The sequence below is a fragment of the Panulirus ornatus genome, chromosome 58, assembly GCF_036320965.1.
Source record: "Panulirus ornatus isolate Po-2019 chromosome 58, ASM3632096v1, whole genome shotgun sequence".
Classification (NCBI taxonomy): domain Eukaryota; kingdom Metazoa; phylum Arthropoda; class Malacostraca; order Decapoda; family Palinuridae; genus Panulirus; species Panulirus ornatus.
In genome coordinates this window covers 18,786,780-18,858,868 of record NC_092281.1, presented here as the reverse complement: position 1 = coordinate 18,858,868, position 72,089 = coordinate 18,786,780, and the positions used below count along the sequence as shown (strand labels likewise).

Here is a 72,089-nt window from a genome sequence, read left to right as displayed (position 1 = left end):
TGACGGGAATGAATAAGGGCAGACAGCATGAATTATGTACATGTGTATATATGTATATGTCTGTGTATGTATATATATGTATACATTGAGATTTATAGGTATGTATATGTGCATATGTGGACATGTATGTATATACATGTGTATGTGGGTGGGTTGGGCCATTCTTTCATCTTTATGCTTGCGCTACCTTGCTAATGTGGGAGACAGCGACAAAGTATAATAAATATAGATTATGTATGTAAGTAGGAGAGATGGCCAGAGAGCATTAGTGGATTACGTCTTAATTGATTGGCGTGTGAAAGAGAGACTTTTGGTTGTTAATGTGCTGAGAGGTGCAACTGGAGGGATGTCTGATCATTATCTTGTGAAGGCGAAGGTGAAAATTTGTAGAGGTTTTCAGAAAAGAAGAGAGAATGTTGGGGTGAAGAGAGTAGTGAGAGTAAGTGAGCTTGGGAAGGAAACTTGTGTGAGGAAGTAGCAGGAGAGACTGAGTACAGAATGGAAAAAGGTGAGAGCAAAGGATGTAAGGGGAGTGGGGGAGGAATGGGATGTATTTAGGGAAGCAGTGATGGCTTGCGCAAAAGATGCTTGTGGCATGAGAAGCGAGGAAGGTGGGCAGATTAGAAAAGGTAGTGAGTGGTGGGATGAAGAAGTAAGATTGTTAGTGAAAGAGAAGAGAGGCATTTGGACAATTTTCTCAGTGAAATAGCACAAATGACTGGGAGATGTATAAAAGAAAGAGGCAGGAGGTCAAGAGAAAGGTGCAAAAGGTGAAAAAGAGGGCAAATAAGAGTTGGGGTGAGAGAGTATCATTGAATTTTAGGGAGAATAAAAAGATGTTTTGGAAGGAGGTAAATAAAGTGCGTAAGATAAGAGAACAAATGGGAACATTGATGAAGGGGGCTAATGGGGAGGTAATAACAATTAGTGGTGAGAAGGAGATAGAGTAAGTATTTTGAAGGTTTGTTGAATGTGTTAGATGATAGAGTGGCAGATATAGGGTATTTTGGTCGAGGTGGTGTGCGAAGTGAGAGGGTTAGGGAGAATGATTTGGTAAACAGAGAAGAGGTAGTGAAAGCTTTGTGGAAAATGAAAGCCAGCAAGACAGCAGGTTTGGATGGTATTGCAGTGGAATCTATTAAAAAAGGGGGTGACTGTATTGTTGACTGGTTGATGAGGATGTTCAGTGTATGTATGGGTCATGGTGAAGCGCCTGAGAATTGGCAGAATGCATGCATAGTGCCATTGTACAAAGGCAAAGGAAATAAAGGTGAGTGTTCAAATTACAGAGGTATAAGTTTTGTTGAGTATTTCTGGGAAATTATATGGAAGGGTATTGATTGAGAGGGTGAAGGCATGTACAGAGCATCAGATTGGGGAAGAGCAGTGTGGTTTCAGAAGTGGTAGAGGATGTGTGGATCAGGTGTTTGCTTTGAAGAATGTATGTGAGAAATACTTAGAAAAACAAATGGATTTGTTTGTAGCATTTATGGATCTGGAGAAGGCATATGATAGAGTTGATAGGGATACTCTGTGGAAGGTATTAAGAGTATATGGTGTGGGAGGCAAGTTAATAGAAGCAGTGAAAAGTTTTTAACGAGGATGTAAGGCATGTGTACAAGTGGGGAGGGAGGAAAGTGACTGGTTCTCAGTGAATGTCGGTTTGCGGCAGGGGTGCGTGATGTCTCCATGGTTGTTTAATTTGTTTATGGATGGGGTTGTTAGGGAGGTAAATGCAAAAATTTTGGAGAGAGGGGAAAGTATGAAGTCTGTTGTGGATGAGAGGGCTTGGGAAGTGGGTCAGTTGTTGTTCGCTGGTGATACAGCGCTGGTGGCTGATTTGGGTGAGAAATTGCAGAAGCTGGTGACGGAGTTTGGTAAAGTGTCTGAAAGAAGAAAGCTGAGATTAAATGTGAATAAGAGCAAGGTTATTTGGTACAGTAAGGTTGAGGGACAAGTCAATTGGGGGGTAAGTTTGAATGGAGAAAAACTGAGAGGAAGTGAAGTGTTTTAGATATCTGGGAGTGGGTTTGGCAGCAGAAGTCAGTCACAGGGTGGGGGAGGGGGCAAAAGTTCTGAGAGCGTTGAATAATGTATGGAATTCAAGAACATTATCTCAGAAAGCAAAAATGGGTATGTTTGAAGGAATAGTGGTTCCAACAATCTTATATGGTTGTGAGGCGTCAGCTATAGATAGGGTTGTGTGGAGGAGGGTGGATGTGTTGGAAATGAGATGTTTGAGGACAATATGTAGTGTGAGGTGGTTTGATCAAGTAAGTAATGAAAGGGTAAGAGAGTTGCGTGGTAATAAAAAGAGTGTGGTTGGTCACATGGAGAAAATGAGTGAGGAAAGATTGACAGATAGGATATATGTGTCAGAGGTGGAGGGAACGAGAAGTGGGAGACCAAATTGGAGGTGGAAGGATGGAGTGGAAAAGATTTTGAGCAATCAGGGGCCTGAACATGTAGGAGGGTGAAAGGCGTGCAAGGAATAGAGTGAACTGGATCGATGTGGTATACCGGGGTCGACATGTTGTCAATGGATTGAACCAGGGCATGTGAAGCATCTGGGGTAGACCATGGATAGTATTGTGGGGCCTGGATGTGGAAAGGGAGCTGTGGTTTCGGTGCATTACACATGACAGCTAGAGATTGAGTGTGAACGAATGTGGCCTTTGTTGTCTTTTCCTAGTGCTACCTCACGTGCATGCGGGGGGAGAGGGTTGTCATTTCATGTGTGGCGGGGTGGTGACGGGAATGAATAAAGGCAGCAGGTATGAATTATGTACATGTGTATGTATGTATATGTCTGTGTATGTATGTATAAGTATACGTTGAAATGTATAGGTATGTATATGTGCATGTGTGGACATGTATGTATATACATGTGTACGTGGGTGGGTTGGGGCATTCTTTCGTTTGTTTCCTTGCACTATAAAAAAGTAATATTTGTACAGTATGGGTAGTCAGTTCCATACTTATTGCTCCTTGTACAACTTTTTAAGCTAGTATGCTGTCTTCATTTGTTTCCTTGTTTACCTCATATTGCTCTTTGCTTCCTTCCAGGAACTGCTCTTCATTGATGCTGTCAGTCTGTTTTAGTAACTTGAAGATTGTACTAGTCTTTTAATAGTCCTCTTTCCACAAGGGTAGGCAAATATATAACCTCTAACCCTTCCCTGAAACTCAGCTCTTTGTTTCAGGTACCATCTTTTTTGCCCTCTTTTGGACCCTCTCTAGTAGATTCTTATATTTCTTTGAATTTGGTAAAAAAAATAATCTAGATGCATAAGCTAAATTAGGCATAAGGTGTAATAGAAATAGTTCCCTTGTCATTTTCTTATCTAGGTACTTAAAAGTAGTTTGGACATAAATCAGTAGACAAATTGCCTCCATAGCAATTCTAACATGGTAGGTAGTCTGGTGACTGTTTGGGTGCTATTGTGTTGACCTCTAAGTCCCTTGCACTTTGTCATATTTTCATTACTTCTCATGTGCTTCACTCAAGCTTCATCAGTCACGTATCTGGCCAGCATTGGAACTGGTGCAGTCCTTTCTAGAAACATAATTAGATCCAGTTCTTCCGATAACCAATCAACATAGATTAAAAATAACAGAAATCCTAGGTCTGAGCCCTGTGGCACACCATTGGTTACCATAACCCACTTAGGGAAAGTACCCGGAAAGTACCCTGATGTTTGTTATCTTTTCCCTTCCACTCAAATCACTTCTGATCCATCAAAGGAGTTTTCCCCTTGCACTTTCCTGAAAATCCTACTATTTTGCTATCCACCACTCTTTTGTGTAGGGTAGTGTCAAATGCCACTTGGCAGTTCAGTATCACAGTCTGCTCCTCCATCTGTCAAATAGGTTTAAAAGGTTTGTTATACTTGACCTCCTTTCTCTTAACCCAATTTGCTTATTTAAGTAGTTTCTCCTTTGTAAGGTACTCATTTCATTTATCTTTTGTTCATCTTTTCCAGTGCTGTACAGACCACACTCATCTGAGATGCTGGTCTATATATAGTTTAGTGCAATTTTCAATCTCTTTTAGTTTCTTTTTAAGAACAGGCACAACATTTGCTCTTCCAATCCCATGGCATAAAGCCCTCTTCCAATGATTTTTTTTAACATTTCAAGCAGTCTGTCAATAATTATTGTCATTACTTGTTTATAAATAATAGCTATATCCATTTGTCCTTTACAGAGAAGTTCTACACTTGTGGACCCTGTCTCTTGAAATGTCTCTACTATTGCAAGATTGCTAGAATGACAAGCGCAGATTATATAAGGGTTTTATTACATTTAAGGCTCATGTTCCTGATGATTTTTCTCCCCTATCCCTGGGGGTAGGGAAGAAAGAATATTTCCCATGTATTCCTCGTGTGTCGTAGAAGGAAACTAAAGGGGGAGGGAGCAGGGGGCTGGAAACCCTCTCCTCCTTGTGTTTTCAGTTTCTAAAAGAGGAAACAGAAGCAGGGGTTAATCGGGTGAGTGCTCATCCTCTTCAAAGGCTCAGATTGGGGTGTCTGAATGTGAGTGGATGTAACCTAGACAAGAAGAAAGGAGAGATAGGTAGTATGTTCGAGGAGAGACACTTGGATGTTCTAGCTCCAAGTGAAACGAAGCTCAAGGGTAAAGGGGAAGAATGGTTTGGAAAAGGGAGTTAAGTCAGGGGTTGGTGAGGACAAGAGCAAAAAGGTGTAACACTACTCCTGGAGCAGTTGTGAGAGTGTGTGACAGAGTGTAAGAAAGTAAATTCTAGATTGATGTGGGTAAAACTGAAAGTGAATAGAGATGGGTGATTATTGGTGCTTATACACCTGGTTATGAGAGGCAAGTGTTTTGGGAGCAGCTGAGTAGCCAAGTGAGTGTGTCAGCAGCTTTGGTGCACAAGACTGGGCATTTGTGATGGGTGATATAAATGCAATGGTGAGTAATGTGGCTGTTGAGGGTATAATTGGTGTACATTGGGTATTCAGTGTTGTGAATGGAAATGGTGAAAAGCTTGTGGATTTGTGTGCCAAAAAAAGAACAGTGATTGGGAATACCTGGTTTAAAAAGAGAGAAATACATAAATACACATGACAGCTAGAGACCGAGTGTGAACAAATGTGGCCTTTTGTCTGTTTTCCTGGTGCTACCTCGTTGAAGCAGGGGGTAGTGATGCCATTTCCTTTGGAGCATGGTAGTACCAGGAAGTATGAATACGTACATGTGTATATATATGTATATGTCTGTGTGTGTGTATGTATATATATATATGCATATGTTGATATGTATATGTTTGTATATGTGCATGAAAGGGCATTTATGTATATGTGTATATTTGTGGATGGGCCATTCTTTGTTTCCTGCTGCTACCTTGCTGACATGGGAAACGGCGATCAAGTATAAATAATGATACATATGTGAATAGGAGAGATGGTCAAAGGGCATTTTTGGATTACGTGCATATTGATAGGCATGTAAAAAAAAGGGACTTTTGGATGTTAATGTGCTGAGAAGGGTAGTTGGAGGGATGTCTGATCATTCTCTTGTGGAGGCAAAGGTGAAGATTTGTAGAGGTTTTCAAAAAAGAAGAATGTTGGGGAGAAGAGAGTGGTGAGAGTAACTGAGCTTGGAAAGGACACTTATGTGAGGAAGTACCATGAGAGATTGAGTTTAGAATGGCAAAAGATGAGAGCAAATGATGTAAGGGGAGTGGGTGAGGAATGGGATGTGTTTAGAGAAGCATTGATAGTATGTGCAAAAGATCCTTGTAGCATGAGAAAGGTGGGAGGTGGGCAGATTACAAAGGGTAGTGAGTGGTGGGATGAGAAAGTAAAATTGTTAGTGAAAGAGAAAAGAGAGGCATTTGGACTGTACTTACAAAGAAGGAGTGAAAATGACTGGGAGATGTATAAAAGAAAGTGGCAGGAGATCAAGAGGAAGGTGCAAGGGTTGAAAAAGAGGGCAAATGAGAGTTGGGGCAAGAAAGTATCAATAAACTTCAGGGAGAATAAAAGCTGTTTTGGAAGAGGGTAAATAATGTGTGAAAGACAAGAGAACAAATGGGAACATTGGTGAAGGGGGAAAGGGGATATGATAAAAGGTAGTGATGAGGTGAAAAGGAGATGGAGTGAGAGTTTTGAAGGTTTGCTCAATGTGTTTGATGATAGAGTGGCAAATGTAGGGTGTTTTGGTCGAGGTGGTATGTGAAGTGAAAGGGTCAGGGAAAACGGTTTGGTTAGCAGAGAAGAGGTCGTGAAAGCCTTGCAGAAGATGAAATCCAGCACGGCAGTGGGTTTGGATGGTATTGCAGTTGAATTTATCGAGAAAGGGGATGTGTTGTTGATTGGTTGGTAAGGATATTCAAAATATGAATGGATCAAGGTGGAGTGCCTGAGGATTGGCAGAATGCATGTATAGTGGCATTGTATAAAGGCAAAGGGGATAAAGGTGAGTGTTCAAACTATGGAGGCATAAGTTTGTTGAGTATTCCTGGAAAATTGTATGGCAGGGTATTGATTGAGAGGGTGAAGGCATGTATAGGGCATCAGAATGGGGAGGAGCAGTGTGGTTTCAGAAGTGATAGAGGATGTGTGGATCAGGTGTTTGCTTTGAAGGATGTTTGTGAAAATATTTAGAAAAACAGATGGATTTGTATATGGTATCTATGGGTCTAGAGAAGGCATATGATAGGGTTGATAGAGATGCTTTGTGGAAGTTCTTAAGAGTACATGGTGTGGAAGGTAAGCCGCTAGAAACAGTGAAAAGTTTTTATCAAAGATGATAGGCATGTGTATGAGTAGGAAGAGAGGAGAGTGACTAGTTCTAAGTGAAGGTGGGTCTGCGACAGGGGTATGTGATGTCTCTATGATAGTTTCAATTTGTTTATGGATGGGATGGTTAGAGAGGTAAATGCAAGAGTTTTGGAGAGTGGAATGAGTGTGCAGTCTTTTGGGGACGAGAGGGCTTGGGAAGTGAGCCAGTTGTTGTTCGCTGATGTTACAGCACCGGTGGCTGATTCAAGTGAGAAACTGTGTAAGTTGAAGACTGAGTTTGGAAAAGTGTGTGAAAGGAGAAAGTTGAGAGTAAATGTGAATTAGAGCAAGGTTATTAGGTTTAGCAGGGTTGAGGAACAAGTTGATTGGGATGTAAGTTTGAATGGAGAAAAATTGGAGGAAGTGAAGTGTTTTAGGTATCTAGGAGTGGACTTAGCAATGAATGGAACCATGGAAGCAGAATTGAGTCACAGGGTGGGAGAGGAGAAGAAGCGTCTGGGAGTGATGAAGACTTTGTGGAAAGAGAGAACGTTATCTCTGAGAGCAAAAATGGGGTGTTTGAAAGAACAGTAGTCCCAACAATATTATATGGTTGTGAGGCATGAGCTATAGATAGGGTTTTATGGAAGAGGGTGAATGTGTTGGAATGAAATGTTTGAGGACAGTACGTGGTGTGAGGTGGTGTGATCAAGTAAGTAAAAAAGAGTGTGGTTGAGAGAGCAGAAGAGGGTGTGTTGAAATGGTTTGGATACACGGAGAGAATGAGTGAGGAAAGGTTGACAAAGTGGATATATGTGTCAAAAGTGGAGGGAACAAGAAGCAGGAGATCAAATTGGAAGTGGAGGGATGGAGTGAAGAAGATTTTTGAGTGATCAGGCCCTGAGCATGCAGGAGGGTGAGAGTTGTGTAAGGAATAGAGTGAATTAGAATGATGTGGTACACTATGGTCGACATGCTGTCAGTGGACTGAACCAGGGCATGTGAAATGTCTGGGGTAAACCATGGAAAGGTCTGTGAGGCCTGGATGTAGATAGGGAGCTGTGGTTTCAATGCATTACACATAACAGCTAGAGACTGAGTGTGAACGAATGTGGCCTTTTTTGTTTGTTTTCCTAGCACTACCTCACTGAAGCGGGGGGTAGTGATGCTGTTTCCTATGGGGTGGGGTGGCACCAGGAATGGATTGAAGGCAAGTATGAATATGTATATGTCTGTGTGTTTATGTATATGTTGTATTTGTATGTGTATGAACATTTATGTATATATATATGTACATGTATATGAGTGGATGGGACATCTTTATCTATTTTCTGGTGCCACCTCACTGAGTGGGAAACAGTGATCAAGTATAAAAATAAATAAAAATAGTATAGTGCAATTTTCAATATCTCTTCTTTCTTTTTAAGAACAGGCACAACATTTGGTATATAGCCCTCTTCCAATGATTTTTTTAACATTTCAAGTTGTCAGTCAATAATTATTGTCATACCTGTTTTTGTAAATAATAGCTATACCCATTTGTTCATTACAGAGAAGTTCTACACTTGTGGACCCCGTCTCTTGAAATGTCTCTACTATTGCAAGATTGCTCAAATGACAGGGGCAGATTATGTAAGGGTTTTATTCCATATAAGGCTCATGTTCCTGATGATATTTCTTCATGCACTGAAGAAGTGTGCAGATGCACTTAATACACCATGTGAAGAAGTTTCACGGCCAAGTGTGTGTGGAGGAGGCCTATCTTTAAGACAGAAGATTGGGAAATTGAAGAACCATGTCCCTGATAAATGTGGTCATGAAAACACTGGGAAAGATCATTTATAATCAGAAAGCAAGTGGATGGCTATTTGCAAAGGTGAGAGAAAATCCTGATTCAGGGAAAGGTCTTCAGTAATAAATCCATTAGACATGTAAAAGAGAGAGTGCCATTTTAGACAAGAGAAGGATAGGTAGATTGTGTGTTCTTGGACTGTCAAAAATATTTCAACATTGGACTTTACAGCAGACTGGTAAAGAAGCTAAATCTTAAGCCAGGAACATGGGAAGACTTTTTGATGAATGGAAACTTACCTTAATGGAAGGAAACAAGGGATGCATGTCAGAGGAACCTTCTCAAAGTACACCTAGTGTACTACTATTTTCAAGCTATGTAAATAATTTTGTAAAAGGACTCGACTCGTACCTGAATAAGTTTGTAGCTGTTACAAAAGTAGAGAGGTGAATAGCATATAATAAGGATTCCTCAAACTATAATTATAACTATTTATATTATACTTGATCACCATTTCCTGTGTCAGAGAGGTAGTAGCATCAAGAAACAGATGAAGAAAGACTCAGCCACTCATAATCACACACATATATAACAGCATATACATACGCAGCCATATACATATATACACACTTACATACTCATACTCGCTTGCCTTCATTCATTCCCAGCGCCACTCTGCCCCATAGGAAACAGCATCACCACCCCCTGCATCAGCAAGGTAGTGCCCGGAAGACAGACAAAAAAGGCCACATTCGTTCACACTCAGTCTCTAGCTGTCATGTGTGATGCACCAAAACCACAACTGTCAATCCACGTCCAGGCCCCACAGACCTTTTCATGGTTTACCCCAGGTGTTTCACATGCCCTCGTTCAGTCCATTGACAGCACTTAGACCCTGGTATACCACATCATTCCAGTTCACTCTATTACTTGCACTCCTCTCACCCTCCTGCATGTTCAAGCCCCGATTGCTCAAAATCTCTTTCACTCCATCCTTCCACCTCCAATTTGGTCTCCTGATTCTCCTTGTTCCCTCCACCTCTGATGCATATATCCTTTTTGTCAACCTTTCCTCACTCATTCTCTCCATATGTCCAAACCATTTCAACATACCCTCTTCTGCTCTCTCAACCACACTCTTTTTACTACCACACATCTCTCTTACCCTTTCATCATTTGCTTGATCAAACCACGTCTTACCACATATTATCCTCAAACATTTCATTTCCAACACAATCACCTTTCTCCACACAAACCTATCTATAGCCCATGCTTCGCATATGTATGTATTGTTGGAACTACTATTCCTCCAAACATACCCATTTTTACTCTCCGAGACAACATTCTGTGTTACCACACATTCTTCATCACTCCCAGACCTCTTTCCCCCTCCCCCACCCTATGACTCAATTCTGTTTCCATGGTTCCATTCACTGCCATGTCCACTCCCATATATCTGAAATACTTCACTTCCTCCAATGTTTCTCCGTTCAAACTCACATCCTAACTAACTTGTCCCTCAACCCTACTGAACCTAATAACCTTGCTCTTATTCACATTTATTCTCAACTTTCTCCTTTCGCACATTTTTCCAAACTCAGTCACCAACTTTTGCAGTTTCTCACTTGAATCTGCAAACAACAACTGACTCAATTCCCAGGCCCTATCATCCCCAACAGACTGCATGCTTGTTCCTCTCTCCAAAACTCTAACCACCCCTTCTGTAAACAAATTAAACCACCATTGGGACATCAAACACCCTTGCCACAGACTGACCTTCACTGGTAACCAATCACTCTCCTCTCTTCTTACTTGTACATATGCCTTACACTCTTGATAAAAACTTCGCACTTCTAGCAGCTTACCTTCCACACCATATACTCTTAAGACCTTCCACAAAATCTCTCCATCCACCCTGTCATATGCCTTCTCCAGATCCATAAATGCCACATAAAAATCCATCTGTTTCTCTAAATATTTCTCACACACATTCTCCAAAGCAAACATCTGATCTACACATCCTCTACCACATCTGAAACCACACTACTCCTCCCCAATCTGATGCTCTGTACTACCCTCTCCTTCTCAATCAATACCCTCCCATAAAATTTTTCAGGAATAATTGACAAACTTATGTCTCTGTAGTTTGAACACTCATCTTTATCCCCTTTGCCTTTATACAATGGCACTATACATGCATTCCACCAATCCTCAGTCACTTCTCTATGATCCATACATACAGTGAATATCCTTACCAACCAATCAACAACACCCCCTTTCTTAATAAATTTAACTGCAGTACCATCGAACTTTGCCAGATTTCATCTGCAAGGCTTTCACCACCTCTTCTCTCTCCACCAAACCACTCTCCCTGACTCTCTCAGTTCGCATAACACCTCAACCAAAACGCCCGACATCATGATCATACACATTCAACAATATGTCAAAATACTCTCTCTGTCACTACCTGTTGTCACTTCCCTCTTGCCCTCTTACCACTTTTGAAAACATCTTTTTATTCTCCCTAAAGTTTAATGATACTCCCTCACCCCTACTCTCAATTGCCCTCTTTTTCAACTCTTGCACCTTCCTCTTGACCTCCTGCTGCTTCATCTTATACATCTCCCACTCATTTGTGCTTCTTCCTTGCAAGTATCATCCAAATGCCTCTCTTTTCTCTTTCACTAACAAATTTACTTCTTCATCCCACATGCATCTCTTACACTTGCCATCACTGCTTCCCTAAATACATCCCATTCCTCACCCACTACCCTTAAGTCATTTGTTCTCACCTTTTGTCATTCTACCCTCAATCTTTCCTAGTACTTCCTCACACAAGTCTCCTTTCCAAGCTCACTTTACTCTCACCACTCTCTTTTCTATAACATTCTCTCTTGTTTTTTGAAAACCTCTACAAATCTTCACCTTTGCCTCCACAAGATAGTAATCAGACATCCTACCAGCTGCCCTTCTCAGCACACTTTGACCATCTCTCCTATAGATGGGGCCCATTATGTGTAGAACTGCCTACCCATACAGCACAAATAAGTAATCAAAGATAGGCAATTACAATCTGAACACTTGGGAAGATCCACCAACAGGCTCATACACCTTATACGGTTCAAGATATTTTATTTACCCGAGTTTCATTTTTTCTAACAATTTTGAATCGCCCTCCCCACTTGTCTCATTAGTGATTATATGTTTGTACAGTACAGCTCTATTCCCACGAGGTCCTTTTTTACCTAATTTTTTAATGCAACTTTTAAAACTTTTTCATAGTCAGTTCCATCGCTTATCTTATTTAGTTCTGCTGAAATCTACTTTTGCTTCATTCAATTATAGTTTTTCTTAAAATTGCTACTGTAAATTTCAGTACATGAAAAAAGAAGAGCATCATCATCATATATCCAACACCAACATATAAACGTCTTGTGACGGTGTGTAAAGTTAAAAAAAATAGAAAAATAATTTTATGTAAACAGTAGTACAGTGAAAGTACAAGGAGAAAAGGTAAACCATAGAAAGGGTGCATAGATGCTGTGATAAATTCAAATATTACTTAGGACATTTGTGATGATATTTATCCCTTGGGATAGGGGAGAAAGAATACTTCCCACGTATTCCCTGCATGTCGTAGAAGGCGACTAAAAAGGGAAGAGAGCGGGGGGCTGGAAATCCTCCCCTCTCAATTTTTTTTAATTTTCCAAAAGAAGGAACAGAGAAGGGGGCCAGGTGAGGATATTCCCTCAATGGCCCAGTCCTCTGTTCTTAACGCTACCTCGCTAACGCGGGAAATGGCGAATAGTTTGAAAAAAAAAAAAAAAAAAAAAATTGTGATGATGCCATAGGTATGATTTGAGGTCCACTGCAATGGAAACGGTATGGTAACAAGTTTAGTAAACATTTTTCTTAATGGATGCATTAGCTTGGTGTACTTGTGTAACAAGTGAAAAAATAAGCATTTTTGTAAATGCAAGTAACAGAAGACTTACTAGTAAACTGGGAATGAGTTGAGGATGTGTCCAAAAAATTTGAGGCTGCTAGAACCTTGTTTCTACAATGGAAATGAGGGTTAATGATGATAAGACAGACTTGCTACAACTTCTTATTCAATAATCTACACGCTGGTGTATACTCAACATTTGGAAGTTCTTATTTGAACATTCAGTGCACTGCTGATAAATAATGAGGGGTATCCTGAGCAGGGGCACTAGGTAGACATAGTCAGTAGGAACATAAGGTAGGAGCCTCTGTAAACATTGCACCAGAGTTGCCCTCTGCCAGTGGAGTGTTCAGGATGAGGCACTAAAGTCTAAGGAGAGGCACTGGAGTTCAATTATGAAGACTGTTGCTGTGGACCTTGGAGGAGATCCAAGTGGGAACAGGCTCTCAGAGAGATATATATAGATAGACATATGTAACTGAACAGGATCATGTTGACAGAAGACAGATTGATGGAAATTCATCTTGGATTTTCTTAAAGTTGATTCAGGCTGATTATCATTAGTTTTTAAAGTTGATGTGTTTAGAGAGATCAAACAAACCTCCAGGAACTGTTAAATATATGACCACCTTAAACTTGACAGATCATGCTTAAGTTACTGGTACAGTTTATAATCATTAAGCATGAGCTAAAAGAATACCAAGATATGTGAAATAAACTGTCAGTCAGTATATCTTTTATTTCATTCTTTCAAATTTCACAGTACAGTAATAACTTTTTTTAGTAAAAAAAATATCCATATACACCATTCTTGGTTTGAAACTTAAAAAAAGAATACATGTCAAAAACAATTCATGCACGTCAATCAATTAAAACGAGCAATGTTCCAAATCTGAACCTAAATCAGTCACACTTATTTCATGAACATGTCATTGCCATTTTCTATGTTCTCCATTCTACCAGCCAAAAGGACCATCATTACTGGGATAATTTACTATAATGGCACAACATGGAACAACTTGGCTACACTACACATAATTCAAATTAGAATAAATAAACTTAATCCATCAATATAATAAGAATGAGAAAAACTATATTCTACGAAAATAATATATCACAAAATGAAAAGGTATCTTATTGGCCAACACCAAATTTCTTAAATGAATTTAATTTTAAGAATGACTTTATACACAATTTATTCCAAATAACAAAAATGCTGTGTTCTGCCTCTACTATCCACTGCTTTCATCATCTAAATGTGGCCGGTGGTGACGATAATTTTCTGAAGTGACACGATATCTCAGTTCCTGTTCTGGCTGTTCAAGTTCTTCAGCTACAGCATTACTTCTACAAACCTTTACTGCCTGCCTGTCACTGTTCGTTAACTCTCCACTTTGTTCAGCAGGGTGATCCAAGGCCCTAGCAGTACCACATGGCATACTACCGAAATTTTGGAAATGGATGTTTGTATCTAATTCCTTTGAGACTTCAGAAGTATCACTTAGCACCAAGGCAGTATCATTTGCCACTGTGACATCAGCAGAACACTTGCCTTTGTTACTACTAACACCGTTATAAGTCTTAGGCACATCACCAACTGGTATAGCTCTATACCTTGCACCATCTTTGTGCAAAACTTCATTCATATTAGTTAAATCTGAACAACACATTGGGTCTGTACCTGTTAATGGTGCCTCCTTAGAAGACTCGGATGAAATTCCATAAGGCTGACTTCCCTTGGAGGAATCTTGGGAGCAAGATGTAAACATAGGAGGAGAGTTTACAGCTGTATCAGAGATCACAGAATCTCTATCATTACTTATGGTATCTGAAGGAAGACTTGAAATACCAGTAACAAGGGACTCCCTTGGAGATGAAATAGAAGATTCAAGGGGAGAAGGTAATGATTCATTTGTGGAAGGAGCAACAAAAGATGACAAAGTTATGGAATCAGACAAGATCCTAGAACCAGACTGTGTTGCACCAGGTACTACAGAAACAGAGTCAGAGGGTGTGGAATTTACAGTGACAGACTCTGCTGATAATGATCCTGGGGCAGTTGCTGAACTAGTAGATGCATCTGATACACTAGTGGCAGTAGCACTTACGGGTGATGTAGCTGTGGTGCTGGTTGATGCTGAAGTTGATGTTGCATTATTCTGCTGAAGATTCTGAACAATATTTCTTACATTTCTAAAAACGAAGCTCAGTGATGTGTTTCCATTCCTGTTATTAGCCAGACCACCAGTCATGTTGCGAAACACCAAGTTGACCATAGGTGGAAGGTTAGGCCTTGGTACTCCATCATTCCTAGTGCCGCCTGCACCATTGTTGGTATTTTCTCTACCTCCATTGGTAGCATTCTCACCTCCGCCATTTGCTGAGTTATTTGTGGCATTCTGGTTGTTGTTGTTGTTAACATTTGGAACATTGCGTAGAAGAATATTAACAGTGTGGACTCGACCCAGTTGCTGAATCTGTGCCTGCTGCAATATTGCTGGTAACTCATAATGGTGGAAGAAGTACAGCATGGAGTGCTGAGGAGAAAAGAAAGCAAAATTAATGCAACAGTCAAATAACTTAACATTGAAAATATGAAGAGAGGACTTCCATTCAATAATGATAAAAACTGTGGAGACTGGAATGATGTAAATAAATTAGATGTTCTTCAGTGAAGGATGGCATAAGAACAATAGCAAAGATCATTATGTACTGGATGGATGTGCAAAGAAGAAAAATGAGCATAAATGCAAGCAAGACTCTAAGATTGTAAACAGAGGAGCAAAATTATAAGTTTGGTGTAATGGCAAAGTAATGGACAAGGTTTAAAAGCTTTCAGGAAGGTTATTTACAAGGATAATAGAAGAAAAGTTGTCATGTTTCACTATTGAAGAGTAAATAAGTCAATAACATTTAGAGGTAAAAAGCAGGAGGGAAAAATGCAGGAAAATGCCAGGACTGGGAAAGGAGGAGGCTTTTGAGAGGACTGTACTGAAGTAGCTCTATAAGTGAAGGACAGCATTGTGTGCAACTAGGAGCACGATATGCCAGATGTCAAAGTCTGAAAGAAACATGTGAAGAATGAATGTGAATAGAATAAGTAGAAAGATAAAATACGACATCTTTTAAGTTTCTGCTGGAAGTTTTTCAGAAGTTTTGCTACAATCATCTTACTGTTAATGGAGAAAAAAGGCAAACTGACAGATGATTCATTGCTACAAGAGAACATCATTATCTTCAATTATGAATAAATGGATAAACAAGGACTTTTGAAAATCTTATAATGCACTGAGATATCACTTAATTATGGCAATAATGTATGAAGTTTAGCATATGCCCCAACACCTAAACTATTACTTCAAACTCATTAGTACTTATGTAAGTGGTGGCAAGGACAATATACTAAAGATACACTTGTTCTCGAGCAGAAGAAAAATACTTCCAAATAATGCCTGCTACATACAGGACACATAATGCTGAAACAAAGTAATAACTGTAAAACCATGCATTCATTATCAAAAAACACTTTGCATAGTTCTGTAAAAGAAAATTTAGCAGCTACTAAGTTTAAAAATGCTATACCATAAACTGAAACACCTGAACCATGGCTAAACTCTCAAAACTCCACTATGCATACAAGTTAAGGCACTCGGCACTCAGCTCTTATATCCTCTTATGCACTTCAAAATAGGCATGAAAACAACTCCAACTTATGTCTTTAAGTACATCATATAAACTTACAACACCAGTTAAGAAGTTTGGCTGTAATGGATAATATCCTTCAAACTACTACACAAGAACATACAAATCAATCTAGAGGCATGAACAAATATTCATAATATACATGAGTATGTTTGCTGATGACATAGATCCACTGGGAGAATCCAGTGAGAAACCAGAGAGAGAGTGTGTAAAAGGATAGACCTGAGAGTTAATGTAAATAAATGTAAGTTTAAAGTTTAGCAAGGTAGAGAGACAGGCTCGTTGGCATGTAAATTTGAATGGAGAAACCAGAGGTAATGGAGTGTTTTAGACAGTAGGGGGAACCATGGAAGCTAAAGTAAGCCATAAGGTGGGTGAGGGAGCTAAGGACCAGAGTGCAGTGTGAGATCTGCACCCTCATATTATGTAATAATTTTTGAAACTATGTCATATTTCAAAAACCCTTAACAATTATATTTGTGTGACAAAACTCTTACATGAAAAATACTTATGGAGAACCTTAAATTCCCATAAACAGTTAAGCCAAAGTAAAGAACAATACAGCACATATAAACAATGTCTCACCAGGTTAAACTGTATTTCATTTAATTTGCAAAATTATACTCTAGTTAATCATACTGACAAACTGAACCACTTCATGACTCCAGACAGATACCTATGCAAACTGAATGACACCTCTATATGAATATTTATGGTTGTTTTGCATCTCAATTTCAAGGTTACACACCAAGCCTTCACAGTAGCTGAAGTGGATGTGCATGAAATTGGATGGAAATTGATAGGACTTAAAAGGCCCAGCAGACAATGATCCTGAATTGTCTGATGGTGATCTGTCTTCCGATCATGTGAAGAGTGATTTTACAGACAATGACTTTCAGCACTGAAAGTTGACCAAGATAAGGCAGGAGAAAGTTTTCTAGCAAAAGAGGAGGTAGTGTTGCCAATACCCACCAAACCTTGACAATGCAGCATCTGACTGGTGCAGCTGGAAAGTTAACAAACTTTTATAGTTTTGCTGTCATGACAGAATTATATATGAATCACTGATTACATCAAGAAAAGATTCATAGCATAAAACAGAACAGTGTGGGTAAAATATATGATAAACCATGCAGAGCAGCAACTCGACAGGCATACTCTCACACTCTTTAGCGCATTGTGCTGAAGCATCTACAAGACTTTTACAATTAAAGTGATAGTATTGGATTGAATATATTTCTGTGGTGATTCTATTTCACTGTTACATGAATATCTTTGAAATTTCAAGGTTCATCAAATTTTTTAAACAGAAAAATCTTTAGTTTTGAAGGTTGAAAAGAATAACTTAATGAGACATTATGGGGTTAAGGAGACTTTTTTAAGGGTATTTGAGAATATCCCAAACAAAAAGTATCCCTGGATATTATGACAGCCTCAATTAGAAAAAATAGCATCAGTGATAAATCTATGAAACACATAGGGGAAGACCACACAAATTCTTCATCAAGGAAGAGGTAAAGTTCCATAAACGTGTACCACACCAGTCAGGTTGCACATTTGATAAATGCAAACCAGCAATAAGAGACTGCCTGGCATAACCTGCCATCACAAATCAAGCTGGTCACAGAGGTACATGAAAACCTCTACAAATAGCATAGAGCATAATAACCTAACTGAAAACCTTAACGCTGTCTGCAGTGATGTTCCTTCTTTTGTTCCAATGAAAATTTCATAAAAGAACAATAGTCAAAATAAGTATTTTCACATAACATCTTTCCTTAAATTTTGGGTCATAATACATCTAATTTCCCCCATGACTGCAGAGACAACATGGATAACACACCAACTTCTGAGGAAATATTTTGTTTTGACCTTACACCTTCTAATACATTTCTTAAGTGACTTTATCCCAAAAGTCTGTCCATGAGATTCCCTTAAACCTTGAATGAAAATAAGAAACCTTTGTACCTAGCTATACATAATTCAATGAACATTTCACTAATACCCCAGTTAAAGCTGCCCCATTGGGTGCTGCTTTGTTATAGCATCCTTGCTTGCATCTTGGAGCTCTAGTATAACTAGAAAAAGTTACGAAAATCCATAAAAGTCAAAAGACATAAGCCTAAATAATCACATGTCAAGAGTAGCTCTCTTTATTCATATTCACTAGGCCAATCAGTGCTGTACACATATATGCCCACATTCAGTCAGTGGTGAGTGCTCTCCTCTGTCAGTACAATACAAAATTTTGCTGTACTTACACAGGTGACTCGCCAATTTTTCAATATTTTTTTGACGATCTTTTATCCATCCTGTCTGGAAGATGGCCTGCAAATACTAGTGCTGTGGGTGTGCATCTAAAGCAACAAGGAAAAGTCTCTCCTTGGGAGTGCAATTACAAGTGCTGAGGTGTTTGGAAGCTTATGAGCATCACACTGATGTCAGTGATGCTTTCAATTGGTTACATTGATGGTTACAACCCTTGTTACGAATGTCATTCAAGATACAATATTGTACATTGTTTATTTGTCGTTCTATAATTAGTAAAGATTGTTACTGTCATAACTTGTGCTTATTTATACCTGTAACCCTCATGTACAATACTGAATATATCTCACAGGTTAAATAACATCTGGAACACATCCCAATAAATGCACTACACACAGGTGATGTGTAGTTAGCATCAGGGAAATGTGAATCAGAGATAACTGATAATTACTGCAGGTTTGGAAGCTATTTCTCTGGTATACCAGTTAGTCTAAGCCCTCTCAGCACCTGACTAGTCAGCCAAGAGATGTGCATAAGCGCTATTCAACTTTGCTCCACACTGAGGAAATTCAGTAGCCTACCAAATTAATCTGGGTATATTCACCTAATTCTGGTAGTTTGACTTCCAAATGACCCAACACCTATAACCAATAAATTATTCAGGAATATGTCTGTATCTCTTTTATGTGTAAATAAATCAGTCACATAAAAGGAAAACTGGTTTTCTTTGAATTTTATTTATCTATATTTATATTCATTATACCATTTTAGAAAGTTAAAAAATACAAGGAGGGGAGGATTTCTGGCCTCCCGCTCCCGTCCCCTCTAGTCGCCTTCTACGACACGCGAGGAACGCGTGGGAAGTATTCTTTCACCCCTATCCCCAGGGATATTTTTTAACTTTCTAAAATGGGAAACAGAAGAAGGAGTCACGCAGGGAGTGCTCATCCTCCTCGAAGGCTCAGACTGGGGTGTCTAAATGTGTGTGGATGTAACCAAGACGTGAAAAAAGGAGAGATAGGTAGTATGTTTGAGGAAAGGACCCTGGATGTTTTGGCTCTGAGTGAAACGAAGCTCAAGAGTAAAGGGGAAGAGTGGTTTGGAAATGTCTTGGGAGTAAAGTCAGGGGTTAGTGAGAGGACAAAAGCAAGGGAAGGAGTAGCAGTACTCCTGAAACAGGAGTTGTGGGAGTATGTGATAGAATGTAAGAAAGTAAATTCTCGATTAATATGGGTAAAACTGAAAGTTGATGGAGAGAGATGGGTGATTATTGGTGCATATGCACCTGGGCATGAGAAGAAAGATCATGAGAGGCAAGTGTTTTGGGAGCAGCTGAATGAGTGTGTTAGTGGTTTTGATGCACGAGACCGGGTTATAGTGATGGGTGATTTGAATGCAAAGGTGAGTAATGTGGCAGTTGAGGGAATAATTGGTATACATGGGGTGTTCAGTGTTGTAAATGGAAATGGTGAAGAGCTTGTAGATTTATGTGCTGAAAAAGGACTGGTGATTGGGAATACCTGGTTTAAAAAGCGAGATATACATAAGTATACGTATGTAAGTAGGAGAGATGGCCAGAGAGCGTTATTGGATTACGTGTTAATTGACAGGCGCACAAAAGAGAGACTTTTGGATGTTAATGTGCTGAGAGGTGCAACTGGAGGGATGTCTGATCATTATCTTGTGGAGGCTAAGGTGAAGATTTGTATGGGTTTTCAGAAAAGAAGAGTGGATGTTGGGGTGAAGAGGGTGGTGAGAGTAAGTGAGCTTGGGAAGGAGACTTGTGTGAGGAAGTACCAGGAGAGACTGAGTACAGAATGGAAAAAGGTGAGAACAATGGAAGCAAGGGGAGTGGGGGAGGAATGGGATGTATTTAGGGAATCAGTGATGGATTGCGCAAAAGATGCTTGTGGCATGAGAAGAGTGGGAGGTGGGTTGATTAGAAAGGGTAGTGAGTGGTGGGATGAAGAAGTAAGATTATTAGTGAAAGAGAAGAGAGAGGCATTTGGACGATTTTTGCAGGGAAAAAATGCAATTGAGTGGGAGATGTATAAAAGAAAGAGACAGGAGGTCAAGAGAAAGGTGCAAGAGGTGAAAAAGAGGGCAAATGAGAGTTGGGGTGAGAGAGTATCATTAAATTTTAGGGAGAATAAAAAGATGTTCTGGAAGGAGGTAAATAAAGTGCGTAAGACAAGGGAGCAAATGGGAACTTCAGTGAAGGGCGCAAATGGGGAAGTGATAACAAGTAGTGGTGATGTGAGAAGGAGATGGAGTGAGTATTTTGAAGGTTTGTTGAATGTGTTTGATGATAGAGTGGCAGATATAGGGTGCTTTGGTCGAGGTGGTGTGCAAAGTGAGAGGGTTAGGGAAAATGATTTTGTAAACAGAGAAGAGGTAGTAAAAGCTTTGCGGATGATGAAAGCCGGCAAGGCAGCAGGTTTGGATGGTATTGCAGTGGAATTTATTAAAAAAGGGGGTGACTGTATTATTGACTGGTTGATAAGGTTATTCAATGTATGTATGACTCATGGTGAGGTGCCTGAGGATTGGCGGAATGCGTGCATAGTGCCATTGTATAAAGGCAAAGGGGATAAGAGTGAGTGCTCAAATTACAGAGGTATAAGTTTGTTGAGTATTCCTGGTAAATTATATGGGAGGGTATTGATTGAGAGGGTGAAGGCATGTACAGAGCATCAGATTGGGGAAGAGCAGTGTGATTTCAGAAGTGGTAGAGGATGTGTGGATCAGGTGTTTGCTTTGAAGAATGTATGAGAAATACTTAGAAAAGCAAATGGATTTGTATGTAGCATTTATGGATCTGGAGAAGGCATATGATAGAGTTGAGAGAGATGCTCTGTGGAAGGTATTACGAATATATGGTGTGGGAGGAAAGTTGTTAGAAGCAGTGAAAAGTTTTTATCGAGGATGTAAGGCATGTGTACGTGTAGGAAGAGAGGAAAGTGACTGGTTCTAAGTGAATGTAGGTTTGCGGCAGGGGTGTGTGATGTCTCCATGGTTGTTTAATTTGTTTATGGATGGGGTTGTTAGGGAGGTAAATGCAAGAGTTTTGGAAAGAGGGGCAAGTATGAAGTCTGTTGGGGATGAGAGAGCTTGGGAAGTGAGTCAGTTGTTGTTCACTGATGATACAGCGCTGGTGGCTGATTCATGTGAGAAACTGCAGAAGCTGGTGACTGAGTTTGGTAAAGTGTGTGAAAGAAGAAAGTTAAGAGTAAATGTGAATAAGAGCAAGGTTATTAGGTACAGTAGGGTTGAGGGTCAAGTCAATTGGGAGGTAAGTTTGAATGGAGCAAAACTGGAGGAAGTAAAGTGTTTTAGATATCTGGGAGTGGATCTGGCAGCGGATGAAACCATGGAAGCGGAAGTGGATCATAGGGTGGGGGAGGGGGCGAAAATCCTGGGAGCCTTGAAGAATGTGTGGAAGTCAAGAACATTATCTCGGAAAGCAAAAATGGGTATGCTTGAAGGAATAGTGGTTCCAACAATGCTGTATGGTTGCGAGGCATGGGCTATGGATAGAGTTGTGCACAGGAGGATGGATGTGCTGGAAATGAGATGTTTGAGGACAATGTGTGGTGTGAGGTGGTTTGATCGAGTAAGTAACGTAAGGGTAAGAGAGATGTGTGGAAATAAAAAGAGCGTGGTTGAGAAAGCAGAAGAGGGTGTTTTGAAATGGTTTGGGCACATGGAGGGAATGAGTGAGGAAAGATTGACTAAGAGGATATATATGTCGGAGCTGGAGGGAACGAGGAGAAGTGGGAGACCAAATTGGAGGTGGAAAGATGGGGTGAAAGAGATTTTGTGTGATTGGGGCCTGAACATGCAGAAGGGTGAAAGGAGGGCAAGGAATAGAGTGAATTGGATCGATGTGGTATACCGGGGTTGACGTGTTGTCAGTGGATTGAATCAGGGCATGTGAAGCGTCTGGGGTAAACCATGGAAAGCTGTGTAGGTATGTATATTTGCGTGTGGACGTATGTATATACATGTGTATGGGGGTGGGTTGGGCCATCTCTTTCGTCTGTTTCTTTGCGCTACCTCGCAAACGTGGGAGACAAAAAAAAAAAAAAAAAAAAAAAAAAAAAATATTCATTATACTTAATCGCTGTTTCCTGCATCAGCAAGGTAGCGCCAGGAAACAGACAAAGAATGGCCCATCCACTCATATACATATATATATATATATATATATATATATACATAAATGCCCATACACACACATATACATACATATACATGTCAACATATTCACACATACACAGACATATACATATTCATACTTGCTTGCCTTCATCCATTCCTGTTACTACCCCACCACACACGTAACAGCATCGCTAACCCTCGCTTCAGTGGGATAGCACCAGAAAAACAGACAAAAAAGGCCATATTCATTCGCATCCAGTCTCTAGCTGTCATGTGTAATGCACCAAAACCACATCTCCCTATCTACATCCCGGCCCCACAGACCTTTCCATACATTCATATACAAATATTTTAGTGCATATCCATAAGTCAGGACCATAGTACCAAGACTACATTGCTGCTAGTCTATTTGTTTACCATATGACATTTTCATATCTATTAACTACAAACATAGAAAGACACTCACCAAGATGAAGAGCCAAGAGGTCATCAGGGCTAGCCACGAGTACTGCAAAGAAAACAAGCTGTCAGTTTCCAAATATGTAAGGCAATCAAATCAAAAAAGCATCTCCCCCTACACTTCAGTGAGGTAGCACCAGGAAAAAGACAAAAAGGCCACATTCGTTCACGCTTAGTCTAAAGTTGTTATGGGTTATGCACCGAAACCACAGCAACCTATCCACAACCAGACCCCATAGACCTTATCATGGTTTGCCCCGACACTTCACATGCCCAGGTTCAGTCCATTGACAGCACCTAATTAATATTACTCATACTAATACTTGTATTAATAAAGTACCAGCATCATACCACACATTTTGGGGCATTTTTCTCATCTTTCAAAGAGCAAATCAGGTTGAGAAATCTCCCCCACGGAACATAACCCCACTAAATCTTGCAGTACAATGTGGTCCAATATCCAGTTGCAATTTCCTGGAACACATCCCCTGTGTTAACTCAGGATGTACATGAAAAAATATACCACTAAAAATGAAGCTTCAATGTGGTACAGTGTGATATAAGAAAATATGAGTGGTTAGAGGGACGAATAAAAAGTTTGAATGGAAAACATGACTGTACCAAACTGAGGCACCTACAGCTTATTTCTTTCTCAGAGAATGAATTTTGTAATGGGTCATAGCAAATTCTGAGGGAACAACTTACCAATATTTGAACCTAAAACAACTGTATTTTCTGTTATTTTTGCCAAGTCCAATTGTAATAAAGCAAACTTCTAAACTTATGATGTCCAATCAATATGCTAAATATGTACTGGTCAGCAGTTATCAAATTTGCAAGAAAGATTTAATAATGATGTGGAATGATACTAATAACAGGCATCAGTAAGACTATGCAACACATATGCTTTGTCTGCAAAGTTGTGAAAAAAGTGCTTTAACATAGCTCTTACCTGGCCATTGAAACGGTAGTGGTATGCATAAAAGGCAAAATGGTAAAGGTAGAAAAAGCGTAGCCAGTGTCGTCGAGTAATGGCTGTGTGGCAGCAGATAGCTTCGTATTGGTCACAAACCCACACTAACACAATTATGTAGAAGGCTGTTGAGGTGTCATTGAAGAACTCGGACATAATGGCTTCCATGCCTGCAAAAGAGATTCTATTAAAATGATTAACAATCACAGGAACAAAGAAACTAGGTTCAGTATGGAAAACGATCAAAAGTTTAAGGAACTGGAAAATAATATACCTTGAAGATTGAGAGTATACTGTACACAATCAGTGGTGCTGCAATGAATATGAACAAGAAATGGCACATTTTAAATATTCTGTACTACACAACTTTCAAACCACCAAACACATAGCAAATGCATTTTTTTTTTCATACATATTTGCCATTTCCCACATTAGCGAGGTAGTGTTAAGAACAGAGGACTGAGCCTCAGAGAGAAAATCCTCACTTGGCCCCTTTCTCTGTTCCTTCTTTTGGAAAAGCAAAAACTGGAGGGGAGGATTTCTAGACCCCTGCTCCCTTCCCTTTTAATCGCCTTCTACGACACGCAGGGAATATGTGGAAGTATTCTTTCTCCCCTATCCCCGGGGATAAGTAAATGCATTTATGTTACATTAACATTTTTTTTTTTTATACTATTCGCTATTTCCCGCGATAGCGAGGTAGCGTTAAGAACAGAGGACTGGGCCTTTGAGGGAATATCCTCACCTGGACCTCTTCTCTGTTCCTTCTTTTGGTTTCCTATAATTTTGATGTGATGATGATAACTCTCAACTTTACTTTCATCCTAAGAACATATTGTTATTAACTCTCTTTTCTATACACAAATCATCAGAATTACTATTGAGGTAGAAAAACTGTTTGCAATACATCTAATCTAAATACTGCAATGTAACATCATCTTACCAACAAGTGCAAGAATCACAGTTAACATGGGAGCTGCAGGGAAGGTAATGGCCACATTGAGTTCCAACATCTGGAGAAGGTCCACAATGAAGAGGAAGATCTGATGGTGGGAGTAACGCAACAGCATGGATACACTCAAAGTAAACACTACCATTACAAATGCTGCTGCAAGATAGTTGCTCCCACCCATCCACATACTCACAAAGCGGTAATGTTCTCCAGTAACCACATTCCTAAAGACAAACAACATTTCAAACAATATTCTCAAAAAACCTAAATACCTACAGCCTGCAACTGATTCACAATTACACACAACATAAAACTGAATGTGAACTGTAATGACATATAATCAATATATCTTACTATCACATAATGTATGTTCAGGATATAAGTGAATGATCTATGCAGCAATATATACAGACTTAAAGATAAAAGGCTAATATGCATCTACTTTTCCACTAACTGATAGCATCCATACAAAGAATATAATAAGTTTCCAAGAATAATATTCACACAAAAATGTTCAAGTTTCTGAGCCTAATTCAAGAGCATTTCATAAAATAACTTAAATGAAAATAATCATTCGTTTACAAAATTTGCCTATAAACTTCACAATCAACATATATATTTGCTTCATGAAAATTAAGATCACCACTTTCACATCTGTCCTTAAACCACTCATTGCAGTCTGTCATGAATTTAATATCCTATTCTATTTTCACATTAATTAAAATAGAAGATTATAAAAGAACCAAACACATCCTGTAAATAAATCTTCTCATTTCTTTACAACCTCATACAATGCTTTAAAACTCTTCTTTGACACTTGAGCTCATACACACTGGCTTTCCTTTATTTGTCACAACACCTCTATACCTATGACAAAACTTTTACACTTGTCCAAGGCAGTTCTATCATATCTAATAAAGCAGGCTTCCAAGGCAGTTCTATCATATCTAATAAAGCTGGCTTCAATTTTTTACATGAGTACCACCTCATACAACAAATTCAACAGAAAAATTTGAATGCTAGATTACAATTTTATATCATTCATCTCTCTGTAACGCGTGAATTTTTTCCAACTTGTATATGTTTAATGGTAAAAACAATAAGTCTATGAGAAAACTATACAATACCATGGAAGCATTACTGGCCATTTCTACAGGAATCATTGTTTTCATATGTACCTAATCAAAAGAAACTCTTAAAGCAGATATTCCAGTGTTACTTACCGGAGATAACCTTTATTTTCTTCTTTTTCAGCCAGACTCTTGATGGACCCCATGAGGATGTCATCATAGCCTAAAAACTCATCCAGGATAAATCTGGACAAAGAGTCACCAAAGCAGGCATCTTTCATGGGATCGAGAGTGACAATTTTGACTGGAATGTTGAGGCGTTGTCGAGTGGCTGGTGACAGTCGCAAAAATCCATATTCAAGAGAATACTCTACAATGTACTCATCCTCAGGCCACACTGTGAGGACATTAATGTTGCCATTAAAATCATATTTCCAGTTATGAAGAAAACATGACACGAGATTAAAATCAAATTACCAACGGAGTTTACATTACAAAAATACTCAAAATCTTAATAAATACAAAACAATGAGAGGATCCTTACTCAACATCACGTTACCAATCACCTGAATTCTCAATTATTACATTTCATCACATGAGACATCAACTGCAAAGGCATGGCCTTATCAAATAAAATCATTTATGTGATTTTTAGAGGAGTGTCTGATAACACATGGATAAAAACTTCAAAAGCTATAATCACGGCTCTAAGGATAGGTAGAAGCATCCTTGAGGGAAACTCATGGATGAGTAAAATTTTCATCCACACAGGACCAATCAACTTGTGCGTAAATCAAAATGATGGAGGTTAAAATCTAACCATAGAATTATGGTCTGGACTTGAATAGTCTTCAAAATCAACCGATAAATTCAAGACTTCAATGTTATAAATGCGATAATGGTTTAAATATCACAGTACATAATGAAGTATATACTGTAAACTGACAGAATCAAGATTACAAGCACCAAAGTACAATTATTTTCATATATTTCCTGACAAAATCAAGATTCAGATGTAACAATGTCACAGTACAGGTAGGCCCCAAACAGTCATCTTGAGTAATGCCAAATCACTTTAATGTCACCTATCAATTAGGGAACACAGATTCATTTCACTCAGCAATGAGCTGATTTTGAATCACAAAGATGGAGAGGTAGCAACGTCCAACATTAAACTATCAGGCGAACTATTTTGCATTGAACAATGAACTGTCAAGCAAACTACTCTGCACCACGATGTAAATATAACACAGTTTCAATTCAGACCACATTACCCACTCACACCACCACCATGTGTTTATGTGGAGCACATTTTCAGCTAAATTTTTATCATAATTTAAAGCTGTAAACCCCTTAATCATGTGTCAAAAACACCCAACATGTGACAAAAGTGAGCTCTGTAATATGAAATCAAGAAAAGTATTACACACAAAATAAAATTAAATGTTTTGATCTCTTTAGATACTGATGAAGAAGCAGAAGACACCGGTACAGCACATGGCTTACCTTCCATGACTGTAAAAGCAGTACTAGGTAATGCAGACGAGATTTAAGCAAGTATGCAATTTTTTTTTTTTTTTTTTTTTTTGCTTTGTCGCTGTCTCCCGCGTTTGCGAGGTAGCGCAAGGAAACAGACGAAAGAAATGGCCCAACCCACCCCCATACACATGCCTTGATTCAATCCACTGACAGCACGTCAACCCCAGTATACCACATCGATCCAATTCACTCTATTCTTTGCCCTCCTTTCACCCTCCTGCATGTTCAGGCCCCGATCACACAAAATCTTTTTCACTCCATCTTTCCACCTCCAATTTGGTCTCCCTCTTCTCCTCGTTCCCTCCACCTCCGACACATATATCCTCTTGGTCAATCTTTCCTCACTCATTCTCTCCATGTGACCAAACCATTTCAAAACACCCTCTTCTGCTCTCTTAACCACGCTCTTTTTATTTCCACACATCTCTCTTACCCTTACGTTACTTACTCGATCAAACCACCTCACACCACACATTGTCCTCAAACATCTCATTTCCAGCACATCCATCCTCCTGCGCACAACTCTATCCATAGTCCACGCCTCGCAACCATACAACATTGTTGGAACCACTATTCCTTCAAACATACCCATTTTTGCTTTCCGAGATAATGTTCTCGACTTCCACACATTCTTCAAGGCTCCCAGAATTTTCGCCCCCTCCCCCACCCTATGATCCACTTCCGCTTCCATGGTTCCATCCGCTGCCAGATCCACTCCCAGATATCTAAAACACTTCACTTCCTCCAGTTTTTCTCCATTCAAACTCACCTCCCAATTGAATTGACCCTCAACCCTACTGTACCTAATAACCTTGCTCTTATTCACATTTACTCTTAACTTTCTTCTTTCACACACTTTACCAAACTCAGTCACCAGCTTCTGCAGTTTCTCACATGAATCAGCCACCAGCGCTGTATCATCAGCGAACAACAACTGACTCACTTCCCAAGCTCTCTCATCCCCAACAGACTTCATACTTGCCCCTCTTTCCAAAACTCTTGCATTCACCTCCCTAACAACCCCATCCATAAACAAATTAAACAACCATGGAGACATCACACACCCCTGCCGCAAACCTACATTCACTGAGAACCAATCACTTTCCTCTCTTCCTACACGTACACATGCCTTACATCCTCGATAAAAACTTTGCAAAATGTGATACCATAATCTCTCTATCTATCTGTCTCTCTGATGCCCATTCCCTTCAGAAACTTCCTTAAGGGGATGCCCACAGCAAAAGACTCCCCATAACTGGTGAACTCCTGTGCCAATTCTTAGCCTTTATGCCTCATCCTAAACAGGCCACTCATGGGGGAATTCTAACAGTTTCCAGATGCTTCTTCTGTATACTTCTACCTAATGTTCCAACCTAATACCTCAACCTAATGCTCCCACCAACTACTTCTACCCAATGTTTCTACTTAATGTTCCTGTCCAATGTTCCTACCTACCACTTCTATCTACCACTCCTACCATTTTGCCAAAAGGAAGGGCTAGCATATTGTAATTACTGCTCACTGCAGGAAAATTAGGAGTTATGAAGAATGAGTTGTGTAACTTAAGTGGTGTCAAGTGTTATGTGTGACAAAGGAGAGGTTGCATATTTGTGGACAGAATGCCATCTGTCCATGTGTGGGTGGGACACAAAGAAAAGACAGCTACCTGGGTCAGGAGTGAAACCTGACGACTACTGAAGAGCTAGCTCACTAAGCAGCCATTACTAGCCTTCCTAATACCCATACAGGTAGTACTAGTAATACAACTCCCTGCTCAGTGGCTGCCTACCAACTACTACCAACCATGATACCATTACACACAATTATCATCAAACTGAAACATCAAGGGATGCCAGATGATTCTACATAACCAGTTCCACCTACAAGTTCACCTACATTTTCATTTCCTAACAATCTTGCCCTTCATTCCCTTAATCCTGTCACTTACCCCTACAGTTCAACCCACCTCCTTTAAGCAAGCTTCGCAACCATATCCAGTAAGAGCTCATGTTATTCATTCTGTAATTTTTAGCAAAATAACATCTATACTTGTACATTCACTGTACATCAACACATTTTGTCTTTCAAAGGAAAAAACATTTAAAAGGAGCATAGCCAGCTTGTATACATGGGTTCCTATAGGAAAAACATATTTGCTTAAAGTAGCACTTTATAAGAAAGCAGCCCATACATTAACTACATTCAACCTCTAAAATCAAGGTGTAATCAAACTAACTAATCTTGAATATAAGTTTTCATTAGTGATTCGTAAAACATCAAAAACTTACCAGCTTTTGCTAACATTTCCAGAGGCTCTTTCTTGGGTAGAGGTGAGTCATCATGCACAGGTGGTGTCACTTCCTCTGTATGGTTGGCATTAAGCACATCTGAAGCAACATCTTCAACACTTGGCAGCTCATCAAGGACCTTGCTCTCTGGTGTCTTCAACTCCAGTTGTGCTGCGTAATATCAATGGCAAAGAATTATTTTTAGGTTTCAAAAAATCAGCTCTGAAGGTAAATAATGTGCACAAGACAAGAGAACAGGTAGTGATGAATGAGAAGATGGAGTGAGTATTCTGAAGGTTTGCCTGAATGTGTTTGATGATAGAAAGGCAGATATAGGGTGCTTTGGTTGGGGTGGTGTGTGAAGTGAGAGGGTCAGGGACAATGGTTTGGTAAAGAGAGAAGAGGTAGTAAAAGCTTTGTGGAAGATAAAATCTGGCAAGGTGGCGGTTTGGATGGCACTGCAGTAGAATTTAATAAAAAGGGGGTGACTGTGTGGTTGACTGGTTGGTAAGGATTTTCAATGTATACATGGATCATGGTGAAGTGCCTGAGGATTGGCGAAATACATGCATAGTGCCAATGTACAAAGGCAAAGGGGATAAGGGTGAGTGGTCAAACTAAAGAGGCATAAGTTTGTTGAGTATTCCTGGGAAATTATATGGGAGGGTATTGACTGAGAGGATGAAGGCATGTACAGAGCATCAGATTGGGGAGGAGCACTGTAGTTTCAGAAGTGGTAGAGGATGTGTGGATCAGGTGTTTGCTTTGAAAAATGTGTGTGTGAGTAATACTTAGAAAAACAGATGGATTTGTATGTGGCATTTAAGGATCTGGAGAAGGCATATGATAGGGGTGATAGAGATGCTTTGTGGAAGGTCTTAAGAGTATATGGTGTGGGAGGTAAGTTGCTAGAAGGAGTGAAAAGTTTCTACCATGGATGTAAGGCATGTGTACGAGTAGGAAAAGAGGAGAGTGATTGGTTCCTAGTGAATGTCGGTCTGTGGCAGGGGTGTGTGATGTCTACATGGTTGTTTAATTTGTTTGTGGACGGGGTGGTTAGGGAGGTAAATGCAAGAGTTTTGGAGAGAGGGGTGAGTATGCAGTCTCTTGGCGTCTGGAGTGGGTAGTATTGCAGATGAACTTCTTAAGAAAGGCAGTGACTTTGTTGATGATTGGTTAGTTAATTTTTTAAAGTATGTAACGATCATGATGAGGAGCCTGAGGATAGGTGGAATGCATTTATCTATCTATCTATCTATATCTCTGATACCTGATCCCTTCAGGAAATCCCTCAATATGGCCATGGCAATAGTCTCCTTAACTAGTGAACTCCAGTGCCACTTCTTAGCCTTTAAAGGATCACCCTTATCAGGCCACTGGCAAAGGGCCAGTCTAGTGCAGGGAATGCATTTATAGTGCCATTTTATATAGGTACGTTGAAAAAAGTGAGTTGATTCTGCCTGGTATGTTGTATGGAAGAATGGTGATTGAAAGAGTGGTGGCATGCAAAAAGCATCAGACTGGGGAGGAACAATGTGGTTTCAGGAGTGGCACAGAATAGGTGGATCTGGTGTTGGCTTTGAAGAAACTTTCTGAGAAATACTTAGAAAAACAAGCGAATTTGTCAGTAACATTTAAAGATCAGGAGAAAGTAGATAGAGTTGATAAATATGTTATGAACATACAATGAGAAAGGAAAGTTATTAGAAGCAGACAAGAGCTTTTTCAAGAACATATGATGTGTGTGCAAGTAGGTAGAGTGGAGGGTAAGCAGCTTTAGGTGAAGGACAACATGTGGAGTAAGGAGTGCTTCCCTAAATACCTCCTATTCCTCACCCACTTCCTTAGCTTTCATCTATTCTCACCTTCTGCCATTCCACATTCAATCTCTCTAGGTTCTCACAATCCTCTTTTCCAAGCTCACACACTTTTACAGCCCCCTTCCCACACATATCATTACATCTTTTCCTAAAGCTCATACAAACCTTCATCCTCATCTCCACCAAGGACTAATCAGACATCTCACTAACTGCCCCTTTCGGTACATTCACATCCAAGAGTTTCTCATATGCACACCTATCAATTAATGAATAATCCAACAATGTCTCCTTTCCATCTTTCCTAATCCAGTGCATCCCTCTTTTTAAATCACGTCTTCTCAACGGCAAGTTCTTTTTCAGCACTGAGCTCTACAAGTCAAGCTGTCCACCATTTTTATTCACAAGTACCCCATACCCCCAATTATACCCACAACTGCCATACTGCCTACTCTCACATTTAATTCACCCATCACTAACCCTCAATTTCTCGCATAAACACTGCTGACATGCTCATGCAGCTCTTCCCAAAACATTCTGAGTCCTCACTTCCTTAATCATCTCATTTCTAGGTGCATAACCACAAATACTCACCCATCTCTTATTAAGCACTTCATTTTTTCCCACAGCAGTCTGGGGTTCTCACCTCTTAACATTCTTTCACACATTTCCACAACTCCTCCTTCAGCATCAGTGCTATCCCTTCCTTAGCTCTCATCCTCATATCAATACCTGACTTTACCCCTCAGTTACATTCCCAAATCATTCTTTCCCTTTGGGTGTTTCACTCAGAGATAGAACATCCCAGTTCCTCTCCTCAAACATACTATCTATCTATATCTTCTTTTCATCTCTGTTACATCCACACACTTTCAGATATCCCAGCCTGATCCTTTAAGGAGGATGATCACTCCTAACGTGGCTCTTTTTTCTTTTCCAACTTTTAAAAATCAAAGTTTCTTAACCATCATCCCATCCTTTTAGTCATAGAAAGTATTCTTTCTTCCACATCCCTAGGAGTAATGCCTATATACCTCTTTAAACTTCTCCCACATATGTAAGCAATGTCCCTAAATACCTCCAATTCATCATCCATACCCACAGATTCATTCATTCTTGCTTCTTGCCAGTCAACACTAAGTCTCTCTTAGTATGTGTTTTCACAAGCCTCTTTTTCAAGCTCACCCACTTTCACAACCCTCTTCCCACCCATATCATTTCCACATTTCCCAAAGCCTTTACAAACCTTCATCCTCACCTCTAAGTAATGTTCAGACATCCCACCCCTCTCAGCACATTCACATCCAATAGTCTCCCCTTTGCATGCCTATCAATTACTACATAATCCAAAAATCTTATATTACTTGTATAGTCAAACACATTTCAAACTACTCAACAGTATTCAATAATGTACTACGGACAAAATATGAAAAGCAGAATCTGAAAATACAAGCAAAATCTCCCTAAAACCCACTCCAACCAGGACAGGATGAATAAAGGCTATTATTCCTTATTTGAGGGTTAACAGACAAGTGATTTGAGAGTCAGACTGCAGCCTTTAAGTCAGTTAGATATGAAAATCAAAAATGCATACCTGGACTCAATCTACTTTGGTTGTACTGCAAGTAAAAAGTGTTTTCCAGCGAGGTTGTATAATAAGAGTACAATGTAATCAAACTTCCTACTCCAAAAGAGTTCATCCTTTCCTGCTACTCAATGAAGCACAGCCTTTAAGCTTCAGGAGTCCCTGGAGCAGGGGTCCTGAGGTTATATAACATATACATTTCTTTTCTTTCTTTCATACTATTCGCCATTTCCCGCATTAGCGAGGTAGCGTTAAGAACAGAGGACTGGGCCTTAAGAGGGAATATCCTCACCTGGCCCCCTTCTCTGTTCCTTCTTTTGGAAAATTAAAAAAAAAACGAGAGGGGAGGATTTCCAGCCACCCGCTCCCTCCCCTTTTAGTCGCCTTCTACGACACGCAGGGAATACGTGGGAAGTAGTCTTTCTCCCCTATCCCCAGGGATAAACAAGATAAGTCACACAAAAGTCGTGCAATTCACCAGTAAATTCTAGCATAACCACAGTATGGCAGATAAGATCTTTTTCCAATAAATCAACTTTATTTTTGGTTATCATATAACAACACTAGAGCAACCATACATTAGAGTAGGAAAGTAAACAAGAAAATCCTTTAAAGTAGAATAAAATTCTTCATTAGTCATAGTCACTTCCCTCCCAGGCCATGTTTCATTCTGAGGTAAAACCTTTCCAACATGATAGTTCAGGATATAAAGCACTACACAATAGCTTTCATTAAAGATAAATAACATTAAGTTATACAAAGGGAGGATCATGGTTTGTCTCAACAAAAAGAATCATAAAGATTTAGTTTCTTGTATTTACCAGAATTTTAATGAGGATGCTCAATAGTTTTACGAACCATTTACAATACCATCCTACGTCTTGAAAAAGCTAGCTCACCATGTCGATATGGCTGACACTCTTTGCACAGGAAACAGTGTGTAGGATGCTGCCCATTATTTACTCAGCTCTTTTTGTTCACAGGAAGCCACCCACTAAAAATTAAAAGTATAGCTGCTGTCCCATATACATATATAACATTTATATATATTTATATATATATATCCCTGGGGATAGGGGAGAAAGAATACTTCCCACGTATTCCCTGCGTGTCGTAGAAGGCGACTAAAAGGGGAGGGAGCGGGGGGCTGGAAATCCTCCCCTCTCAATTTTTTTTAATTTTCCAAAAGAAGGAACAGAGAAGGGTGCCAGGTGAGGATATTCCCTCAGTGGCCCAATTCTCTGTTCTTAACGCTACCTCGCTAACGTGGGAAATGGCGAATAGTTTGAAAAAAAAAAAAATATATATATATTTATTTTGCTTTGTCGCTGTCTCCCGCGTTTGCGAGGTAGCGCAAGGAAACAGACGAAAGAAATGGCCCAACCCACCCCATACACATGTATATACATACACGTCCACACACGCAAATATACATACCTATACATCTCAATGTACACATATATATACACCCACAGACACATACCTATATACCCATGCACACAATTCACACTGTCTGCCTTTGTTCATTCCCATCGCCACCTCGCCACACATGGAATACCATCCCCCTCCCCCCTCATGTGTGCAAGGTAGCACTAGGAAAAGAAAACAAAGGCCCCATTCGTTCACACTCAGTCTCTAGCTGTCATGCAATAATGCCCGAAACCACAGCTCCCTTTCCACATCCAGGCCCCACACAACTTTCCATGGTTTATCCCAGACGCTTCACATGCCCTGATTCAATCCACTGACAGCACGTCAACCCCGGTATACCACATCGATCCAATTCACTCTATTCCTTGCCTGCCTTTCACCCTCCTGCATGTTCAGGCCCCGATCACTCAAAATCTTTTTCACTCCATCTTTCCACCTCCAATTTGGTCTCCCACTTCTCCTCGTTCCCTCCACCTCCGACACATATATCCTCTTGGTCAATCTTTCCTCACTCATTCTCTCCATGTGCCCAAACCATTTCAAAACACCCTCTTCTGCTCTCTCAACCACGCTCTTTTTATTTCCACACATCTCTCTTACCCTTACATTACTTACTCGATCAAACCACCTCACATCACACATTGTCCTCAAACATCTCATTTCCAGCACATCCACCCTCCTGCGCACAACTCTATCCATAGCCCACGCCTAGCATCCATGCATACATATATACATATATACATACATACATATATACATATATATGTATATATATATCCTCCCTAGGGATAGTGGAGAAAGAATACTTCCCATGTATTCCCTGCGTGTCGTAGAAGGCGACTAAAAGGGAAGGGAGCAGGGGGGCTGGAAATCTTCCCCTCACTTTTTTTTTTTTAATTTTCCAAAGGAAGGAACAGAGAAGGGGGCCGGGTGAGGATGTTTCCTCAGAGGCCCAGTCCTCTGTTTTTAATGCTACCTCGCTGAGGCGGGAAATGGTGAATAGTATGAAAGAAAAAGAATATTTTATTTTTATTATACTTTGTCGCTGTCTCCCGCGTTTGCGAGGTAGCGCAAGGAAACAGACGAAAGAAATGGCCCAACTCCCCCCATACACATGTATATACATACGTCCACACACGCAAATATACATACCTACACAGCTTTCCATGGCTTACCCCAGACGCTTCACATGCCTTGATTCAATCCACTGACAGCACGTTAACCCCGGTATACCACATCGCTCCAATTCACTCTATTCCTTGCCCTCCTTTCACCCTCCTGCATGCTCAGGCCCCGATCACACAAAATCTTTTTCACTCCATCTTTCCACCTCCAATTTGGTCTCCCTCTTCTCCTTGTTCCCTCCACCTCCGACACATATATCCTCTTGGTCAATCTTTCCTCACTCATCCTCTCCATGTGCCCAAACCACTTCAAAACACCCTCTTCTGCTCTCTCAACCACGCTCTTTTTATTTCCACACATCTCTCTTACCCTTACGTTACTCACTCGATCAAACCACCTCACACCACACATTGTCCTCAAACATCTCATTTCCAGCACATCCATCCTCCTGCGCACAACTCTATCCATAGCCCACGCCTCGCAACCATACAACATTGTTGGAACCACTATTCCTTCAAACATACCCATTTTTGCTTTCCGAGATAATGTTCTCGACTTCCACACATTCTTCAAGGCCCCCAGAATTTTCGCCCCCTCCCCCACCCTATGATCCACTTCCGCTTCCATGGTTCCATCCGCTGCCAGATCCACTCCCAGATATCTAAAACACTTCACTTCCTCCAGTTTTTCTCCATTCAAACTCACCTCCCAATTGACTTGAAAGAAAAAGAAAAGATATATATATATATATTTTATCATTACTTATTATACTTTGTTGCTGTCTCCCACGTTAGCACAAGGAAACAGACAAAAGAATGGCCCAATCCACCCACATACACATGTATATACATAAACACCCACACACGCACATATACATACCTATACATTTCAACATATACATACATATACACACACAGACATGTACATATATACACATGTACATATACATACATGCTGCCTTCATCCATTTCCTCTACCACCCTGCCACACATGAAATGGCACCCCCCTCCCCCCACGTGCACGCGAGGAAGCACTAGGAAAAGACAACAAAGACTACATTCGTTCACACTCAGTCTCTAGCTGTCATGTGTAATGCACCGAAATCCATTCCTGGTGCCACCCCACCCTGTCCCACATGAAACAGCATTAATGAGATGGCCTCCATTGCCTGAGCCTTCTCAGCTAACATAAAAAAAAAAGTAATGTTCTATATCCTCTCATTTCAAGTACTTAAGAGAAACCCATAGCAGAAATGCCAGCTGTACAAAATAGAGCAGTGAGTAGTTACAAAGATTTGCGAACTGCACAGCCCAAAAACGCTTACAGCAAGTCATTGTGTCAGTTATATGAAAGGAATACAAAGTGCTATAAGAGAGGACTGGGAGTGTCAACATTTCCATTTAATAAAAGTGAGAAATAGCTATAAAGACAACAAAAGACCAATACTATTAAACTCAACAGTAAAGTGCTCACCATCAGAACCATTCTGTGAACCTATTTCCTGCTCCTCAAATTCAGCTAAACCTGGTGAAAAGAGGTAAGTCAACATTAGTAAAATATCTAAAAATCAACACGGGAGAGGACATTGTATTTAGTCACCAAGTGAGAGGATAATAGTAAAAGATCTCATGCAAAAACACTTCAGAGAATGTGTTATTCAACTGTTACTTAATCATACGAAACTGAAAAGCCAAATATGGACTGAGCAAAAAGCTCTTTTATCGAATGCTCTTTTTATATTAGGGAACTGCAGTATATTCATATAAAAGTGTGGAAAAATTAACATCTAAGTTATGGTCATAACACACACATAATATACAAAATCTAAACAAATTATCAATTTACTACTATAAAGGTTACTAAAAATACCTTATAACTGAATGCCTTTAGTAGTCATATAATTACACCACTGGAGTTCTGCCAGTATATCGTATTAACCCTTTGGGCATGGCATGTGGGCATAACCACCCTGACATATATAATAAGTACGACAAGCAGGTACATTCCACAGCCAACAATAAAATTTTCCATTAGTGGCGACATGAGGGCATCTTCTATCATCCTTTAAATCCCTGCCACACATATGTAGATGCTGCCATCTGTTGAGCTGCTATGCAACTGCTTGCTTTGTTGATGGGTGGGTGGGACACCATGACGTAAGAAGGTATATGAATTACTATCATTCTTAATAATATAATTATTGTTTTTGTAAGTTATACCCTGCATATGTAATCAGCAGCATGATATCTATGATCTGATATACCAATATTTCCTGTGTGGAAGGGTAGTGACAGGAGTGAATGAAGGCAAGTATGAGTATCTCCATGTGTATATATGTCTGTGTATGTATATGTATGTACATGTTGATATGTATATGTATGTATATGTGCATTCATGTGTGTATGTTATATATAAAATACCTCACACACATGAGGGGGGAGGGTGTTGTTATTCCATGTGTGGCGAGGTGGCGATGAGAATAAATGAAGGCAGAGTATGAATTATGTATATGTCTGTGTGTGTATATATATGTGTACATTGAGATGTATAGGTATGTATATTTGCGTGTGTGGACGTGTACGTATATACATGTGTATGTGGGGGGAGTTGGGCCATTCTTTCGTCTGTTTCCTTGCGCTACCTCGCTAACGCGGGAGACAGCGACAAAGCAAATATAAATATATATATATATATATATATATATATATATATATATATATATATATATATATATTTTTTTTTTTTTTTTTTTTTTTATACTTTGTCGCGGTCTCCCGCGTTTGCGAGGTAGCGCAAGGAAACAGACGAAAGAAATGGCCCAACCCCCCCCCCCCATACACATGTACATACGTCCACACACGCAAATATACATACCTACACAGCTTTCCATGGTTTACCCCAGACGCTTCACATGCCTTGATTCAATCCACTGACAGCACGTCAACCCCTGTATACCACATCGCTCCAATTCACTCTATTCCTTGCCCTCCTTTCACCCTCCTGCATGTTCAGGCCCCGATCACACAAAATCTTTTTCACTCCATCTTTCCACCTCCAATTTGGTCTCCCTCTTCTCCTCGTTCCCTCCACCTCCGACACATATATCCTCTTGGTCAATCTTTCCTCACTCATTCTCTCCATGTGCCCAAACCATTTCAAAACACCCTCTTCTGCTCTCTCAACCACGCTCTTTTTATTTCCACACATCTCTCTTACCCTTACGTTACTCACTCGCTCAAACCACCTCACACCACACATTGTCCTAAAACATCTCATTTCCAGCACATCCATCCTCCTGCGCACATCTCTATCCATAGCCCACGCCTCGCAACCATACAACATTGTTGGAACCACTATTCCTTCAAACATACCCATTTTTGCTTTCCGAGATAATGTTCTCGACTTCCACACATTTTTCAAGGCTCCCAAAATTTTCGCCCCCTCCCCCACCCTATGATCCACTTCCGCTTCCATGGTTCCATCCGCTGACAGATCCACTCCCAGATATCTAAAACACTTCACTTCCTCCAGTTTTTCTCCATTCAAACTCACCTCCCAATTGACTTGACCCTCACCCCTACTGTACCTAATAACCTTGCTCTTATTCACATTTACTCTTAACTTTCTTCTTCCACACACTTTACCAAACTCAGTCACCAGCTTCTGCAGTTTCTCACATGAATCAGCCACCAGCGCTGTATCATCAGCGAACAACAACTGACTCACTTCCCAAGCTCTCTCATCCCCAACAGACTTCATACTTGCCCCTCTTTCCAGGACTCTTGCATTTACCTCCCTAACAACCCCATCCATAAACAAATTAAACAACCATGGAGACATCACACACCCCTGCCGCAAACCTACATTCACTGAGAACCAATCACTTTCCTCTCTTCCTACACGTACACATGCCTTACATCCTCGATAAAAACTTTTCACTGCTTCTAACAACTTGCCTCCCACACCATATATTCTTAATACCTTCCACAGAGCATCTCTATCAACTCTATCATATGCCTTCTCCAGATCCATAAATGCTACATACAAATCCATTTGCTTTTCTAAGTATTTCTCACATACATTCTTCAAAGCAAACACCTGATCCACACATCCTCTACCACTTCTGAAACCGCACTGCTCTTTCCCAATCTGATGCTCTGTACATGCCTTCACCCTCTCAATCAATACCCTCCCATATAATTTACCAGGAATACTCAACAAACTTATACCTCTGTAATTTGAGCACTCACTCTTATCCCCTTTGCCTTTGTACAATGGCACTATGCACGCATTCCGCCAATCCTCAGGCACCTCACCATGAGTCATACATACATTAAATAACCTTACCAACCAGTCAACAATACAGTCACCCCCCTTTTTAATAAATTCCACTGCAATACCATCCAAACCTGCTGCCTTGCCGGCTTTCATCTTCCGCAAAGCTTTTACTACCTCTTCTCTGTTTACCAAATCATTTTCCCTAACCCTCTCACTTTGCACACCACCTCGACCAAAACACCCTATATCTGCCACTCTGTCATCAGACACATTCAACAAACCTTCAAAATACTCATTCCATCTCCTTCTCACATCACCGCTACTTGTTATCACCTCCCCATTTACGCCCTTCACTGAAGTTCCCATTTGCTCCCTTGTCTTACGCACCCTATTTACCTCCTTCCAGAACATCTTTTTATTCTCCCTAAAATTTACTGATATATATATATATATATATATATATATATATATATATATGTGTGCACCAGGGCATATGAAGCATCTGGGGTGAACCATGGAAGTTTGTGGGGCCTGGATGTGGAAAGGGAGCTGTGGTTTCGGTGCCTTACACATGACAGCTCGAGACTTGAGTGTGCATGAATGTGGCCTTTGGTGTCTTTTCCTAGGAGTACCTTGCACGCGAGTGGGGGAGGGGGTGGTATTTCACGTGTGACGGGGTGGTTATGGGAATGGATAAAGGCAGCAAGTATGAATATGTACATGTGTATATATGTATATGTCTGTGTATGTACATGTCTGTATGCATTGAAATGTATAGGTATGTATATGTGCGTGTGAGGGCGTTTATGTATATACATGTGTATGTGGGTGGGTTGGGCCATTCTTTCGTCTGTTTTCTTGCACTACCTCGCTAATTCGGGAAACAGTGACTAAGTATAATATATATAAATATGTGTCTGTGTGTGTAAATGAGTGGATAGGCCATTCTTTGTCTGTTTCCTGGCGCTACCTCACTGATGCAGGAAACAGCGATTAAGTATAATGATAATAATAATAAAGGAACAGAGAAGGGGACCAAGTGAGGATATTCCTTCTAAGGCTCAGTCCTCTGTTCATAACGCTACCTCACTAATGCAGGAAATGGCGAATATGTATGTATCCCAATTCTTTCTATATAACTCCCTTTGAACACTTTTTGAGTATTTTTTCTATTTGTGAGTAGTTTATGAATGTTCTAGTATTCTCTGATATCAATATATATGTACTATATCCTTTTATAGGTAGATGTGGGCCTGTGGTGAGTCTTGGACAGTACAAAGCAAAGTAAACTGTTTGTTTACATTCTATCAGCTGTGTGGCACTGCCATAAAGTTAGGTTACATTAAACTGTCACATTTTTTATAAACTACATGTGTTTGAAAATTTCTGTGCCAGATTTGGGAAATATATCAAAAGTTCAAGATGAAAAAGCAATAGAAAATGTGGTAATATGAATTTCATTTTTGCTGGATAATTGACACTTTTCAAGAATTGGCATGAATCTAATTATGTACCCATTTTGTCTACATAAGAATGTAAAAACACTGTGAGAATGTAGCAAGAAGTAGTACCATACTCATCTGTTGGGTGTGGTCATTATAATGGAAAGACAGCTACCAAACATGAGTATCATCTGTTTCCAGGTGTACTGGAAGAATGGTGGTAAAAAGATGGTGGCAAATGCACAACATGCAAAGTGTGTCCTGTGATTTGTTAGGTGTGAGAATGTAACAGTAGTGCAACAAGAGTACCCATACTGCTTGGTATGAGAATGTGATAGTGGTGCAGTGTGAGTATTGCCAAATGTATGGTGTTCAAAAAGCTCCTAAATATGACTCCACATGCAGTTGTATTACAGATAAGAAGACAAAGGGTACCTTTCTGAACCACACATAGGTGGTTGTTATCATTGACCTGAGACAGAAGCCACTGTTGCGACATATATGACATAATGATAAGAAGCCCCTGCAAGTGCTTGAAAAGACTGTCTCTTGAGGTTGATGGAGGTCTATGCTTTACTGACCAACATGTTTAATGACAGCTGGTGTGGTTGTGGGGGAACATTGCTTGTCCTCCAAATTCACCAGTTTAATGCTGCCTGATTTCTTTGTGTGAGGGGTTTGTGAAGAACTTTGTGTATGCTCAATGACCCAAGGAAATTGATCATCTGAAGAACATAATTGCTGTAATTTACAGGCAAATCACACCAGTGATGCTGATCAACATGTAGCAAGAGTTGGCTTGTCATTATGAACTCTGTCGTGTCCATAATGGAGGTCATATTGAATCCTAATTGGTTTGTCACAATCTCCCATCTTTGTAGGTAATATGTGCCAAACATCGAACAATATATGTGTCCATTTCAGAAATTTTCACTTATACATGACTCAAATGGATCAACCTGCATTATCACCTTCTCTCATACCAAACTAAAGTTAGCACTTTAGATGATAAGAAATAATTGCAAATATTTCATGAGTATCTGATTTAAACATTTCATGTTATGATCAAGGTCAAATTGCAGTTTACATCATGACTCCCAGTGCTAGACAACAGACTGGAAGATGGATGGATGCATGCATGGATGGCGTAAAGAAGACAGAAGGATGGACAGAAGTACAATGACAATGAGAAACAAAGCAATCACTAAGTGTCTGCTATGTTACAGAGGCAACACTAAAAACAATCAGACTGCCATCTGCTGTGCTACACAACTGAAACAAAATGGTGCCAAAGTAAATGTTGTTTCCAAAATAACTTGTCTACCAACAGGATCAAGGAAGGCTTCAGGTTTCATCTAACAGGATATAAAAGACAGGCAACTACAGCACCGTCAAGTCAATGACAAATCTGTGTTAACATGGTTTAATAAATAATAAGGCCTAACAAAAGAGAGAAAGGAATTTAGGGAGCTAATTGTTCTTCCTTTAAACAATGCCCCTCCCGAATGAGACATGGATGTTGCCTCTTTTCCTTAAACTCAATCTAACTGAAGATGAGAGGATGATTGAGAAAAAGCATGAATTGTTGAACTTTAGCCTACTAACATTTCTTTCTACCCTATCATCATTGAATTAATACAAACTATATTTAAGGACATCCATACATTGAAAATATAGCAACACTCATACAGATATTCCACACACCCTCTGTCCACTCGCACTTTCACCTATAATCCCAATTCCACTTCATTTGCATCATCCATTACAATGGGCTTCTTCCCTGGATCAAGTTCAGCCATACTTGCACGCACTCTGAAGGCATTCTTAGCCACCTTCATCAATGCACGGAACCTATGCAAATACTACTACATTCTGAACCTGCTAGGGTAGGGCTAAAGACCCCAGTTTTGTGGACTTGATTCTTATGAGATGCATGTGTGCATGTGATCTACCTCATGTACACAGGAAAGCATTTCTATATAACAAACTAACGGACATGTAATCTCTCACTTTAATTTCTACCTCATCATTCATGCTCATACTTACCATCAACCATCATAGGCTGAAAACTTTCATCAAATCAATAAAATGCAAGCCATCCATAAAAGACACTGAAGTAAAACTGAGACAATTGGAATAAAAACCAACAGCCCAAGAAAGTATTCCCTGTCTGTACTGAAGAAATTCTTCCTTACACAATCTCTACCATTTACATCTTCACTTCTCTCACTTACAAAACAGACAACTACCAAACAAATTTATGGGGCCAATACTGCTGAAGCAAAAGTTACTAAGCCTCTAGATCACTTACACTTTTACTTGTGGTCACCGTTTTACTGGCTGCATTGCCAGAATCTGATAGCCACAAGATCCTGACACACCTAAATGCTGCTGCATGCTTGCTCACACCCCTGCTTGGCCTAGGCAAACAGGGATACACCTTCCAGAACTGGTGGGCATGACACTCTGTGTACACATAACCTCAGGGACAGCAAGTTCCACCTATATCCTAACCAAGAAATATCAAAAACCCTTTCTCAATGATGTGCATAGTGTCATTTGCCAGATATATATGGAATCATCAATCAGCAAGGGGATGACATTTACACTGCAGGCCAACTCAGTAAACACTTTAAGCACATGCCACTGCTAGCTGAACTTCCAGTGAAGGTGAAATGCCTAATAAATCTAACATTGGGTTAATTTTCAGAACCTTTAACCAGTGAGTGCAACTTATGAAGCACTTTCAAAATCAGTACAGCATAACTGCTCACTCCATTAAAAATTTATTACACTTACTGGCAAAGTGTATATTTACTAAGAGGTATTGAGGAAAGACCACCAGTACTTAAGCACTTACCATCTGAAGTCTGGTGCTAGTGGTAAATGACTACTCATCAATATGAGCTGTTATCTTTCTAGAAAAAATAATTTTGAGTGATTATAGTGTGGCAAAAATGGGTGGGTGGTATTACTTGACATACTGTTTCAAACTGTTAGTTCTGTTAAGAAGTCTTCCAACACGGAAAATTCTCAAAGAAGCTTGGCAGAGATCCAATCCATTTACTTAACACACAATATAAAAATAAGAACTTCAAGTAATATTAAGCAACACTGTTGGACCTCTGTAATCATTATTAATAAGCATATTCACACTTTCATTGAGTAAAAAAGGAGCTTTTAAGGGTAGCACTCTGATTTAAGTGTGGACGACAACCCATTCAATAAAGAGAAACAAACAATTTAAATTACCAGGAAGAGTTCCATCACCAATAGGCCCCCGAAGTGAGCTGGGCACAAGCTGTTCCTGAGAGGTCTCCTCCAAACTGCCAAGATCACCACCCTGAGTAAATCAATATGCAAATTAGATATACAGTAAATCATTCAGCATTAATGAGATTATTGCTTTGAGCTCTTCCAAAATACTGTGCATAGCCACAGCCAATCTATATATTTCAGCTTCTTTATTTCACATGCTATAAGAAGGATATGAATGATTCACGTGGTTTCAACTACTCAAGGAATTTGAATTCTTAAGCAAATAAACATTACAGCTTAACAATAATTTTCTAAAGACTGACAATGTCACTTAGTATGGAATATAAAATGTATTAATTTTCAGTGCTTCCAAAACCAGCTTATTTCTCTCTCAGAAGCTCTCCCTGATCTTAACATATCATTTTTATCTTTTATTACTATAAATAATTGCTGTTCCCTCGTCAGCGAAGTAGCGCCAGGAAATGGATGAAAAATGGCCCATCCACTCATAGACATATACATATAAATGCCTATACATGCAAATATACATACATATACATATCAATATATACACATATACATACACAGACATATACATATATGAATATATACACAAGTATATATACACAAGCAAGTATGAATAAACTTGCTTGCCTTCAATCCATTCCTGGTGCCCTGCGTCAGCAAGGTAGCAAAAAAAAAAGGGGGGGGGGGGAGACATACATTCACACTCAGTCTCTGGCTGCCATGTGTAATGCACCAAAACCACACCTCCCTATCCACATCCAGGCCTCACAGATCTTTCCATGGCTGATCCAAGACTTTTCACATGCTGCAGTTCAGTCTATTGACAGCACATTGACCCCAGTATACCACATCATTCCAATTCACTCCATTCCTTGCAAGCATCTCACCCTCCTGTATGTTCAGGCACTGATCACTCAAAATCATTTTCACCCCATCCTTCCATCTCCAATTTGGTCACCCGCTTTTCCTTGTTCACTTCATCTCTGACACATATATCCTCTTTGTCAACCTTTCCCACTCATTTTCTTTCCTCACTCATTTTCTCCATATGTCCAAACTATTTCAACACACCCTCTTCTGCTCTCTCAACCACACTCTTTATATTATCACACATCTCTCTTACCCTTTCATTACTTACTCGATCAAACAACCTCACACCACATATTGGCCCAAAACATTTCATTTCCAACACATCGATCCTCCTCTGAAAAACCCCATCCATAGCCCATGCATCACAACCACATGATAATGTTGGAACTTCTATTCCTTCAACCATACCCATTTTTGCTCTCTGAGATAATGTTCTCTCTTTCCACACATTCTTCACCTCTCCCAGAACTTTCACTCCCTCCCCACTTTATGACTCGCTTCCACTTCCATGGTTCCATTCACTGCTACATCCACTCCCAGATATCTAAAACACTTCACTTCCTCCAATTTTTCTCCATTCAAATTCACATCCCTTCCTGCATTACTTTCAACAACAAGAAACAGGGCAAGGAGCCAAGTAAGGAATTTTCCCTATAAGGCGCAGTCATATGTTCTTAATGCTATCTCCCTCACATGGGAAATGGCAAGAATGTATGAAAAAAAAAAAAATAAGAGTATATACTATACCCAGGGAGGTAAATGCAAGAGTTTTGGAAAGAGGGGCAAGTATGAAGTCTGTTGGGGATGAGAGAGCTTGGGAAGTGAGTCAGTTGTTGTTCGCTGATGATACAGCGCTGGTGGCTGATTCATGTGAGAAACTGCAGAAGCTGGTGACTGAGTTTGGTAAAGTGTGTGGAAGAAGAAAGTTAAGAGTAAATGTGAATAAGAGCAAGGTTATTAGGTACAGTAGGGTTGAGGGTCAAGTCAATTGGGAGGTGAGTTTGAATGGAGAAAAACTGGAGGAAGTGAAGTGATTTAGATATCTGGGAGTGGATCTGGCAGCGGATGGAACCATGGAAGTGGAAGTGGATCATAGGGTGGGGGAGGGGGCGAAAATTCTGGGGGCCTTGAAGAATGTGTGGAAGTCGAGAACATTATCTCGGAAAGCAAAAATGGGTATGTTTGAAGGAATAGTGGTTCCAACAATGTTGTATGGTTGCGAGGCGTGGGCTATGGATAGAGTTGTGCGCAGGAGGATGGATGTGCTGGAAATGAGATGTTTGAGGACAATGTGTGGTGTGAGGTGGTTTGATCGAGTGAGTAACGTAAGGGTAAGAGAGATGTGTGGAAATAAAAAGAGCGTGGTTGAGAGAGCAGAAGAGGGTGTTTTGAAGTGGTTTGGGCACATGGAGAGAATGAGTGAGGAAAGATTGACCAAGAGGATATATGTGTCGGAGGTGGAGGGAACGAGGAGAAGAGGGAGACCAAATTGGAGGTGGAAAGATGGAGTGAAAAAGATTTTGTGTGATCGGGGCCTGAACATGCAGGAGGGTGAAAGGAGGGCAAGGAATAGAGTGAATTGGAGCGATGTGGTATACCGGGGTTGACGTGCTGTCAGTGGATTGAATCAAGGCATGTGAAGCGTCTGGGGTAAACCATGGAAAGCTGTGTAGGTATGTATATTTGCGTGTGTGGACGTATGTATATACATGTGTATGAGGGGGGGGTTGGGCCATTTCTTTCGTCTGTTTCCTTGCGCTACCTCGCAGACGCGGGAGACAGCGACAAAGTATAATAAAAAATAAAAAAATACTTTACCCAGGATCATTAATACCCAGCATTAAATTTATCTATGATCTTTCTTGAAAAGGCAATATCGCTTAAAAAACTACATCTATCCTCCCCCCCCCCCTCCCCCCCCTTTTGTGTGTGTGTGTGTGTGTGTGTGTGTGTGTGTGTGTGTGTGTGTGTGTGTGTGTGTGTGTGTGTGTGTGTGTGGGGGGGGGGGGGGGGGGGGGGTGTTAAGACTTCAAATGCAGTTTTCTTCTAAGAAAGCACTAAACACTAACGGTTGATCTCTCTAAAGCTTTTCTTGACTTTAATATTCCACCTGAAGATCTTTTTTTCTACTCACTGCTGAACAACATTCTTTGGCATAAATTCATGTTTTTCTTGGAAACCCTGTTTTTACTGAAGTAGCTATATCTGTCTTAAAGAAAATGGTAATTTTGTTCAGCTCTCATCTGAATTTATATTGAGAGAAGTTACTCGAGGCAGAGGAGTAATCCCTCCTTGTATGGAATACTGCTCACACATTTGAGGGGCTCTTCAACCTTCTTTATTGACTGTTCTTGACTTGAACTGCTTTCTCTTTCTGCAATGCTGATTCTCTTGTTTCCTCAAAAATATTACTTTGCCTCCTGCTCAGTAATAAATGCATGTATGCCTTCTCCTCTGTGTGAGTTACACAAACAAACAGCCAACTATAACCCACAGATACTGTGTGCGCAGTGGCAATTTGAGTACTAGCCAACTTACCATTTGTTTTTTCCTTCCACGTCTACACAATGGAACTTCACTTCTTACATCCTTTCCAACTCTTAAAATATGTTTCCTTCCTTTGTCGCTAATTCATGATCACTTGAAGCATGACAAATTTTCTCCAATCAAGAAAAACAATGATGTAGAGTTTTTCTGCCTTGAAATGCATGAGATTCTTACTGATCAAGTCCACAGAATGTGACTCCAGTAACTCAGCCACATCATCATCATCAATTTCTTCAAAGCCAAAACTGCTGGCAAGTCATAAATGTTTGCTGGATCTGAGGAACTGTTTCATACGAAAAAAAAGTAAGACACCATACATGAACTTGCCCCCGAAACCACATGATAATGCCCACATGATTCATATCACCATACTGTACTTCTTACACCTCACAGGCTTACCCTTTCTATAAGCACCTTTGAGAAGCTGGTAGAAATTTCTCCTCAGGTAATAGACTTTGAAGGTGGCATCCATGGGATAACACAAGGAATTAGTATTCTTAGGGTGGAACTCCACACTAACATTTGGATTCATCTCAATCATGTGTTGAGGATGGCCTAGTACACCATCAATAAGCAATGCTTCATTGACTAAATCATACTGGCACAGTAGCGCTCTACAGCTGAAGAGAAAGAGCCAATAAACTAATTATTAAAAGTTTTGGTTAGACTCAAGCCTTATATGGATAGAATATCGTGTCACATGTAATATCAACTTATACAGCTTTCAAATCATGGGATTTTCTGAATCAAACACTAGCAAGGGCTTAATTTTCAAACTTCCCTCAGCATTCCTTTTTTGTACCTGCACAAGCAATGTCTTATTACCTTGAACCATGAAGCACTTTTTTATTCACTACTAGTGAATATTCTATCTGGCATCCTTTCCCAAAATGACGATTCCATCAATGTTAAAGACTTGTTGAGATGTGTAATTTTCTTTTTTAAATGTTCCAGGTCCAAATGTGCTTCCTCAGTATCAGCACTGGCAGCCTTCCCATACAAAAAGTTATGAAAACCATGACACTTTTTGAACCAAAAGTTCCTTTTTGATTTGTATCACCTTCTTCACTCATCGGGTTATCATACAATAACCTTGACCCTTACTGGATAATCAATATAGTCATGAACATGTTCCTCTGACTCTGGTCCTCAATCCAAGTGCTGAGGAGGTTTTCCTATTTCTCAATCACATTGCTCCTCATCTTATGCTGTCTATCTCTTCATATCCCTGACACCCATTCCTTCCAAGAACTCCCATCAAAAGACTGGCCATGGCAAAAGAGTTTCCAATTATCCCTATCCTTACATGCCTACCTTACATACATAATTCTACACATTCCTCCACAATTTTTCTCCTTCAGTACTCTCCATTCTATTCCCCCATGTCATAGGTGGTCTTCCTCTCACAGCAAATCCTTTAATAATACTATCACACACTCTCCATGCATTCTTTCCATATGCCAAAATCACCACAAAGTATTATCTTTCACCCACTCTACCACTCCACAATTCATTCCCTCTGCATTCTATCCCATACCAAATTTTTGATACAACCTTTCATCTCTTTTGTAATTCCATCTAGTCATTCCACATGCTCCTCTCAAATAGCTCGTTTCCACAACTAATTCCACGTATATTCTTTGGCTGCATAAGTCAGGGTCAGGAGGACTATGCTGTCCTAAATCTTTTCTTCACTTCTACACTTACACATTTACCCTTCATTATCTAACAAGAGACCCAATGACTCTTCTACCCTGTACAGCTGTCTCCCTTATCTTTCCTTCCATATCATCTAACTTACACAAGACAGCTCTTGAATAATTAAATTCTCTTACCTCTTCCAGTCTTTCTCCCCATACACAGTTTAGCACACTTTCTTCTCCTACTCTAAAGATCTTTAAAAAACCTAAACTTTCACTGTTTCCTTTCACCACTGCTTTACTTTTAGTCACATTTACCTCAAGTGCCTATGCTTAGACACATCATAAAATGCATGTACAACGTTTCATAACTCCTCTTCACTCTCAGCAAACAACACAGTATCATCTGCACACAGGCTTGTCACTAGACACCATACTTCACCTAGTTTTGTTTTCATCTCTCTCATCACTCCATTCACATATATGCTCAAACACCACAGAGACATCAAACAGCCCTGCCTCACACCCACATTTATACCGAAACTTTCACTTGACTCACCATCCACTCTTACACGTGCATCTGCTCCTCTATAGAAGGGTTTCACACCATCCAACAATTGCTCCCCCACCACATATCCTTAACACATCCTATAAAGCATTCCACTCAACCCTGTCATACACATTTCCAGATCCAAAAGAGATACATACAGCTTCTTACCTTTCACTCAATACTTTTCCAGTCATTCACACTGCAAAAACCTGATCCACTCATTCCCTACCTTTCCTGAAACCTCCTTGCTTCTCACTTATTCTGCATGTAGTCACTTCCATCACTCTATCAATCAACAATCTTCTAAACACTATTCCTGGTATACTTGACAGACTTATTCTCCTATAATTGAAACATCCACCCTTAGCACCTTTTCCTTTGAATAAAGTTACAATAATAGCTTTCACGTAATCCTCGGGTACAACCTTCTGCTTCCAAGCAAAATCACATATCAAATGCATCCCTTCTATCACACTATTTCCTCCATACTGCAACATTTCAGTCATAATCACACTTTTTCTTCCCTACTGCAACATTTCAGTCATAATCCCATCCATTCCAAGGGCCTTTCCTAACTTCAACATCATTATCGCCCTTTTTAATCTCCCTTATTGCTACACACCTTACACTTGTATCCTTTTCCTTCCATTCCCCAAATCCATGCATGTAACACCTAATGACTCACCTTCTCCCACATGCATCAGTTCAAAATACTGTTCCCTTTTCCTTTCATTTCCTCCTTTTGTTTCAACAACTCCTCTTCCTCCTCCTCATATTTACATTTCCACTCTTAAATACATCTCTTTCTTTTTTCACCTTCTTCCAATACAGTAGCTTATTTTCCTTAAACTTTTTACCAAAGTTCCTTACAAAATCTTAATCTACTCTTTCTTATATTCTACCCTCCTTTGCTAAACTTCCACTGATACACTCCTTTTAAGCAATCTACCTAATACATTTTTCTCCTCTTCTACAGCATTTTCAACCTAATCTGTGCACCACGCATTTCCCCTTTCATTCTTATATCTCACAACTTTGTATCCAACTACTAACTGTACAAACTTTAACAGTCTTTCTCTAAACATTACACACAAGCTTAAATAAAATATCCTGAGACTTTATCACCAAAGGGAAAGATTACTTTATATATTAAAAATATACAGGCAAAACACTTTCTATTTTTTCAAATCTGTCATTGTATCAAGCATACATATCACATCATTAATTTGCCCTTATTCTCAAATGTCTCAAATACAAAATGTCACAGGAGGAAAAGTCAAGTCAGGGTTTGAGTGTGTCACATTCCGCAAAGAAAAACAGTGGCACAAAAGAAATGTTCTTCCCATAACTCATATAACTAGTAATGACAAAAGTGAAGAGATAACAAGCTTACTGAAAAACTAAGCATTACTGACAACAGAAGAAAGTACCTGCTCAGTATTTTGCTGGTCATCTTCATGCATTTCAGACACAATCCCATCACTGTCTGTCTGCATCTCTGTTACTGACCCATCCCCATCTGTAACCACAGGCTCCCCTCCACCAAACAACCTGGAAAACAACACACTGCTGAAGTTAGGTAATTTAAGCCTAACAAAGGAATTAGAACAATTAATTAGCAGCATACAAAAAACAACTCTTGCTCAGGGCAAGGACAGCCTGTCACCTCATAAGATTCTACGCATCAACCAAGTACAGAATAATGAATGGCACAAGTGGAATGATTCATTTTTCAAGAAAACAAACATGGCATCAACATCCCTAAATACACTAAAATGTGAAAATGTAACTTTAATAAGAAGTTCATCAAAATAAGATTTTGTACTTTTGCTTTATAAGTTGATCAGATACAATATAAAAATCTTGATACACAAATGCATACCAAAACATGTGCATGATTTGTGATTTTTAGCATATGGAGAGACTGTGGAATATGTCTAGCTCAATTGTAAACAAAAATCAGAATACTTTACACTCATAAGGTCATCAGCTTCCCACTTTCTACATGATTCAAACATTAAGTCTGTAATGTATATGATTTCAGCTGCTCTATATAGATATGACACACAAGTTTATCAGTCAGCAATCCATTCTACATACTATAATGTCTGAATGAGATATTTCAATATTCTATGAAAGGAGGTGCAAACTGACTTTTTCAGCAGTCTCTGAGAGTAGAAGGCTATACTATAGAGCTGTAATTATAAATATTAGAAGGCTAAACTGCAGTGCTGCAATTATAAATAGTACAAGTTAAAACTAAAAGCAGCTTTATATATGTTAGTGGTATTTCCTACTATGTAGGCTTGAATACATTAAGGTATGAGAAGGTACCCCAATTGAGAGTAAATAACACTGAGTCAACTATCTTCACCCAAGAAAGGAGGTCACATGTGAGAAGTCACCTTAAAACCATGGTATCACCAAGTAACACAATCTCAATTATTTTTCCATTTCCCATTGGCCTGCAGGGAATCTTTCCTGACAGTATTTTCAACCTAAAGGTCAATGGATAATCATGCCAGAGATTTTCTTTGTAAGGCTCCAGTCATGTGCAAAGTCCTTACTGAGGCCTTGCCTTGAAAAAATAAATATAAAAACAACGGGACAAGAAAAACAGGAAGATTCATCCTTATAATCACAGTACTGTATCCTTAAGTAAGATAATCTCAACTGTCCTTCCATTTCCATGAAGCCTGGAACACAGGGGTACCATGCCAGAAATTTTTTTATTTTCTTGAAGGCTCCAGTCATGAAATTTTTTCCCTTAATGAGGCCAGGTCTTTAAAAAAAAAAAAAGAAGGTTATAGATGTCATGAAAGAAATTAGAAGGTAAAAAGTTTCAAAACATAATGCAAGGAGAATTCGATCATCTCATTACAGTAGCCCACTCTTAGTTGGCAATGGGTACATAATAACCACGTAATGCAGTAACTGCTACCAACATTATAATGAGTCTAATTAATGGCTGGTCAAAATAACAGTAATGCAAACTTGTATACAATCAGTCAGATAAAGAAACATATGCTCACAGAATGCTTGCTGATTCTCCCTTTGTCACTTTGCCTACATCCCGGATTGCTGATAAAAAAAAAATACTTTAAATGTTTATAGCAAACATGAACAAATACTATAATAAGACTTACATGTCGATGTCAGAGCCAAGTGCACCGAGAAACTCAAGTTGTCTTTGCTGCAAACGCTCCTCTTTCTCATAACTCTGTTCCACTGTGTAGTCTTCACCTGATAAAATATAACACACACTTCAGAGAAAAGTGCTTTGAAAAGATGAGGAGCACTTCCCCAAATATTCATTACTAACACATCAATGGAATGAAACAAACAAATTTATATTTTCTGAGAGAAATCTTCCAAAATAAAGAGTTTGGTAGTCAGAAGTATAAAATCACCAGGCAGTAGCCATGACAAAAGAGTCTCCATGACTGGTGAATTCCAGTGCTACTTCTTAGCCTTTCATGCCTCACCTTTAAAAGGCCAATGACAGAGGGCATCACTAGCGCAGTGGCTCTAGAAGCCCTACCTCATGTTCCTATTGGCTAATTCCACCTAATGAGCCTACCCAATGTTATAACCTACAACTTCTAATCAATGCTTCCACCTAACATTCCTACCAACTACTTCTACCTAATGTTTCTACCTAATGCTCCCACCTACTACTTCCATCTATTGCTCCTACCATTTTGCCAAACAACAGGACAAGCAAACAGCACTCTGCATGAAAATCTAAAGCTACAAAGGATGAGCTGTGTGAATTAAGTGCTGTCAAGGGTTATAGGTGGCAAGGAGAGATTGTACATTTGTGGACAGAATGCCAGCAGTCTACATGTGGGTGAGATAGTTACCTGGGTCAAAGGAGTGCATCTTGACAACCACTGAAGTGCTAACCACAACACACCTGTCACTAACCCTCTCAATACCCATGCAGATAGTAATGGTAATAAACCTCCCTGGTCAGTGGCTGCCTACCAAAAACTAGCTACAAATTTCTATTCTATCTAACTATATCTCTGATGCCTGTTCCCTTCAGGATCACTCAAGGGAGTGGCCATTGCAAAAGAGTCTCCATAACTAGTGAATTCCAGTGCCACTTTTCAGCCTTTAGTGCCTCACCCTTAAAGGCCACTTGCAGAAAGCAACTCTAGCGCACTGTTTTCAGAGGCTCAAGAGGTATGAAACCTACACATACATTATAAAATGTCTACATAAAAATAAAAATTGAACCTCCTCTAATCAACAAAGTCCCTGCAGACTCTTGAAAATACCTCCATAATAATATCTCATTTTATGTATAATGCCTAAATGCATATCATTATCATTATCATTGCATGCAACCCTAGGAACCCTATAATGGGGCTCCTATCAACAGTGAGTCTGCACTCCATTTGGAAACAAAGAGAGGTTGGCTCTGCTGGGGGGAAAAGGTCTTAGATAAGAATACACTGACAATGATATGGCACCACTGAAGGTGACTTCTCACTTGTGGAGTTACCATTTGCAGGTGAAGCTCAAAAAAACCCTGTTTATCTTAATATTACTATTATCATCATTAGTATTAGTATTATCCTTTTTCATATCTCTTCACCGTTCCCTGCATTAACGAGGCAATGTCAGGAACAAAAGACTTCTTAACTCCTTTGAAGTAATATTATAGGTGGGGAGGACTTTCAGCCCTCCATTCCAACCCCTCTTAGTTACCTTCCACAACTTGCAGGAGTTATGTGGGTAGCATTCTTTTTCTGCTTCACTCACACATGAACTACTAGCATTCTGTCCACAAACACACTATCTCTCCTTGTCATATGTAACACTTGACATCACTTAATTCACACACCTTATTCTTCGTAACTCTAGATTTTCTTGTGGTAAGCACTAGGCGCTAGCCCTGCCTTTTGGCAAAATGGTGAGAGCAGTAGATTGAAGTAGTAGTGATCTGTTAAGGGTGAGGAACTAAAGGCTAAGAAGCAGCACTGGAGTCATGGGGACTCTACTACTGTGGCCAACCCCTTGAGGGAGTTCCAACTGGAACACGTATTAGAGATATAGAGAAGATATAATCATCATCATCATTATTATTATTATCATCATTATCATTATTATCATTATCATTATTATCATTATCATTATCATTATTATTTTCTTTCTTTCTTTTAATCTATTCGCCATTTCCCGCGTTACCGAGGTAGCGTTTAAGAACAGAGGACTGGGCCTTTGTGGAATATCCTCACCTGGCCCCCCTCTGTTCCTTCTTTTGGAAAATTAAAAAAAAAAAAATCATTATTATTATTATCATTAGTATTATTATCATTATTATCAGCATCATCATTATTATCGACATTATCTATCTATGGGTATAGAGGAGAAAGAACACTTCCTATGTGTTCACTGTGTTTTCGTAAAAGGCAACTAAAAGGGGTGGGAGTGGGGGGCTGGAAATCCTCCCATAATGTTTTACTTTTCCAAAAGAAATAACAGAGAAGGGGACCAAGTGAGGATTTTTCCCTCTAAGACTCAGTCGTCTGTCCTTGACGCTATCTTACTAACTCAGGAAATGGCGAACACATATGAAAAAAATTCTTATTATCATTATTCAACCTAAGGGAGAGAAATGAGCAGATGTGGTGCATTTCAGATACCTTAAGTGGCCATGGCAATGGATGGAAACATGGGGCCTGAATTAAACCATAAGGTGGATGAGGGGGTTAAGATCCTGGGGGTAATAAGGAGTAACAGGACAAAGATGGGTATGCTTGATAGTGCAGTAGTCCCAATGGTGCAGTATGGAAGCTTGGCAATGACAATAAAGGAAACAGTGTGGGATTAGGATGTGTTGGATATGAAATGCTTTATGACAACATGTGGTAGGATGAGGGTTGATCAAGCAGGAAATGATAGGGTAAGGGATAAGTGTGATAGTAAGAAATGTATGCTTATTTCCTGTGTGGCAGGGTAGTGACAGGAATGGATGAAGGCAAGCAAGTATGAATATGTGCATGTGTATATATGTATATGTTGATATGTATATGTATGTATATGTGCTTGTTTTTTTATTATTATTATTTTGCTTTGTTGCTGTCTCCCGCGTTAGTGAGGTAGCGCAAGGAAACAGACAAAAGAATGGCCCAACCCACCCACATACACATGTATATACATACACATGTATATACGTATATATACACATATACACATATATATGTGTATATGAGCGGATGGGCCATTCTTCGTGTGTTTCCTGGCACTAACTCGCTGACATGGGAAACAGCGAATAAGTGTAATAAATGAAATAAAATATAAACAGATTCAACCAAACTATCCCACTCTCACCCACACAGCACAGCATTTGAACCAATCACTCCACTAAAACACTGCACACACATCTGATACAACACATCCTGGATGGCTTCAACTGAACACAATCCCCATTTTGCAAAGTATCAGTGGCAACAGATATCAGTAAAGCATTCAACTCTGTCCATACAAACATCCTTACACAAAAGATGCTTAATACATTACCCTCTACAAATATCAGAACAAATGTTTAATCCAACCTTACAGCTGGCTGCTAAACTTTAGTCACGTTCAAGGGCTGCACCTCCAAAACCAAGGTAAGCTCAACCATGGAAGTTCCTAGGAAGCACTTAAACACTTCAATCTCTCCCTACATAACCTCTCGTTATCTGTAGACCAAAGCATGAAAGTCCTTTCACATGCAGATGACCTCAGAATCACACTATAGTATCCTAACACTACCAAAAAACAACAAACATACAACATACAACACTACAACATACAAGAACACCAACCCAACCAAAATAGAATTTATGCATCATCAAAAGGGATAGACAATCACCATCTTCACCCGATGGACTTGAATCCAACCATCACTCTCCCATTGCCCAGAATGCACAACAATACTCAGGTGTCACTCAGAACACACACATGACATTCACTCCACTGACATGATGGAAGCAAGGGAAGCCTTTAGCAAGGAAGACATGCAAAGTCTTAATAGGTATTTGCTTTTTCTTTCCAATATTTCTTAAGAAGAATACAGTCCATGTATTCCAAGTTGTGGAATGTGGTGCAAATCTGGAGGCAGCCATCCCCCATATTACTAAAAACAATCAGCAAGAGGCAGATCTCCTTTATTTCTACAAAAGTAGTGCTTCTATGGGTGACTATGGCACAGTATTTCATTACCTAAATCTTTTTCTTTCTTTAATACTATTCACCATTTCCCGCATTAGCGAGGTAGCATTAAGAACAGAGGCCTGGGCCATTGAGGGAATATCCTCACGTGGCCCCCTTCTCTGTTCCTTCTTTTGGAAAATTAAAAAAAAATGAGAGGGGAGGATTTCCAGCCCCCCGCTCCCTTCCCTTTTAGTCGCCTTCTACGACATGCAGGAAATACGTGGGAAGTATTCTTTCTCCCCTATCCCCAGGGATAATTACCTAAATCTATGGTTCCAAAAAATATATATCTTTGAGTTTTCTCATACTCCCAAATCTGAAGATGATTGATTATTCATAGCCTTAAAGAAAACTGAAGAACAGAAATGAGAAGTTGGGCTTACTTGGATTCCTAATAACTTCAACTCGCAAGATACCTTCCCTGGGCCAATCATCACGAACATGGTCCAGGCAAGTGATGGGTGCACGAGTAAAGGCAAGGTGGATGTATACCAGCAGGAACAAAGTTGTCAAGGCCTGAAACATGATTATATGAACTATCATCATTTAAAAATAAATTTCAGAGAAGTAAAATTAGGAAATTATAATGGGTTCACTTGATAAGTTCAACTTTATACAGAAACATATTTGTGTGGACATTCTCTTCTTCAAGAAATGTGACAAATAAAATGAGAAACAGAAAATTAGAATCTATGTTCTCTCAACGTCAATACCTATGACAATGTTTCTGCTTTTATAAACAAATGGTACTCAATCATATTCTGCAAATCTTAATTGTCCATGACATCATTTCACCATATCTATAAAATCATAGTTCACCCTTAGGATCCCCTTAATATGCATATCATGTTTCAAGTTTCGAAAACATGCACTGACACACAATGTAACCAAGAAGAGAAGAGAGGAAGGATATGTAGTATGTTTGAAGAAAGAAACTTGGATGAGCGAAATGAAGTCCAAGGATAAATGGGAAGAATGGTTTGGAAAAGTCTTGGGAGTAAAGTCAGGGGTTGGTCAGAGGAAAAGAGGTAAGGAAGGAGTAGTACTATTACCGAAGCAGGAGTTGTGGGAGTGTGTGATAGTGAGAAAATAAATTCTAGATTGATGTGGGTAAAACTGGAAGTTGACTGAGAGCAATGGGTGATTACTGGTGCTTATGCACCTGGTCATGAGAAGAAAGATCATGAGAGGCAAGTGTTCTGGGAGCAGCTGGGTGCATGAGACAGGGTATTAGTGAAGGGTGATTTACATGTGAAGGGGAGTAATGTTGGCAGTTGAGGGCATAATTGGTGTAAATGGGGTATTCAGTGTTGTGAATGGAAATGGTGAAGAGCTTGTGGATTTATGGGATGAAAAAGACTGGTGACTGGGAATGCCTGGTTTAAAAAGAGAGATATATATAAGTATATGCATGTGAGTAGGTGAGATGGTCAAAGGGCATTATTAGATTACATGTTAATTGATAGGTGTGTAAATGAAAGACTTTTGGATGTTAATATGCTGAAGGGGCAACTGGTGGGATGTCTGATCACTATCTTGCGGAGGCGAAGGTGAAGATTTGTAGAGGTTTTCAAAAAAGAAGAGAAATGCTGAGGAGAAGAGAGTGGTAAAAGTAAGTGAGCTTGGAAAGGACACTTGTGCGAGGAAGTACCAGGAGAGATTGAGTGTAGAAAGGCAAAAGGTGAGAGCAAATGATGTGAGTGGAGTGGGTGAGGAGTGGGATGTATTTAGGGAAGCTTTGATGGCATGTGGCATGAGATAGGTGGAAGGTGGGCAGATTGGAAAGGGTAGTGAGTGGTGAAATGAAAAAGTAAAGTTGTTAGTGAAAGAGAAAAGAGAGGAATTTGGATGTTATTTACAAGGAAGGAGTGCAAATGACTGGGAGATGTATAAAAGAAAGTGGCAGGAGGTCAAGAAGAAGGTTCAAGGGTTGAAAAAGAGGGCAAATGAGAGTTGGGGAGATAGAATATCATTAAACTTTAGGGATAATAAAAAGATGTTTTGGAAGGGGGTAAATAATGTATGTATGACAAGAGAACAAATGGGGACATCAGTGAAGGGGGCAAGGGGGAACTGGTAACAGGTAGTGATGAAGTGAGAAGGATGGGATGAGTATTTTGAAGGTTTGTTGAATGTGTTTGATGATAGAGTGGTAGATGTAGGGTATTTTGGTCAGGAAGGTGTGTGCAAAGTGAGAGAGGGTCAGGGAAAATGGTTTGGTTAAGAGAAAAGAGGTGGTGAAAGACTAGCAAGAGATGAAATCCGGCAAGGCAATGAGTTTGGATGGTATTGCAGTTGAATTTATCAATAAAGGGGGTGAATGAATGATTGGTTGGTTGGTAATGATATTCAATGTATGTATGGATCATGGTGAAGTGCCTAAGGATTGGAGGAATGCATTTGTGGCACCACTGTATAAAAGAAAAAGAGATAAAGGTGAGTGTTCAAACTACAGAGAATAAGTTTGTTGAGTATACCTGGAAAATTATATGGGAGGGTATTGACTGAGAGGGTGAAGGTGCATACAGAGCATCAGACTGGGGAAGAACATTGTGGTTTCAGAAGTGGTAGAGGATGCATGAATCAGATGTTTGCTTTGAGGAATGTGTGTAAGGAATACTTAGAAAAACAGATGGATTTGTGTGTGGCATTTATGGATCTGGAGAAGCCATATGATAGGGTTGACAGAGATGCTTTGTGGAAGGTCTTAAAAATGGGAGATAAGCTGCTAGAAGCAACAAGAAGTTTTTATTAAGGGTGCACAGCATGTATGCGAGTAGGAAGAGAGGACAATGATTGGTTCCCAGGGAAGGTTGGTCTGTGACAGGGGTGTGTGATGTCACCAAGGTAGTTTAACTTGTTAATGGATGGGGTGGTGAGAGACGTAAATGCAAGAGTTTTGGAGAGAGGGCAGGCATGCAGTCTGTAAGGGATGAGAGGGCCTAAGAAGTGAGTCAGGTTTTGTTCACTAATGATACAACATTGGTGACTGAGTTTGGAAGAGTGTGTGAAAGGAGAAAGTTGAGAATAAATGCTAATAAAAACAAGGTTATTAAGTTTAGCAGGGTTGAGGGACAAGTTAGTTGGGATGGAAGTTTGAATGGAGAAAAAATAGAGGAAGTAAAGTGTTTTAGATATCTGGGAGTGGACTTGGCAGTGAATGGAGCCATGGAAACAGAAGTAAGTCACAGGGTTTGGGAGGGGGAGAAGGTTCTGGGGGTGATGAAGAATGTGTGGAAAGAGCGAATGTTATCTCGGAGGGCACAAATGGATATGTTTGAAGGAATAGTAGTTCCAGCAATATCATAATGTTGTGATGTATGGGCTATAGATAGGGTTGTGTGGAGTAAGTAATCAAAGGGTAAGAGAGATGTGTGGTAATAAAAAGAGTGTTTTTGAGAGAGCAGAATAGGGTATCTTAAATTGGTTTGGACATATGGAGAAAATGAGTGAGAAGAGATTGACAAAGAGGATATATGTGTCAGAATTGGAGGGAACATGGAGAAGCAGGAGACATAACTAGAGGTGGAAGGATGGAGAGACTAGGGACTAAAGATGTAGGAGGGTGAAAGGCATGCACGGAATAGAGTGAATTGGAACAATGTTGTATACTGGGGTCGACTTACTGTCAATGGATTGAACTAGGGCGTGTGAAATGTCCAGGGTAAACCATGGAAAGTTCTGAGGGGCCTAGATGTGAATAGGGAGCTGTGCTTTCAGCACATTGCATATGACAGCTAAAGAATGACTGTGAGCAGATGTGGCCTTTCTTCGTCTCTTTCTTGGCACTACCTTACTGACATAGGGTGGCGATGCTGTTTCCTGTGGGACAGGATGGTGCTGGGAATGGATGAAAGTAAGTAAGTATGAATATGTACATGTGCATAAATGTATATGTATGTATATATACATGTATGTGCATGTATGTATATATGTGTGTTCTGTGCTGTCTCCTGTGGGAAGGAGGTGACATTGGGAATGGATGAAAGTGAACAAGTGTGATTGAACCAGGGGATGTGAAGCATCTGGGGTAAACCATGGAAAGTTGTGGGGCCTGGATGTGGAAAGGAGCTGTGGTTTCGGTGCATTATACATGACAGCTAGAGACTGAGTTTGAATGGATGTGGCCTTTGTTGTCTTTTCCTACCTCGCACGCATGCGGGGAGAGGGGGTAGTCATTTCATGTGTAGCGGGGTGGCGAGGGGTATGAATGAAGGCAGCAAGTATGAATTATGTACATGTGTATATATGTATATGTCTGTGTATGTATATGTATGTATAGGTTGAAATGTATAGGTATGTATATGGTCGTGTGTGGATGTGTATGTATATACATGTGTATGTGGGTGGGTTGGGTCATTCCTTCATCTGTTTCCTTGCGCTACCTCACTAATGCAGGAGACAGCGACAAAGTATTATATAGAAAAATAAATATACGTGTATGTGCATGTATGTATATATGTGTGTGTTCTGTGCTGTTTCCTGTGGAAGGGATGGCATTGGGAATGGATGAAAGTGAACAAGTGTGAATATGTATATATGCATATATGGATATGTATACATATGCATGTATATATATGTATATGAACATATAGGTGCATATATGTATATGTGTATGTGAGCAGATGTGTCTTTCTTTGCCGTTGTATATCTATCTATTCATATCTTATTTATCATTTATTCATTATACCTGATTGCCATTTCCCACATCAGCAAGGTAGCACCAGGAAACAGACAAAAAACAACCCATCCACTCATATACACATATGTATACATAAATGCCCATACATGTACATATACATATCAACATATGCATACCCATACACAGACATATACACAAGTACATATTCATACTTGCTTGCCTTTATCCACTCCTAGCGCTACCCCATCCCACAGGCAACAACATTGCTACCCCTTGCTTCAGCGAGGTAGCGCCAGGAAAACAGACAAAAAAGGCCACATTCATCCACACCCAGTCTCTAGCTGTCATGTGTAATGTACCAAAGCCATTGTTCCCTATCCACATCCAGGCCCTACAGACATTTCCATGGTTTACCCCAGTCCGGTGAGCACGTCGACCCCGGTATACCACATCATTCCAATTCACTCTGTTCCTTTCAAGCCTCTCACCCTCCTGTATATATTCTGGCCCCGATTGCTCAAAATCTTTTCCAGTTCATGCTTCCACCTCCAATTTGGTCTCCAGCTTCTTGCTCCTTCCTGACACATTTTGACATTTTCTTACCTTGAGAAGAACAATAAATTCAATGAGTCTTCTCATTGGCTGTGGAAAAGCACGAGCATAAGCAACAGCCAACCTGAAAAAGAGGGCTTGGAAGAGGCGTTCCCTCACATTAGCAAGGCCACCATTGTTGTTATTATTGGGTCGATTCTGAGCATTATTTCGATTCTGTGCATTGTTGCCTGCATTGACATCCTCTTGCTGAGGTGGAGGTTGTCCTGTTGGGGGAGGTTGTTCTGTGGGTGGTGACTGCTGCTGAGAAGGTAGAGGCTCCTCTGTTGGTGAAGACTGTTCTGAAGATGAAGTGGTGGGTGTTGTAGATGAACTCTCTCTAGATGATGAAGGTTGTTCTGAGGCTATAGCACTTGGGAGTTCTTCTGATGAGGATGTGGGTAAAGGCTCTCCAGATGATACAGTGGACAGATGCTGTTCAGTTAGGGAAGAAAATGGTTTAACTCTTAATGAAGGTTCCTCTAAAGACTGGGATGCTTGCTCAGAGGTGGACTGGGCAGCACTCGGACACTCTTGGACTGAAGAGGATTGATCTGAGATAGACGGCTGTCTAGATGCGGACTGAAAATCTGTGCTTCCTGATTCAGACATCCTGCTATCAATTCTCTCCTGAAACATAAATCTGAACATTATATAGAGAATATCTCCTTTTATTAATATTGATTTTGATTAGCTTAGTTTAAATTGTTTTGTTTTTTCTCAGATTCACTATACCAATATCCTTTTCTCTCCTTCTTCAATGCCATAATCAAACCTAAGTACTACAGTACACAGCACCCCACACAAATTGGAGTTTATTTTACTCAAATCATTTGATATAATTTCTGTCAATATAGTTCGTAAGTGAATATGTGCTGATCTCTGAACCATACATTTACTGACAGTAGCACTGCTCTCATGAGATGTCTGCATTTGTCTCTCCAACCAAGCCTTGAACATGAAGCATGCCCCTGAATGTATCATCGGAAGCTGATGAATGAGAGTACAACCTCGTTAAAAACCACCCACTTCAAAGGAATCCATCCTTTCCTTGCTGCAGAGTGTAGTGTGGCTCTGAAGACATTATAGCCCCTGGATGGGGGGGAAGGGGGGGCTAGGGTTATGGCTGCTTGAGGTTATACTACAAAAGTAAAGATATATATCTATATTCATTCATCTATATCTACCCTGGGACTAATTTCTATGAAAGAGTCCTGGTGTTACCCAAGACCTTTCTAAAGGTTTCTGCAGCCCAAAGTAATGTTATTTCCAGTAACATGGAAATATAGATTCCTTTGGATTGAGAAGCTCTTTGACGAGACTGCATTCCCAATGATATAGCCTCATCAAAAGTGACTTCGCTCGCGGTGTAACCTCAAGCAGGCATAATCCAGTAACACACATGTACGTATCTTATTTCATATTTGTTTGCCATTTCTCATGTCAGTTAAGTTGCACCATGAACATACAAAGAAAAGTTAATTTTAGCTATTGGGGGAAGTTAGGTGAGGTTTTTATGAGGTCTATTGATTTTTTGCACTTACTTCACCTAATTTTATGCTCTTATCCCTAAATTTTCCTGTCTTTTGCCCACCAACCTGTCAAGTACGTATATTCACAAGATAAAAAGGATGATGTTCAAATTATGCAACAGCAGTAGAGATCACTTCTACTGAGTGTAAGAGTCCAGTGATGTATGTTTCTTCAAAAGAAACAAGTTCAATAGCTGGCAGCCCTAAAATGGAATCTTATTGGGTGGTTCTCAGAATTTATATAGATTTCTATAAGTGTCTCACATACTTTTACATAAACTAAACCACATTTTCCCTTATCACCACTGTGCTCCCCGCTATCTGCCTCTATATCACTGTAAATAAAAAAATATCCAAATCACACTCCACCTGTATTACTGTGCTCTCCATACAGTACAATACCACTGCAAGAGAAAGTCAATATTTCACTGCTAGTTGCAAGATGCCCTACAAGTGGTCTTCATAACTATTCATCTAAATGCAGTATATTATTCATAATGCTCTGCAATGTAATTACCCTCTACTCTTTTACTTATCATATGACATTAAACAATTAAACAAAAGGGGAGGCATAGAAATCTAAGAAAATGTTTGGTGAGAAAATATGAAAATGTGTGAAACATGTCTAAAAATCATCAGAACCTATAAAAACTATACCTCACACACACAACCAGCTGACACAATTACTTTTCATAGTTATCTTCAAAAATGTGTAATCATTAAAGTCTTATGTTTACATCCAGGTACAGGGCAGTTTGTATGCCTGTGTGCATTTAAAACCAATCTAATGCTATCTAGCAACTGAATGCATTTCAGCATACATACTCCACGATTTGACAGCATGCAGCAAACAAGAGCATTGGTAAAATTCAATTAAGACACTGAAAATTACCATATACATTGGTTCAAGGCCAAGTTATGAGGTTTTCATTGGGTCTGTCAATTCTACAAGTCCTTTGCCCCTTTCATTTCAAGCTATCCCATATATTCCCAGATCTTCAAATTCCTCATTATCATTGACCTTTGTATTATGATAAGATGTATAAAAGTAATATAAATCACCTGCAAGTCTAATTCTATTCTAAATGCAGCAAATGAGGAAGGATGCAGTTTAAGGTCACAGCAAATTTATTTCTGAATAATACTAATTTCATAATGCAATAGTGGCATACTGGACAGATATAAGACAACTGAAGCAAGATTTGGAACACTTCTTTAATCATAATAATTAGTACAACAGTTATGAATGTCCAGGAAATTGTGGGGGCTAAACAATATAAAAGTGGATAAAACACAAATAGACATCAACAGAATCAATGGAAACCTCACCCAGTTACCAAAATGTATGTGTCCGAGTAATATACCAACACTATATTTATATATATATATATATATATATATATATATATATATATATTTTTTTTTTTTTTTTTTTTTTTTATACTTTGTCGCTGTCTCCCGCGTTTGCGAGGTAGCGCAAGGAAACAGACGAAAGAAATGTCCCAACCCCCCCCATACACATGTACATACACACGTCCACACACACAAATATACATACCTACACAGCTTTCCATGGTTTACCCCGGACGCTTCACATGCCTTGATTCAATCCACTGACAGCACGTCAACCCCGGTATACCACATCGCTCCAATTCACTCTATTCCTTGCCCTCCTTTCACCCTCCTGCATGTTCAGGCCCCGATCACACAAAATCTTTTTCACTCCATCTTTCCACCTCCAATTTGGTCTCCCTCTTCTCCTCGTTCCCTCCACCTCCGACACATATATCCTCTTGGTCAATCTTTCCTCACTCATTCTCTCCATGTGCCCAAACCATTTTAAAACACCCTCTTCTGCTCTCTCAACCACGCTCTTTTTATTTCCACACATCTCTCTTACCCTTACGTTACTTACTCGATCAAACCACCTCACACCACACATTGTCCTCAAACATCTCATTTCCAGCACATCCATCCTCCTGCGCACAACTCTATCCATAGCCCACGCCTCGCAACCATACAACATTGTTGGAACTACTATTCCTTCAAACATACCCATTTTTGCTTATATATATATATATATATATATATATATATATATATATATATATATATATATATATATATATATATATATTTATCATTTATTTTGCTTTGTCGCTGTCTCCCGCGTTAGCGAGGTAGCGCAAGGAAACAGACGAAAGAATGGCCCAACCCACCCACATACACATGTATATACATACACGTCCACACGCGCAAATATACATACCTATACGTCTCAATGTATACATATATATACACACAGACATATACATATATACACATGTACATAATTCATACTGTCTGCCTTTATTCATTCCCATCGCCACCTCGCCACACATGGAATAACAACCCCCTCCCCCCTCATGTGTGCGAGGTAGCACTAGGAAAAGACAACAAAAGCCCCATTCGCTCACACTCAGTCTCTAGCTGTCATGTAATAATGCACCGAAACCACAGCTCCCTTTCCACATCCAGGCCCCTCAGAACTTTCCATGGTTTACCCAAGACGCTTCACATGCCCTGGTTCAATCCATTGACAGCACGTCGACCCCAGTATACCCCATCGTTCCAATTCACTCACTCTATTCCTTGCATGCCTTTCACCCTCCTGCATGTTCAGGCCCCAATCACTCAAAATCTTTTTCACTCCATCTTTCCACCTCCAATTTGGTCTCCCACTTCTCGTTCCCTCCACCTCTGACACATATATCCTCTTGGTCAATCTTTCCTCACTCATTCTCTCCATGTGACCAAACCATTTCAAAACACCCTCTCCTGCTCTCTCAACCACACTCTTTTTATTACCACACATCTCTCTTACCCTATTATTACTTACTCGATCAAACCACCTCACACCACATATTGTCTTCAAACATCTCATTTCCAGCATATCCACCCTCCTCCGCACAACTCTATCCATAGCCCACCTACTTCCACATTAACTAACACCACATCTTGGGACCCCCTGAACAAACTAATACAACTTAAATATAAAAGTACAAAATAATAAAAGCAGAATATAGAAGCAGCAAGGAAATATACTGGAAATCATAAACTATACTATCCATAGTCTACTACCTAAAATATCAATCAATACACTGAGTACAGTATTTTGAGTATTATACTGGGTAATTGTGCAAGTGCCAAATGCACATCATACTATTTTGGATAGTTTGGCAGCAATAATCAAAGTATACTAAACCTTACCCTACAGCCACAATGATAGCAAAATAATATCAACGTTAAATCTGTCTACTGGTAATGCCGTGACCCATGAAGAAACGTAATGAATTAAAAAGCATGGTGTTACATCTCTAGAATGGAGAATGTGACACATACTCAACATCACATGCACAAGAAAGCTATAAGCTGCTAACATACACATAAAATTCAATAACTGACTGGGTCATTTCACCAAATTTACTGCAATGCTCCTCTGATATCTGACCTAAATTTTTGTGTTTTGGGCTACCACACATTTTCCCTGAGGTAAACTCAAGAATACTAATGTATCCCTAATAGCTTAGGCTATTAAGTAATCATCTTCTGCAATGCTAGTGTAGTACTTAGAGAATAACAGTTGAAGAGCAAGATTTGGGGCACTATATTTCACTGAATGATATCAAATAATCTTGTTTTAATATGAGTTTCAAGTATTATAAAAAAAAATGTAGGGGTTATTTAATCAATATAAAACTAGGTATTACATGTAAATAAAAAAAAATCACAAGAACCTAAACAATTCATCTAACATTCCCTAACATAAAAAATTATTCTAAAAATACATCTATATTGAATTTGTTTACATCATGGGATTGCATGGCCTCTCACCCCTGGCCCCTCACCATGTCATGTTTGTTGACATCTGGCACTAGTTGTGCAATGTTCAATCATGGATATGATTAGTGTATTATTATTATTAGAATTCTAAAACTAACATACTTACTGACTGCTAGGGAAAACTGGTGAGGTGTTAATTAGTTCTGTTCATTTTTCAAAACTATTTTACCACAAATTTTTCCTGATATATGAGCCTTTCTATGGTGTCACCTTATTCAATAACAATCAATAAATTATATAATTATAAATAATGATCTCCAACTATTGCTGTACTTTTTAAACATCATACTAACATTGATAAACAATCTCTTTCATTATCCACAACTAACGGCCAAGTGCAGCTAGAACTAACCTTAGCCTAACCTTTAACAAAATGAAACCGACTAGTCGGCAAAATAGCCACTGCCCTAACATAAACCCCATACCAAAACTTTATAACGTTAGCATTAACTCTCCGCCAACACATACTAGGTACAGGTGCTCTTAGGAAATTCAGACTAATTTCCCTCTCGTCCAAAAATACACCAACAAATCTGCAAGAAAACATTATCCAAATAACTCATGAAACAACTGCATGCAATTGTTATGCGACATGAAGTTTACTGCTCACAGCTGACCTCTATCTGATGTTCCTCATCGCGTCGTAGAAGGTCCTGATGACGCGCTTTTTCATGAGCAATTGACGCCGTAACTGCTTTATAACCAACACATATGGCAGGTAAGGGTGTAAATTTCACCTCTGCAACAAAATGCTATATAGTATGTTTCTGATCGATGGATGTGGACAATATCAGCTGATTGTTTATTCTCCCACAATGCATCAGGCACTGGGACTTCAGGCGTAATGTTATTACCTTGTATGACCTGTTTTTCTGCAAAACTTTCTAAAAAAAAATTATGAGGGAAATCAAAGAAATAACTAGGAATAGCAATTTCTCAACACAACAGTATAATAAGTAAGAAAGTGACGAGCCTATAATATTTATCTATTTATTCCTGTACCCCACCATTCCTACCCTACTTTTATCTCTCTCGAGTAAATTGTTTTTTCCCAAGGGTTGTCATCACAAACAGGTCTTATTGAAGAGAAGTCATGAATAAGGAAAGAATTTAATAAAAAAATAGGAAAAAAATAACAAAGAAGGAAATCAACACTGGAATGAAAAAGATAAGAATATAATATCTATTTTAATCATACGTAATCGCCGTTTCCCGCGTTAGCAAGATAGGGCCAAAAATGGACGAAGAAAGGCGACATTCGGTCTCATTATATAGTATACGATAATATAATATACATGCCAGATGAATGGGAGAGACCTAACTTCAGTAGACGAAGTATCAAAATAATGTCAAAGTTTTCAACCATGTTACTGATGTAATCAAAATGGCGAACAGTATGCTAGAAACAATAAAGAACTTAATCAAACATTTGTGGCCTGAAACACTGTACAGTATATTGTATAAAACTTATATAAGACTCTCCCCCTCCCCTACCTGGAGTTTACTGTTCAGACTTTGTCTCCTTACTTAACAGATGGATATCGATATGACTGAAATACTACAACGTAGTGCCATTAAAGCAGTCTCAAAACTAAATATAATTATCAAATGAAGAGCGATTTAAAAAATGGATATAACACCACTGGAAAAAAAAGAGTAATGATGAGATCCTACTGAAACTTTTAAGATTATTAGAATGAGATGGTTTGACAAGACAAAACTCTTTGAAGAAAACGGGAATGATTTAAGAGGGGACATGCATAAACTTTACAAGATGCACATTAATAAGAATATTGAAAAGCATTCTTCTCATAGAGTGGTGGATGACTGAAACCAGCAGCACTTAGGGTGGTCTTGCCTCTGCAAAATATAAAGGCCAAGTGAAACTTTTGTAATACGTACACAGCTCAAACAGTGTCAGCCAACTGACGAAATGAGAAATTAATATGAGGATAGTGATATACAGAGACAAGTAACCAAGTAACTATGGTGAGCAATAAAGCACTAATATGTGCAACTTTGGTTGGGCATTTTTCCATTAGTAAGTTTAATGTGTGAAGGAAAAAAATCAAGCTCAGAAAGTGAAATCGTCAATCCTTACCAAAGAAAAAAAAATATGATTCTAAGAAAACACTGTTCTGCAGTGCTAATACGTACAGTGTTTTGAGAATACAGTAAAATTTACCCAGCATGATTTATTGGAGTGTATTTTATTAATTAATATTATATCTGGTGATAGTAAAGAGGACTCTGTATATCAGGGAAAAATTGGTGTTAATGTAAAAATATGTAAAACTTTTCAAAAACCAACAGAACCTATGGAAACCTCACCAAATGTCCCCACCAGTCATCAAGTATTTAAATGTTTAGTATTCTTATTACAATACACTAATCATACTAATGACTGAGCACGATACAAATAGTGCTAGATGTCAACATGACATGGTGAGAGGCCATACAATCCACAGCAGTAGGCAAATTCAGTACTGGTATATTTCTGGAATCATTTTGCCTATTAAGGAAGTTATAAGGATTTTTTCATGTTGATGATTTTCCTGTAATATCAACTTTACATTTATCAAATCCCCACATTTTCCATATTCTGATATGACTAATGAAGATATAATGCTCCAGATCATGCTCTGCAACTCTTATTATATTCTCAAAAGCACTGCACTAGCACTGCAGATAATTACTTGGTAGCCAAAGCTTACAGCAATGCAGAGGGAGATGAGTTTTTCCTCAGGGAAAATGTGTGGTAGCCCAAAACCAAAATACAGGTCTGATTACCAGAGGACTATTGCAGTACAGTTGACAAAATGACCCAGTTGACTAATGAATTTTATATTTATGCTAACAGTTTATAACTTTTCAGCATATGATTTTGATTGTGCATCACATTCTCCATTTCAGTAATGCATTGCCATACTTTTTAATTCATAAAGATTCTCCATGGGGGACACCTTCACCAACAGATGGATTTAATGTTGATATTTTTCTACTGTCATTTTTGGCAGAAAGTAAGTTTTTCATAGATCTTGATTACTGTTGCCAAATTATCCAAAATGGGGATGATTATTGGTGTATTTCCTCAATACTTTTGCTTTCTGCTTGTATCTATTTGCACTTCTTTATTAAAGCTATACTAAGTGTGTTTAGTGGGACTCAAAATATGGAGTTAATTAATGTGAAAGTAGGCAATACACTGTCTGTTTGTTTCTCTTTATCCCAGATGCCTGTTCCCTTCAGGAATGCCCTCAAGGGGGTGTCTGTGATGAAAGAGTCTCCATAACTGGTGAGCTCCAGTGCTGTTTTGTAGCCTTTAGTGCCTCACCCTGAACAGACACTGGCAAAGGGCTACTCCAACGCAGGGTTTCCAAAGGCTCCTACCTAATGTTCCTACCAACTACTTGTACCTAATGTATCTATCTAATGTTCCTGGCTAATTTTCCAAGCAACTACTTCTACCTATTACTCTCACCCAAAGTTCCTACTCTAGTAAGAAATCAACAGAACACTTGAAAACCCCATCTAACTTCTCTAGCATCTACTCGAGCAGCTAAGCTGTATTTAAATATTTGATATTCTAGCTGAATCTACCAGTCACACCCATGATTGCTGTACAGTGCTACTGCAGATGAATGTCAGCAAACAGATGAAGGACCTTGTGGCCATGCGATCCCCATAGCAGAACAATTCAAGGTTGATATATTACTATTACCATGTACACTTTTGGCATCTAGTTGAGGTTTTCAAAGGTTCCATTG

The 72,089-nt window shown here is 39.5% G+C and overlaps 1 protein-coding gene across 4 annotated transcripts; it reads right to left on the bottom strand.

The window, feature by feature from the left end:
- Positions 1-13,209: 13,209 nt before the first annotated feature.
- On the bottom strand, positions 13,210-69,151 carry LOC139766611 (uncharacterized). 4 transcript variants are annotated; one of them, XM_071695471.1, is made up of 13 exons: positions 68,940-69,151; positions 62,921-63,538; positions 58,059-58,191; positions 53,613-53,709; positions 51,897-52,017; positions 44,827-44,917; positions 37,328-37,378; positions 29,897-30,067; positions 26,223-26,466; positions 24,991-25,223; positions 24,027-24,217; positions 23,082-23,123; positions 13,210-15,021 (listed from the first exon to the last, which is right to left on the bottom strand). In XM_071695471.1, exons 2-13 carry the CDS (start codon positions 63,518-63,520, stop codon positions 13,717-13,719), a joined length of 3,279 nt encoding a protein of 1,092 aa, XP_071551572.1. In that variant the 5' UTR covers positions 63,521-63,538; positions 68,940-69,151; the 3' UTR covers positions 13,210-13,716. The 4 variants fall into 4 exon arrangements, with proteins under 4 accessions (XP_071551572.1, XP_071551571.1, XP_071551573.1 ...); XM_071695470.1 differs by having other exon boundaries at positions 51,897-52,032; positions 68,940-69,141; XM_071695472.1 differs by lacking the exon at positions 37,328-37,378 and having other exon boundaries at positions 51,897-52,032; positions 68,940-69,141.
- Between the last annotated feature and the right edge of the window lie 2,938 nt (positions 69,152-72,089).

Excerpts from the sequence above, each read along its gene's own strand:
- LOC139766611 (XM_071695470.1), bottom strand. The coding sequence starts at position 63,520 with ATGTCTGAATCAGGAAGCACAGATTTTCAGTCCGCATCTAGACAGCCG. Across the intron at positions 30,068-37,327 it reads TTCACAGAATGGTTCTGATG|CACAACTGGAGTTGAAGACA; the intron begins GTGAGCACTTTA and ends GATATTACGCAG. Across the intron at positions 24,218-24,990 it reads TGTGATTCTTGCACTTGTTG|GCATGGAAGCCATTATGTCC; the intron begins GTAAGATGATGT and ends TCTCTTTTGCAG.